The sequence below is a fragment of the Arvicola amphibius genome, chromosome 11 (genome assembly GCF_903992535.2).
Source record: "Arvicola amphibius chromosome 11, mArvAmp1.2, whole genome shotgun sequence".
NCBI lineage: Eukaryota > Metazoa > Chordata > Mammalia > Rodentia > Cricetidae > Arvicola > Arvicola amphibius.
This window is the reverse complement of record NC_052057.2, coordinates 113,446,960-113,519,048: the sequence shown is the minus strand read 5'-3', so window position 1 is coordinate 113,519,048 and position 72,089 is coordinate 113,446,960.

Here is a 72,089-nt window from a genome sequence, read left to right as displayed (position 1 = left end):
CAAAGTCACAAATTCTAATGAAACATTCTGAAACAGTTTTATAAGGTGATGTATTTTATTTAATCATCATCAGATAAGGAATTCACAACAAGTAACTTAAAATGAGTTTTTAAGATACAGATTTTTCTAGAAAAATCTAGAAAAGAATGAATAACATTGGATTTAACCAACTCAACAGGTAACTATTTTAATTTGCATTGTTTGCCTATCATTTTGTCTATTGTCTCGCATTCCTGGTTATCTTGAAATAACTCAGGGAAGAGATGAGGTACTGCTCTGCCGTGGTTATAAATATTAGCTGTGGTGGCTAGAACACTCATTTTTGACAGCTGTTAATTTTTTCTTGTAGATCCTTTTTGACTTCAGAAAATCAGAGAATCACAAAGTATTCAGTCTTCCTTTAGGGAGAATTAAATACAACACCAGCATTAAAATTTCCCTCATGACTGGACTTGAAGTCTGACTAGCTAAATAAGCTATTCAATTAGAAATGTTAGTTTGCAATTCAGGAGCCAAAGACAGATGAATTGAATGTAGCTGTTTTTATACACCGTTGACTGAGACTGTCAGTGTCCCTTTGATTTCTTGACAGTTTAATTTCATGTTAACTTTAAATTATCAAAAGTACAATGATGAAAAACTTAACTATCCTAGACCTGAGGGTGGAGATAATCCACAGAATGTATCAAGCTTGTTCAAATAGGTTTGTCAATAACATGATGGAATAGAGGGAATCAATTTTCTCTTGAAAGGTATTTCTATACTTTTGTTAGAATGTAAGGGAAATCCATCTGAAGTAAAAATCGTGTGTTACAGAAAGGCAAAGCAGCTGTGCGGAAGCAGGATACAAATCAATGTGTGTGTGACTGCATATAATATATACGTAGATATATATGCATATGTAATAATACCATTCAAGGTTTTTGAGAGTTTTTCAGAAACATAGGTAGAAAATACACAGAATATTGGGGGGGGTGCCTGCTCTATGCCAAGGAGATTAAAATTTTATGTTTGAAGACAAAAATAACATCAGGCAGTGTGACTAGTGAATGGGGATGAAGAAGTGGGGAGAGGGGACCAGAGCCTAACCAAAGTGCTTGCTTCCCTTTGAAGACTGATCAGAAAACAGCTCCAGGACAGAAAATCCAGCGATACCCTGACTCATATACAGGGAGCTCCTTGCAGACTCTCAGGCCTGAGAATCTTGCCCTGCTCCCCACTGCTTGTCAGTCACCATCCACTGGCTTCTGGGGCCTTGCTACCATACTGATTCCCTCTCAATCTGTTCCTTTTCTCTATTCTTCCACACAAAAATGGTTTTAGAAAACTCTGTTCAATCACTCAAGACTGAAGTCCCAGCTTTTCTGCAGATTGCAAGCTATGACAAACAAACACGTGTGTGTGTGTGTGTGTGTGTGTGTGTGTGTGTGTGATCTCTTCTGGTCTTACTCCACTAATGTAAACACAAGAAATGAGGAAGAACAACAGCACTCGTGTATGGACAGCCTTGACTACGTGCAAAGACTCAGGCCTGCTTCACAGCCAAGTGAGTATCAGTAGGAATTGCCTGTTGATGTTTTTCCACCTGATCACAGGACATCTGAAGCCCATGAGGCTGTCTGCAAGGCCATAAAAGTTGAAGGTACAATGTGAATTCTAATAGACAATTAACAGGATATATTTTGTTTATTAATGCAGAAAGACTTGATTTCAAGGAAGAAATCAGACAAATGAGGTTATAGAAATTAATTGACTATCATGATGTCCAGTACATGCTAAGTGCTTAATTATCAGCATGTACTGATAAGTCCAACTTGAAAGTTTTTAAAGGTGGTAAATGTGCTTATGATTACATTGCTGAATAATAGCAGAGACTGCTTGAATTGATAGCTAATCCATTTCCATAGCAATCAGGAACCTCCTACATTTGGAAATTGCACCACCCGTTACCTCTCCTTGACTATGAATAGTATAAATGGCAAGGCTCTCCTAGTGTGCATATGAAGCACCCCTCTGGCATCTTAGGTTTTATTTTTAATTAATATCTCACCTATTTCGTGAACTTTTGTATATTTATACAATAGATTTGGTCATCTTCATCTACCACTGCCTCCTTCCATCTCCCTCTAGTGTACCCTCCCAACTCCATGCCCTCTTTCCATTTATTGATTTATTGCTGTCAACAGCAATTAGTGTTACACATGTGGACATGAGGATGTAACCATTCACTAGGGCATAACAACCACCTGAAGCGATACCCCAAAGAAGAGTGACTTTCTGTCTGACAGTAGCCATCAACTGCTCTCAGCTCTTCTACCAAGGTTGAAACCTCAGAAGCCCCGCCCCAGTTCCCGATGGAATTTTGACTGGCAGGATCTTGTCTAAAAGATCCCGGGTGCTATGAACTGATGCAGAGCATTTGTGTTTGGTCAGATGTCTTTGCCTCACAGCTCCTCTCTTCCTTCAGCTTGTACACCCTTTCTGCCCACTGTTCCACAATGTTCTCTGAGCCTCAGATGGGGGATGTTAACACAGATGTTTCATCCACGGCTGAGCACTCAGCAACACTTGTCCCTTCGGCCAGATGTGAGTCTCTCTCCGCATACCTTAACCACTACCCAATCGCTAAAGAATCTTATCCGACCAAAGTCGCAAGCAGCACAGACCTATCAGTGTAAACAGAAACAGACGGAAGGCAGTTTGACTGCATGACCATTTACCATAACACGCACAAGTGGTTCCCTCCAAGTGCTTATAATCATGGATTTTTAAAATGTTTACAAGAAAGTAAAACCGTGCCCACGGAGCAAGTCTCAATCGCAAGGCAGAAAGTGGTTGGTTTCTCCACACATAACATCCTGCCCACTGTTGTGCCAGTGGGTACATCTTCTTTTTTCTTTGGTTTTTCGAGACAGGATTTCTCTGTAGCTTTGGAGCCTGTCCTGGAACTAGCTCTTGTAGACCAGGCTGGCCTCGAACTCACAAAGATCCACCTGCCTCTGCCTCCAGTGGGTACATCTTAACAGGCCAGGTATTACATATTGTAAATATTATAGTGGACCAGTATTACATATTATTATTAGTGTCCAGCACTAATAGGGATGGGGAGTACTGCATCAAAAAGATACAAGCATGGAATGAGATGGGAGATGAAGAAATCATGGCGGGGAAGGGAGGAAGGCTACCAAAATGAAGACTCTATGGAAACCTATAATCTCACGGTAAAAATGTAATTGAGGGGATAGTAAGAACACAATGATATGAAGAATGTGAGGAGCACTCCAGATTAAATGTCTACGTGTGGATGGTGCCAGGTGAGTGAAGGAGATCACAGAGTACAGAGAGTGTTAGCCAAATTAAGGATGTATGAAGAAATCTCTCCTAGTCTGCTTCTCTGTTCCTGTGATAAAACTGGGCCAACAGAGATGTGGAGAGGAAAGCTCATATGGCTCATAGGTTACCTGCTGTCACAGAAGAAATTAAGGTAGGAACTCAAGCAGGAACCTGGAACAGGAACTGAAGGAGGGTGTTTAACCTACTGTCTTCCTCTCTACAGCTTGTTCACCTTGCCCAGAGTTTCACTGCACACAGTAGGTTGGCCTCTCCCACATTAATCAAGAAAATGTCCTGCAGACATGCCCACAGGTCAGTCCTGACGTAGGGATTGTCCCAGTTGAGTTTCCCTCTTCCCAGATGACCTTGTTGTATCAAGTTAACAACAACAACAAAATCTGTCATCACTGTTCAACTTGCCTGTAAAATTTTATAGGTTTTGCTTTTAGACCTGGGGCTGTGTAAGGCATTTTATGTAATTTGTGTTATGGCCTGGATTGTAGGTTAACTTTTCCTCTATCCTAATGACACTTCAGTCTGTTCTACTCTTTTCTGTTGAATTAAACTGGCAATTGTCCAGAATAATTTCATCAAGCGTGTGTTGAAAGTTTGTCTCCCAACTGTATTTATGCAAATGATCTGTATCAATCCTTTGCCATTACCTCAACAGCCTGGAATGCATACAGTTCCACATACCTGAGTCAAAGCTTCAGATCCATCCTAGCTGATACATCTTGCATCTTTACATTTCAGACAATGGTCTTTCTGTGTTGCCAAGGCGGCCCTTAAATGTACGGCGCAAGCAATCTTTCTCCCTCAGCCCCCTGAGTCTGTGACTCTACGCTGCTTCTAACCAATCACTGTACCCTACCTCCAGCCAATATTCTGCTTCTAACCATCACTGTACCCTACCTCCAGCCAATATTCTGCCTGCCACATCACAAAAGGTCTGGAGACAAAACTGCCTGGGTAAACCATGTCTGGAAGTTTCACATCTGGTGGAGTAGGCTTATTACCATAGGAACGCTGGAAATGATTCTCTCAACCTAAATCAGAAAGGAAAAGTGACACCATATTCTATCAGAGTTGCAGAGATTGATGCAGAAGCAATAAGCACCCAATGTGCAGTCTACAACTGTGATAAATACAGATACCCCGGGGTGGCATGAGATTGTGTGCGTGTCCTTTGACTTAATTCTATGTGAAGACTATAGCAAGCCAACTCAGAAAGCAATACTATACTATCCTGAATGTGAGAAGCCAGGACAATTAAGGAGGCAAAGGAAATGCAGAAAGAGTAGTACAGGGATGCAGTTTTTACACATCAGCTTATGATCACGTGACTAGCTGCACATAGAACTTTAGAAGTTATATTTTTATTATTGTATATTAATAGGCCTGTAGATAGTAATCTCTTCTCATTTTTCTATCAGCTGTCATATGGCATTAATAGTAGTTAAACTTTGTGTCTCAGCATTACTGTTAGAGATTGTGACTAAGAAGAATGAGCTTCAAGCAAGCACATGGATATCACATTCTTTGCGGAGGTGGGGGGAGTTTTTACAGCATGCTTTTACTGAACATGAGATAACTGTAACATGTTGGAATGAAAATTCTATGTTACTATTTTTGGATACAGTGTGGTTAGAGGGAGTTGGGTTAGTAGAATATTTTCTAGAAAATACAAGAAGCTGTGTTCAATTCCCCAGCACCCATTTAAAAATGCTGGGCAAGCAGCGAGTGTCTAGAATCTCTGCAGTGGAAGAAACAGAAAGAGGACAGTCTCAGGGGCTTACCACAGCAATGAACTCCAGAACTGATGAGAGACCCTATTTCAAACATGAGGTGTGTAGGAGGCCACTTGTTTGTTCCTGGCTTCCCAGACTTGAAATAACCACTCAGAAACTATATTATTTAAATCACTGCTTGGCCAATCACTTAGCGTAGTGCTAGCTAGCTCTTATATCTTTAGTCAATCCATTTCTATTCATCTGTGTATCACCATGTGGCTATGGCTTACGATGTAAAGTTCCATCTGCCATCTGTCTTCAGCGGGGCTACACGGCTTCTACAGCTTCTCTTGACTCTGCCTTCTTTCTCCAAGCTTCCAATTTAGTTTTCCCCACTTAGCTCTATTCTGTTCTATCACAGACCGAGGCAGTTTCTTTATTCATTAACCAATAAAAGCAACAAACATACAGAAGACTTCCCACACTACATGAGGAAGAAAGCAATGATAAGAGACACTCAGAGGTGGTCGACCTCTGGAATCTACATACCATGTGCACACAGAGTATTTATTACTGTCAAGGTTGAAAAAGATGGAGTCTGGTGGCCTGTGTATGTTTATGCTTGTCTAGATGGGGCACGATGACTAGAGTTCCATCTCAGGAATCCTTCTCATGAGACAGACTGGAAAACAAACTCATGAAAGGTTTTAAAAGGCAGAAATGAAGCAGCTGCCGTGTGTGCACCAGGTGCTTTTTCCAAAGCTGTCCAGTGTTTATGCGCGTACTTCTAGAAGAAGGATCATTTTCTCCTGCAGGCCATCCATGCATTTAGACACGCTAAAAGCCTGACCACGGCCCAGGCCATTCTGGAGGATTCCAGCTAAAGTGTGCGGGTCACATAAGTGTTTCTCTCCCCATTATTCTTATCTGGTTCTCCCAGTGGCTGTCCCTGAAAATCCAAGGCCTATAGATAATAATTAAGCCTCACATGTTCTGTGATAAACCCCTCGTACATTACATCATATAGTGTGCCTCTCAATACATAATTAAAGTGTCACATATAACCTACTATGATATTTAACATAAAATACATTACATGTCAAATATTTAATAATTCTGCCTCTATAACTGAACCCTTTCATACTACACTATATAAAACAAAAAACTACAACTCCATAAAATATAATTTACAATAAGAGTTTGTGTTTCTTTTGGCTCAAATGAGTTTTTTCTGATACTCATGTACAAACAAGACAATATAATATTTTCCCACTTGCTTTAAAACTGATTCTAAGGCATTGTTTCCTGTGTGTGGAGTTGTTCTTAGACCATTCTCTAAGTGGGAGATGCTGATCTCACATCATCATTAAGGCAGCCAGTTTGCATTTGGCATTTCATTGCTTGCTGCCAGTGCTGGTAAGCCGAAAACAATTGCAATTGTTTAGATATTTGGAAGGAGTTCTACAGGACATCATTGGTCATCAACTAAAAGAGAGTATCCATACCCTCCTACTGGGCCCAAATACACACTCACATGGGGTGGGAGTGGGGAAGCTTTTGTGACTTCTTGGTCCGTCTGAACAGGTAAGGTCACATTTTTAAGATATGGAGTCGTGGGCTCTTAGGCATCGACCCCTGATGTGCCCTAATCTTTTTGCCTTCATACTTCAACAGTACTGTGTCCCCACTCTTTGTAAAAGGCACACACACCATTCCAATCAGATGCGAAACGCCTCTTAGATATACTCTGCTAGACAAACATACTAGCATCCCGCTGCATCACCTGCTACCAACTGCCATGCTCCACTGGCATGCAGACCACTGTGCAGAAAGCCATATCCATTTAAAGGGCTCTGAGCGATCACAACAGAAGCCATTCGAAAACAAACTGCTCTGCGTTATCGATGGCGGGCTTGGCTGCACCTGCTGCTAGTTGGCCCCTTGCACCCAGCTGCTAGTGTTTGTGCCTCAGTGATTTTGTTCCCTCGTGGTGGGGTATAAAATACCAGCGAGGGTGAAGGAGCAGGTCTGGCAAGTCTATTAACACATACGCAACACCAGAATGCAGAGAGTCATCAGACAACAGGGGCTTCCTCTACCGCGGTGCTGGCAGTAATTCTTCTTCTGTTTGCAGGGGTGGTTCAATGAGCTGTGTAGAGTGAGTTTATAAACTGCCTTCACTGACACTGCTCCTTTCAGCGAGTTGCTTAAATGAGCTATATTAAGATGACTGTCATAAATGCTTCAGAATGAACAGTCAATTAACCAAAACGAATCTACATTTTTGCCACCCAACTGGGTAATTATAATATTGTGAAGTAGTTTTTAAAAATGTCAAGTATGTTCTCCACATGAAAAGGAACAATGGGATGTATCATCACTAAATGTAAAAGGGGTTATAAGCCTGTTGCAACCTTTCACCCATGTTACATTATTAATATAATTTTCTGCATATTAGCTAATCTTTGGTGGTTCCTATACACCTGCTAAGGGTGTGGATTTTTTCTTTTACAGCTACAGACCACAGGACTTTAATAGCCTAGCAGTGGTTCATTTCAATGTCAATTTAAATATTTTAATGACGCTTGGAGTATTAATAAGGCACAGCTTTGAAAGTGACGTAATGAGAAAGAAAGGACCACTCTGAAGGAGGATGGCATCAATCCCACCCAACAGGCATGGATCCTGAACTCATCAGAACGGTGAGAAGGAGAAAAGCAGCTGACCACTAGCAATCGCTGCCTCTCTGTTTCATGGTTGGCCCCATAGATTAAAACCACTCCTGCAGCCATGCCTTCTTCCTAGGGATGGGTTTTAGCTTCTGAACTCTAAGCCAGAAAAGGCCCTCTTCCCAGTGATGGACAGTAGTCTCTAAACTCTAAGCCGGAGGAGGCCCCTGTGTCCCACCAATCAGTCTATCAGTGTCTGGCCACAGCAGTGAGAAGCATGCTAAGAAAAGACAATGGATTTTACACTTTCCAAAATCTTCCCCTTCTCAGGTTCTATCACTGTTTCTCAAAAGTTTCAAGCTCAGACTCTAAGCAGTGCCTCCAACTCTGCCTCTGGTCTGTTGTCTCTGTGTGCCTCCCTCCTGTTCACACTCAAGACCCAAGATGCAGTCCAAGGCCTCTGTGTAAGGACAGAAGCCGTCATCCCCACAGGACAGTGTTGTGTTCCCATTTCATCTCTCTGTTCCCCTAACGCTTTTCCCTGGCTATATTTACAGACAGTTCTGTTAGTCTAGGGATATAAATCAGTGACAGGAGTATGCCAACATGCCATTGCCTGGAATTTGATCATGAGCATTAAAGTTAATGATGCTACCTGAACTCTCACCCCTGTGCAAATAGCGTGTACAAAAGCTGCCATGAACAGATTAACTTAGTCTTTTAATTTGAAGTGTTTATAACCTATCAAGAGAGTTACATATACATACATTAATAAAATGGCTCCCAAAACCGCAGGCCTCTGTGTTTAAAAACAGATCTCTGAATGTCATTTGATGCTCCTTTATATCGAATTGTCCTTCCGTGTCTCCCTGTTCTCCACTTTGTCAAACCTATAAATTGTGGCTTCACAGAATATTTTTTAGCCCAAAAATGATTTGAATATTCAATTTTGCCTTGTTACTCTTCATCGATATTTGTCCTTCCAAAAGAATTATATTCTCAAAATAATTTTATGGATTAGAAAATAACTTTATGGATGGGGTGACAAGGATAGAGTTCAATTCTTGGCATGGGTGCTGTTTGCATGCCTCTGTTCTGATTATGAAGTCAGTTCACATATTTGAACATAAGTAAACTTACATTGCACAGATTTAAAGTTTAGCGTTCAAAAAGAAGATCAATCCACGTAAATCATCCTTGAATCTTTGTTTACTCATTTTCTTTTTTTTGGCTTATCTTCCATTCTTGTAAATGCAGCAATAGAAAATAGACTGAGCGCATTACAGAAGACCTGAGGCAGTGATTGCTTTCATCAATAGGTAGTCAATATGTGCATTCCTTTTGAGCAGAACTGACTACCCTAGAGCTCTCCCCATTGATGGGCTTCCTGACGGGCTACCGGGTCACAGGGTACAATTAGAGAGACCTGGAAGAGTATCCATTAAGGCTGCATTTGGTTGTGTGTTGTCCAACAACAAAACTCTAAAGCACTATGCTGGAGCCTGGTAATGAATCTGTATAATTAAGACAATTCAAAGGACTCACATAAGTGGCATCATGTCCTTCCTATCAAAACACCAGTTAATAGTCCACAGTTACCAAAGCTAGTGTATCCTGGTGCTTCTTTCATATCAGAAAGAAAGGGAGAAATGAAAATTAACAGTGGAATTTTTGCTGGGAGGTCATTGGCCAATCAGTGTCTATTTTCCATGCATGAGTGTATGGTGTATATCTTGCACACAAATTCAATCAACATGTATTTACAGTTATACCATGTATGTGCAGCGCATACTCTCACATTTTGGAAAGAACCATAATCTTATAAGGAGTGAAATCACATATGTGTAAAAAATCCAAGACCAGCAGACACAATGAGAATGAGCCCAGCGGTCACTACTAGATAACTAAATACTTTGGTGGTGTGTCCTGTTCTACTACCTTGTTTGCACTCAGAGTAGAAGAATATCCAAGGAAAGAATAGCAATTCCCTCAGAATAAGTTCAAGCAAGCAGAACAGAAGGAAAGAAGCCCATCACTTTTCTGCCACAGTGCAAATGGATTTAACAATGATATGTATTCACACCTTCTGCTGCATCTGACCTGAGGTTGGAACAAAGGAAACAACAGCAAAACATATATCATGCCTTTAAGGACTAAACCAGACCTAATAAGCACAGTCATGGCGTTACACTTGGCAAAGGACATATAACATCTATTTGACAGTTACTTTTACCCTAATTTTAGAAACAGTGAGTCTTTGCAGTTTCCTGAAGACAGCAAGTTGTGCTATTTGTTGCGATCTTTGAGAGCAAATCTAAGAGATATTTTTTGTTTCTTTCCATTTATTGAAATATAAACACTCCATTCCTCAGTATCCCCACAGGAGACTTCCAGGTTCCCACTCAACCCCTCAATCGCTTGTAGATACAAATCCAGAGATGATCCTTGAGACTACAAGAGGACATTTCACTTGTATTCCTTAAGTGTATTTTAGTCATCTCTAGATTATTTATAATGCCTGGCACCAGCATAAATAACATATGATAGTGTAATATATTATGAAATACACCAAATTTGTACTTATTTGGCATAACAACATACATGTATTATTTATTATACATTCATCAATTTTATTACTAGTACTTTCAATCTGAAACTGGTTGAATCTGCCGAAGCAGACTCCCACAGGTAAGAAGCACACCCTGGCAAGAAGAATTCTCAATTATGGGCTTCAGAGATCAACTAGATAATCTTAAAATATGAGGCCTGGTTATTATTCTTAACCACATGGATCTCCTAATCGTTACAACCCTCGTTCTAACCAACTAGCTAATGACCTACAACACGCCATAAATTGCAATAGAGACAGAAATAATGCCTTCCCAGCCCGTGGCACAGAATGACTGCTCAGCGGGGTTGAAGAAACACCAAGCCTCTGATCTGTAATTCTTTCAGTGTCTCTGGGGCTGATAACATCCAAGCTTTACCTCTAAATGAAAGGTGGGGCACGCGTAGTTCAGCGCAACTTCATCACGACTCTTCTTCCGTTCCCCTAGCAGGACCTGTTGATGCTGGCTGACAACGTACAGAGCGAAGCATGGACCTCAGGCTATTTCCTGGGATTCTCCAGGCGTGGTGAGATCCTGAAAAGGCAAGAAATACAGCAGGTGAGAGTAAGCAAAAGCTTAGACTGGAAAAAACGTGGTGAGGAACGATTGACTGTTGTCACAGACTGAATCCAAAATGATGGGATTGGGTAGGGCACATCTAGAAGATAATGAAGTTAAAAGCCATCTCACGATCCAATGAATGAGATTAGAACCCTTCCAGCAGAAAGCACAGAGTGTGCATTCTTCCTCTGTCTGCACACCTAATGAGCACACCAGAAAAGAAGGTGCTAATCCACAGCTAGAGGTAGACCATCGCCCAACACTAGATCCCCAGCACGTTAGCTTTGGTCTCTCAACTTCTACAGTATCAAGAGTGAAAATTTATTGCTAAGCCAACCAGGCTGTTTAAATATGGCATAGTGGTCTGAGAGCGTGTCTTAGGGCGTGGCTGAGAGCATTCTTAGGGTGTGGCTGCCAATGGGAGTCTGTTAGACGGGGACACTAACCGATAATAAGGTTCAGAAGCAAATCTGCTTGTAGGAAAGATGATCACTTTACATGCAGCTACACCAAATGGGATGATGGAACTCTGAGACATAGGGAATATGGCTCAGGACTCGGGCCTCAAACATGCTTGGAAAATCATTCATAAGGAGTTATGAAGGATGAGTGATATTTCTTTGATCATGAACACAGGACCATGCCCTGAAGTCCATACATGCCAAACTTTGACCAATAGTAGGCTCATGATAGAAGGTCAGAAGGAAAGGTCAAGAGAACTCCAGGAGATTGCGATGTCTGGAGGTTCAGGAAGAGAAGGGGTGGAGCTGCTTTTAGCAGATGGCAATGTTCACAAGTGTTCCTGGTAATCCTCACCTGCCCTCTGCTGACCTTCTTAAACCTTTGTTTGTGCTGAGGAAACAGGATCAAGTACTGATAAATCTCTGAGTTTGTCACCCAAATCCAAATACATTATGATGACACACTGATATCCCCGTCACAGGAAATGGGACTCCTGAGAGTTCCTTTTATACAAACTCAGTAACAGCAGTCTCCATATAATTAGAAATTAAATCACATCAGTGTGGAATATAGAACATGCCCCGCAGCCCCGGCACTGTACTTAGAAGAGAGGGTATGGGGTATTCTTGGGGCTCCACATGAATCACTTGATAAAGAGGAGGACAAAGCTGATAGACCAAAATTGAATAGGAAATGGGAGTTCTCACTTTTCCATTCTGAAACATGAGCGTGATTACTCATGTCAGTTCATCAAGGATTGAAACTAACCCTTGACGATTGCATTACTCAGGGTTCTCCGGGGGGAATTATAATCAACATGACTTATTTAGAGTATTAGACTTGGACCCATGATTATAGGGGCTGAAGAAAGAGCCATGGTTTTGCAAGATGTAAAGCGAGCCAAAGAATCTAGGAATACAACCCAGCCTGAGGGTGAAGGCTGAGAATAAGGAAGCCAACATCTGAGAGCCGGAAGTCATGGATACCCCAAAACAAGAAAGGAAAGAGAACAAAATATCACCCTTCCTTGCCTTTTTGATTTATTCAGGCTCTATGAGATTGGGTGATGTTTCCATTACTGGTAAAGGCGGACCTTCTTCTTTTAGTCTACTGACTTGTAACATTACTCTCTTTCTACACAGACACCGAGAACCAGTCTTCCACCAACTCTCCAGGTTCTTGAGCTTTTCTTCAGTTTCCCATATAACATTAAACTGTAACAAGCACAACCCAGCTGCCGCTAACACCAGCCACTGTGCTGCATGAACACTACATACCACATACGATTATCCCGTTAATCCTTGTGTTGTGGACCTTGTTATATCATCATCTTACAGGAGAACAAAAAAGGCCCATAGAAGCTGAGTGTCTGTGATGTCTCGTAGCCAGCAAGCAGTGGGTACAGGGTTCACACACAAGGGACCCAGGACCAGAGCCCAGTCAGTACTGCTGACCAGGATGACAGTGGTTCAGGAAGACTTGAACCCCATATAAGAAAGGAACAGACCTTGCAGGTCTCTGAAACACTCAATGATGCACCTGCTGCCTCCTGGCACAACTACCATCTTGCCAAGCAGACGTCTCACTGCTGGTAACTGAGAAGAACGTTTTGCCCTGTGATGAAAGCAGGGTTTCAGAACCGTACAGATACCACTGCAGCCAGACGACTCCTGAGAATTCAGGCTCACATAACGGACATCCCCCTACCACTGCGCATCCATGCCTTCAGAGCCATCACCTGCTCTGCAGAGTTCCTTAGGAGCTATCCGACCATCTTTTCCTCTCTACCTTCCAGGCGCCCCTTCTTGATGGACCTGGCCCCTCCACCCCTTCTCATTGCTATTAGTTCATCGGCTCTCCCGCGACCAATCCCACTATATCTGCTTCCGAAATAATCCTAAAAAGTCGACGTCCTCAAATTGCTTCAGTTCTTCTAGAAGCATACCCATGCCCGCAAGGTGGCCTTTGAAGATGTGTGTGTGAACTAGGAACCCCTCATTTTGCATTCCCATGCCTACTGCTGTTGCTTTTCTTGCATGTCCCCTGTGTGCTACCAGTGGAAGCAAATTGTGCTTATTCCAATACTTCCCATTTTGTTGGTTTTTTTCCATTTTTTTCCTGCCTGTAATTTCTTTTCACCAGCTTCTTCACTTATTTAAAGTTATAATTTATCTTATTTTGTCAATTAAGGAATGGAACCTGGGGTTTTCAAAGGTTAGACAACTGTGCTCTCTACCACTGAACTGGATCCAGCCCTTTCATTATATATATATATATTATATATATACATATATATATATATATATAGAGAGAGAAGATGAGAGAGATGAGGAAGAGAGAGAGAAGAGACATGGGGTTCTCTGTATAGCTCTGGTTGTTCTGGAACTCACTCTGTAGAGGAATTCTGCCTGCCTCTGCCTCCTGAGTGCGTGGGATTAAAGATGTGTACAAAGTTTTGACGAGATTTTAGAGTATTCTTTCAAAGAGCAGACACAATGAGCATCACAACATAGAGAGATTGTTATAAAAATTACAAGATGATTTGACTATTCCAGGCGCTGTGCTTCAGCTCTCTGTAATGAGAAGAGTTTGTTCTCTAGAGCAAGGAGCAGACAGTCAAGTCATCATCGCTCTCCACTGCTGCTCCTGACGTTATATCCACGGATAAGGAAAATGGAAGCTCCTCACTAATGCTTGCATTCTATCAGTCTCTCCAGTCTGTGTTTCCACATCTTCTAACGCAGGAAGTTACGTGAATAAGTACACAACCACAGCGATGCACTAACACTCATGTCCTAGTTAGGGTTCCTATTGCTGTGAAGGGGCAACCACGGCCACCACAACTCTTATGAAAGAAAACATAATTGATGGTGTAGGGGCTTACAGTGTCAGAGGTTCAGCTTGCAGGCAGACATGGTCCTGGCTACATCTTGATCAGAAGGCAACAGGAAGTGGTCTGTGACAATGCTGGGAGTAGCGTAAGCTTAGAAGAACTTAAAGCCCACCCCCACAGTGAGTGACTACTTTCTCCTACAAGACACACCTACTCCAATTTCTGAATAGTGCCACTCCCTTGGAAATCATTTTCTTTCAAACCACCACAACTCAAGTGCATTTTTTTAAAAAAAAAAATACTGTAAAACATGATCAGAAAAGTATGGTAAACCTCTGTCATCCATACATAACTTTGTGGAAATAATTATTAAATACTATTTGCCTTGCCATTGTAAAAATGTGAATCTGCCAAAAACCGATGGTCACAGCTGTTAATTCCTTCACTCCTGAATAGTGGCAACCTACTGACATAAAAATAGCAAATACATCGTAATGTGCAACAGAAGCATGTAAATAATTAGTTGGGTTATTAAAGATTTTCTTATCAAATCAACCATGAAGCAGTAAGTGCCAGTGTCTAACCCTTATATTATATGTGTGAGTCACAGAAAATGTGGATAAATGATTTGTGGTGTATGATAACTAAAGGAGTGTAAACTCAAAATTAGCATGTTTATACCTTATAAATTTATGGCTATTCTTGGACAATTGTGTGGTCCAATGTAAGGTAAAAATACTGCTGAAGTAGTATTTATTTTAGCATTAGTATTTATTTGTATTTGTATTTAGTATTTATTTATTTTACTGTTAGTTACAGATTTGACATTTAAGTCAATAGAGGTACTGGTGAGATGATCTCAGTAGGAAAAGGTGCTGGGCCTCTTTAAGTCTCATGACGTGAGTTTAATTCACACTCTAGAACTGACTCTAGAAAGTTGTTTTCTGACATCCTTATTGGCTATGACACATGTGCATGAATAAATATGCACACACAAGCATGCACACATGCATACACACATGCACACACAAAAATAAATGCAATATAATTTTTAAAAGTCAACATACATACACACATGCATGCACACACACAAATAAATGCAATATAATTTTTAAAGTCAACACACATACACACAAGCATGTACACATACACAAATAAATGCAATATAATTTTTAAAAGCCAGTTGACACGTTATTTCCATTTTACATGTAATAATAGATCTTTAAAATATGATATACATGAATGTCAATACAATAGGTTAAAAACTTATCTACATGGAGAATAAGGAAGTGGGATATAGGCTTTCTTTTCCTTTAGCTTGTAGAAGAGGAATTTGGTAAGCAGAAATGTAACATCACTCACTCAGTCTTCAATTTTAAGACACAATGGAGTTTATTGCAACAAGGGCTCTTATCCTAGAACTCTATTTGCAGTCTTACACTACAGCCTTATGCCTTCTTTGAACATCTTTGAGTCTGAAATGCTTCTTCGTAGCATAGAGTATTTCCACCAAGTTAGTGCAACCTCGTTGGCATGATCACGTCCAAGGTGGCCCGGTGGTCAGAGTCCCAGTATCCCATAGATCTCTTGTGCTGCTCTGTTGGTCTCTATCAGCCCTAAAAGTTCTGTGGAGAAGGCACATCTGCCTGCAGTGGGAGTCGAGGACTTCAATGAACCTGGCAATGGTATTTGGTATGCTCCTCAACAACACTGCTTTCCCAGTTTACCCAAATGTGGATTAAAAGCGTTCTGCTTTTGAATTCCATCAAAGATATGCCTTCTGGATTCCTATTGTGAACAGATGAGGCTTATAAATACATTGACACTACCAACTGTAAGACCCTGTGACGACCTACAGCTTCCATTTTCAGCTTCTTCATAATTAAATGCAAATTAAGATGCTTCTTTGATTTACTCTGAATGATTAAGACAAAATGTGATGATAATGTATGTAAAAGACATTTAACTATAAACAGCTGAATATGTGCCAACATATTCTTTGCCCCACTGCTCATTTTTCTTCTTAATAGGTATTCCCAGATCCAACTCTATCGTCATATTTATCTCTGAGATACCACGCTATTACTGTAAATGCTGTCATATTTTTGTCACCCGTATTTGCACATGGTTCATAGACTACTGGCAGCCAATGATAGGGTGCCTACCCTAATCCTCATTGTTTTATTGAAAATTAATGCTCTATTATTTACTGAATTTTATTTTTTAGAAATTTAAAATTATTTACATTATTTAAGTAATGTAAATAAGGTCTTGATGCAGTGCAAATTCTTACCAAATAGATTCCTTTTGTGATATATGTAATTCCAGTGGGTACATTGGTAATTATTAGATATAATCTGTATTTTGTAGGAATTATCATATAAATGTGTTGGGGGGAGGGTTGTTTATTAGTAACAAATGAAAGCTGTAATCACTCATTCCCCCTAGAACTGAAATTTTAAAAAGAATACACTGTCCCTTACCTTTCCCAAATAGTGAAACACTGTTGCTGGAGAAAGGTGAGCAAATGTCTACTCATTGTAGATAGGGAACCAATGTCAAACCAAGGCGAACAAATGTCTACTCATTCTAGATAGGGAACCAATGTCAAACCAAGGCGAACAAATGTCTACTCATTCTAGATAGGGAACCAATGTCAAACCAAGGTGAGCAAATGTCTACTCATTCTAGATAGGGAACCAATGTCAAACCAAGGTGAGCAAATGTTACTCATTCTAGATAGGGAACCAATGTCAAACCAAGGTGAGCAAATGTCTACTCATTGTAGATAGGGAACCAATGTCAAACCAAGGCGAACAAATGTCTACTCATTCTAGATAGGGAACCAATGTCAAACCAAGGCGAACAAATGTCTACTCATTCTAGATAGGGAACCAATGTCAAACCAAGGTGAGCAAATGTCTACTCATTCTAGATAGGGAACCAATGTCAAACCAAGGTGAGCAAATGTCTACTCATTCTAGATAGGGAACCAATGTCAAACCAAGGTGAGCAAATGTCTACTCATTGTAGATAGGGAACCAATGTCAAACCAAGGCGAACAAATGTCTACTCATTCTAGATAGGGAACCAATGTCAAACCAAGGTGAGCAAATGTCTACTCATTCTAGATAGGGAACCAATGTCAAACCAAGGTGAGCAAATGTCTACTCATTCTAGATAGGGAACCAATGTCAAACCAAGGCGAACAAATGTCACTCATTGTAGATAGGGAACCACAATGTCAAACCAAGGTGAACAAATGTCTACTCATTCTAGATAGGGAACCAATGTCATAACCAAGGTAAAACACTACTACTTAAAGTCGTCAGTGAAGCAATGAGTTATTGGTGTTATTTACAAGAGGAAGGCTTAAGGGTACATACAGGAAAATGGAGGACCCAAAGGCAGGTACTTCACTGAAAAACCCACCTCAGGACAGGAATGACTTGCAAAAGCTGGAACCATGGGGCTCTTTGCATGATTGCAGGCAATTCAAACAGACTGGAAGGACTCTTGTCAGTTCTTACCATTAATCTAATCTCAGGAGAGAATCTGCTAAGTTTCAGGGATTTCCTGGAGACTTGTGAGGTCTTTACTTTCTGAGTTCTAACGAGCCCTCTCTTTTGCATTTCCTGAGAATTGAACAAGCTTCCTTAAGTGCTAACATGTTTACCTGTAGGCTGGAACGTTGCAAATCAGCTCAAAAAAATTCCTCACCTGTGGAAGCAGGTTTGCAATCTCATATATGCTCAAGCCATGCCCAAGTCAGACAGTCTTACTTCCTATTTCCTACATAAATATAGCAGTTCCTTCTCCAGCACCATGTATGCCTGCCTGCCTGCTGCCATGTTCCCTGCTATGATGATAATGGACTAAACCTCTAAAACTGTAAGCTGCTACCTCAATTAAATGTTTTCCTTTATAAGAAAAAAATCCCCATCACATTATGTTAGCGGGAGCATACATCTATAGTGACCCAGGATCTAAGTAGCTTTCTTCATGAAGCATAGGTTTTTTTGTTTTGTTTTTGTTTTTGCTTTGTTTTGTTTTCATGAGTAGTTGACCAAATTGCCTCTTAATCTGAAGAATTGAATGGGGAGGAAAACCAAGGGCATTCCGGACAATTGAGCACATGGGTGCAAATGACATTCTAAGGCTCCTTTTTTATTGTTACAGCTCCTTCAATAATTGAATTACAAGTCTACAGTTCAGCAAGAAAGCTTGATTCATAGGCCAGCAGTTCATGGTTATGCAAAACCACAACCAATATTAATTTTCTTCAGAAAAACATCTGAAAAAGGGAACATCATTTGCCCCTCACTACTCTCTAGACAATGAGAAGAAAGTCCCCAGACATTCCTGTACCTCTTCTTCTACATCAGCTGGCATTGCAAATTCTCTTCTCCAGAAATATTAACATTGGATATTCCCATGCCCATGACATAAATTTGTTGTGTCTTTGCACAATCCTTATTCAAACTCCAACAGCTTCATCTAATTTGACTTAATGGTAACCAAAATGTTGGTTCTAAACATGTACCATGTAATAGCCACATTGTCTGCTTTATTGCCTTTTCTTTATTAAGTATTAGTGTAAGATGACATGTAACTCCAAATAATATGTTTATTTAGCCAGAGCAAAAGAGATAAGATAATTGAAAAGGTAGCAAACCTTTTCAATATTTTTAAAATAAGTTGACTGTTTCCATAAATATACAACATATAAATCTGTTAATAATATTTTAGTGGCATCTGGGAGAGACCCTAAGACTTATGCACGATAAGTAAGGCTCAACCACTGACCTATAGCTAAGTCTTATATTTTTCACATATATTTCTTTTTGTATTTTCCAAAATGAATGGCAGTGACTATTATACTTTTTAAGGTTCCTTACAAGTAAATAATCCACTTAAAAACAACTTACTATAAAAACTTGAGTCTAGATTTTGATCTGTCTCATATATACCTGGAAAGTAATTGTTTTTTTAAAATAGCATTAGTCCCAAAGCTTAACGTTACACCAACAGACTGGCTAAACATGAGCCAGACGAGGACAACAGTGGACATGCTAACTTGTACGGGGGGAAAACCTCAACTACACCCGAAGAACTACAGGTAACTGAGAGTTTCTGAGCGACAGAAATGGTCTTAGAAAGAACACATCAACTGCTTATCCAGTGTCAAATGGGAACCCTGAAAACATACATACAAGTATCTATTATTACAGACTGAGTGAGTTTTCATTCATATATTTCAGAATCTATGTATATAAATACATGTACCTACCACTGTGTATGTGTTGTGTATGTGTATATAGCAACAAGTAATGAGAAAAGAGGCTATGAAGTGAAAGAGACCAAAAATGGCAACATGGGAAGGTCAGGAAAGAGGAACCATATAATTATATTATAATCTAAATAATAAATTAATGAAAAAATATTGGATATAAAGCTAGAAGCTAGATTATCTATAAAATGACAAAGTTTGTTGAATATCAGTCTTTATTAAAGGGTTCTCTGTTCTGATGTGGTCTTCCCTCAAAACAAACATTTTTTTTGTCTTCCCAGTCAACGTCCTGTGCTTCGTGTTGCACGCTGTGCTTTAAGGTCTTTGATGCCCTAACTTAGTCCTCTGCATTGCACGGAGCTTAGTATTTTCCTATCATGGTGCCGCTTTCCTATTGGCTTTTTAAAGTAGTTAATTATAATAATTGTTAGGTAATAAGTTTCACAGCAACCTGTGATACTATTTGATTAAATGACCTTAAATGTATTTTGACCACACTTCCCAAATCAAATTTTAAATTAAATCTTTTGAACTTTAACTCACTCTGTGTTCAGAATATACCTCACCCAGTGCTATTAATATGGCCAAGAACCAATGGTTGGAAGCTTATTGCCCTCCAGGAATGTGGTTATTACTAATATCTTGTTAATGTGCATAGTGTCAAACTGCCCCCTAAATTTGTTTTTCTACCCACAGATTAGTTCACCTTTTAGAACCTCAGCAGAGACATTTTCTTTGTGAGGACAGACAATAGTGTAGAAACTGCAACTGGTCAAAGTATCTAGAGTTAGTGTATGTGGCATGCTCAACCACAAATGAGAGATCTGCATCTCGCCTCATTTCTCCCCAAGTCTGTGGACCACTGGGGAAGATGGGTCAGAAAGACCGTTAAGAACCCAGAGGTTGGGAGTGGCTAGAGCAAAACAAGTGTTTTCTTAACAAGACAGGGCCTCTGCCCCTCATGAACTCACAAAAGACCATGCTTGCTTGCACGAGATCAAGGCAGTGGGCATTCCAGTATGGGGTAGGGAGAACTCAAGAGCCCCTATTCCAATTGAGGAAATATTGACTTAGTTAGCTTCTGAGGAATGAGAATCGGTTTTCTTAAGGGTGTCCGGTCTCTCCAGTAGAAGACCCCAGGTGTAAGACTTAGACTCAATGGGCTGAAATAAATAAATAAATAAATAATTCCAGAATTTTAGAGGCAAGAAAGGGTAGATCTCTGTTGAATTCAAGACCAGTTGGTTTACACACTGAGACTCTGTCTCACATTAAAAAACAAAAAATACCAGAAAGAAGGAAGAAGGGAGGGAGGGACGGAGGGAGGAAGGGAGGGAGGGAGGGAGGGAGGGAGGGAGGGAGGGCGGGAAGAAGGGAAAGGAAGTAGATTTTTTTTAAAGTGATAAAGAAGACATGAAGTAGAAAGGGTGTGGAGAGTGGGGGTGGGTATAGCAGGGTTGGGAGAAGAGAAGGACATGCATATGATTAATATACATTTTATGCATGCATGAAATTCTCAGAAAATTAATAAAAAGGACTACATTTTTTAAGTCTCAAAGGAATTATCTTCCTGCCTTATACAAGAGATCATTTAAACCAAACATTTTAGTCTATCTGGCATGTTAATAAGTATTATACTTGATAAGTACATACTTAACAATTCTATTTAATAAGTATAATATGTATTATATATTATACTTTATAATATACAATAACAAAATAAAAAGCATATTACATACAAATATATACATGAACCTCATAGGTCCATGCTTTGAATGTTTGGGTGTCCAACTGTGGCACTGTTTTGAGAGATTAAAACCTAAAAATAGGTCACTAGGATCAGATCCTTGGGGTTATATTATCTTGGCCCACTTTCTAAGTAATTGAGCATAGAGAGATTCAAGTAATACTCTGCCCTCTACATTCTTGTTCAGACCATTTAAAAATTCGCTGAAAATAACATACAAAGTACTGGTCAACTTGTTTCCCAGTTAGGTAAAAAATGCACATTAAATCTGAAAAGGTCTCATCAGTCCCTTGTAGCTGATATGAATGCCTCGATTTCATTTTTCAATTGAAAGACTGACTGTTTCAGTGAAGGGCTGTTTCAAATGATAATCCAAAATAGCTAGTGGGCAACCCTTCCCTGCAAGAAAAACAAACTTTTCATTTTGTCCTTATGTTACAAATTTTGGGACAATGAATTTAAAAGAAGATTTAAAAGCCTGCAATTTGTAATTTACTCAAAATGAAGCTGGGAAGTCATTTATCTCTGCTACAATAGCATCCAACGTGAGAAAACATGGCAATTCGATTGATTACAGCTAGTTACTGTGATATCTTAAAAAGAGACTTGCATTCATTTATCTCGGCTATTTTAACTACTAAAATTTATTAGTTTCCCCGAGAAGATGAAACTCATGAAATTATATTGTTGAATGTCATTACATAATTGTCATTACTGATATTGCTCGTTCTAGAATAAATTAATTTGAAAATGAATGCATGAGCAATGTGTATATTTTTAAAATTTATCTGGGTAAATATACATTAAAGCATTTTGTCAAATTATAATTTTAATCATAAAGAAGAAACAATGTGAGAGTCAACGTTACATTTTAAGTTTTAATTATTATGCCTTAGAGATCCCTAAATCAATGATGCCGCTGATCTGCAAGCCCCTTGGCCTAGGACAGAGATTTCCTGAACCCCTGGAGCGACCATCGTTGATGGGAGATAACAGGCCATGTTTTCACCCCCTCAACAAGTTTGTTTGACCTGTCTGTACCGGATGTGCTTGATCTCATGTGGGCAGGGGGGTCAACAGGTAGGAGATACATCAGGGTGTATGCTTTCCCCTGATATGACCTGATGGAAAATACTTTAAGCCCCTGCAAACCATGACTCAGGGCCATTTTCTGGAAACCAGAGAGGAGCCTGGCCAGAGCATTCACCAACCTGGCCAGTATTTCATTAAGCTTGCTTCAAATTTGACTTCAATTGTTGCAGTGGTCTCATTCTCAGCCAGTAGAAGTAACACTCCATAGATTTTTATAGAGTAAAGACCATGCCATTTGTCATGAGCATTCAGATGTCTAAAGAATGAATAGAAATGTATTTAAATTGTTCTATAAACAAAGGCATAGCACATTTCTTTATTATAATTTTTAGTATATTATTTCTTGAGAGAGAAATTGGAAATAAACTTTTATGTTCTGCAATTATTTGAATTATTTGTAAAGTTCAAAATCTTCTAATTGACGCTGATTTCAAAATGTAGATAAGTTATCCTAACAAGGGGAATAGCCAATGGAGGTGAGATAATATATTTCATTATACTCATAGTCACTCTACGTTAAACCATCCTGTAAAATTATTAAATCAATACAAATGTGTAATTCTTGAATTTCACATAAACAAATTAATTTGGTCAGTACTGAATGACAATTTCAAATGCATTAATAACACAAAATTGAGAAACATAGGTGATAATCAAACTAAGAAACATATAAACTTCCTCACTACAGTTAAGTTAAAACCAGGCCTTACAGAATTAGGAAGATTGATGGGTCCATCTCTAGTCCAGGTTCACAGTAATTTAACTACTATTAGACAGGATATCCAAGGCTTTAGATACCTCTAGCCTTAATGCATATCAATTCTAACTGTGTAGTTAGGATTGTAGAAACATTGGGGGGGAAACAAAAAGGATTTAGGCTTTTCCGTGATGAACTCCGATTAAAAGTTACAAGGTGTAGGAAATGGAATATAAAAGTCAATCCTATTAAAATGATTGCCTACAAGCGGTGCTGGGGTAAAGATGGTGCAAAACTTGTCGGAGTGACTAACTAATGATTGGCACAGCAGAGACCACACCCTGAGAAGAAGCTCACCCCTGAGGGCGGGACACAGTGACCTGGGATAGAACCAAACACGACGAGCGAAGAAATTTTAAAAGCTGATGAAATGATTCCTAATGATATTCTACTGTCTTCATAGATGATACTTAACCCAACTGTCATCGGGAGGCATAATCCAGCAACTGATGGAAACCATATGCAGAGACCCACAGTCAAACATTAGGCAGAGCTCAGAGAATCCTGTAGAAGGTGGGGAGGGGGATTGTAAGAAGCCAGAGGGCCACAATAAAAACCCACAGAATCAACTAACTTGGGCTCACTGGGGCTCACAGAGATGGAACTGACAACCAGGGAGCCTGCATGGGACTGACCCTCTGCATATATGTTATAGTTGGTAGCTTTGTCTTTGTGTGAGACTCCAACAGTGAGATTTTGGGGCCATCTCCGACTCTGTTACCTACTTTTGGGACCCATTCCTTCTTTTGATTGCTTTGCCCAGTCTTTATAGAAGAGGAGGTGCTGAATCTCACAGCAACTTGATGTACCAAAGCTGGCTGATATCCATGGGGATATACAATTACATGAGAAGAATAAAATATTCTTTACCCCCATTATACTTGAAACAATCTGAGTATATATATAGCAGGTATAAACATTAACAGAAAGAGGCCCAACTAACAAACTAACTGATGAACTCTCAAACAGTTCATATCCCACCTGCACAGAATCCTGTAGGGGATTCAGTGAAATGTCAGCACTGTCAAGGAAACTAATTGTCAGCAGAAGAGGTGCCAACACGAGCTAATTAAAAGTTTAAATATATTCTTATGCAACTAATGCTTAAAACAATACACTAAACACAAACACAGACATAACTTTAAGGTCACGACTCTATTTCAATTTATGCTTCTGCTTTGCTTTCATTTCTTACAATTACTTCACAGGCAATGGATTGTGACATTTGCACAAAATAAAGAGTTCAGGCATCAACGAAATAAAAATAATGATCCATAAAAGTTTCCAACCAATATGTATTATGTATCATTTGAGATTTTATGGTGAACCTACTACAGGGAACACCAGTGCCATTATTCCGCAGCCTTTTGCTAAAACGTATCAAAATAAATATATAGAATCTAATTACAGTCAGTGTCCAAACTTCATACTGCTTGGTCTTCATTTTCCAAACCCTTACCTGGAACCAGTGTTTGCACCAGGCTTTGACGGTGCTCTGGGGAGTGCTAGGGGGGATCCCACGGCTGTACACTTACTTAGGACACTCCAGGGCCTGGGATTCTGCCCACTGGAAACAGTGGACCTGACACAGCAACTGCATATCTGGAAATCACAGCTGGAAATTCTGTGGAGAATGACTGTAAGCTGGGGGGGGGGGGGGGTATCAGCAAACCATTTTATGCTCTTCCAAAAGCAAAATTGGATTCATTTATTATCTCAGCAACTTTGACCAAATATATATTGAAAAGAAAAATTACAAAAATAGTTTTCTTTAGCATCTTGGTTCTTAATGATTGTTCAGCTATACTTTTAGAAAAAAATACGGATAAATTTGCTGTTTTTACTCGCAAACAAACACCAGTTTTGATGTGCTGTTGGCAGCATGTCACATGACGTGAAGGACTGAATGTAATTGCATCCAGTCTTAGGTGGTGGCACCAAAAGGAGGGCGGGGGTAACTGAGACAGGAAATGGAGGACCCCTTTTCATCATTCGTGCAGGACAGGCATGGGGAAGTGCTAGCTAGGTTTAAGTATGAAATATTTCCACAGGCTCAAGTGTTTGAGTTTGCTCTCCAGCTACAGGTGCTATTTGGAAAGTGCTGGAAACCTTAGCGAATTGGGGCACAACTGGTGGATTACCACGGGGCACAGACCTTTGGAGATGATGTTGCTCCCACCTGCCCTGCCTTTCTCTTTGTTTCTGGCTGCTCTGCGGTGAGCATCTCTGCTCCCACTGGGCCTCCTCCTGTAACAGCCTGCTTTCTGACTTGCCCAGGCACAATACAGCCATCTTACTATGGACTGAATTCTGTCGAACCTTGATTTGGAACAGACCTCCCCTCCTAGAAATGATTCTAAAAAACGCCTTCCATGTTTGCACTACGATATGAGTCACAAGTTTACCTAGCGGACTCCGGATGAATGGATAACTTCAGATTCCTATTTCTCAAAACAAGACTACGTCCTAGCTCCCTATTAGCTCTGAAAGTAGTGAATCTGTGACTCTATCTTATCTCCCAGCATTCCCTCCAGATGAAATTTCTAGTCTGTCATAATCACACTAGCGGAAAACCATCCATTTCGTCAATAATCAGGAACATTTTCCAAGTGCACTTTGACCTTGCTTGTGACAAGGGACCAATGTGAGATAGGAGCACAGCACATATAGTTTATGAAAAAACTCACTGTATTCTAAATAAGTCATTGATAGTTTTCTAATCTAATAAAATCTTAATAAAAATAATTTACGACAGAAATTCCCTTTGAGTCTGATTATTACCTTCACAACCTGTTAAGGATCTTATGCATAATATTGGTATCAATGGTTGTTTCTAGATCAGCCCCCTCATGAAGTCATTCTCTTATCAAATCTAGGAAGCTGGTCTGTGTGAAAGGGGTCTATTGTTCCCTAGTAATTACTCAGCTGCCTCTCTGTCTGGTATTGCCTCTGTGCCATGTGGTTCGGCGACTGAAATTTTTCTTTAAATAGAAACAGTAAATAAATGCAGGTGGGAAATTTCTAACTATTAAAATGGATTGTTTGTAACAGAAATGTAATTTGTATAGAACATGAGTGCTTCTCCCAGCACGATGGAAATGGCTCTAGCCATTTCAAGCTTCGTTTTAGTAAGAACAGAATAGACTGTTCTCCCCTTTTTTATAGTAACACCAGATAATTGAAGCGTTAATATTCCTTTCTCTCTTAGGATGAAGCCCTGAGAAGAGGGGTATATGTTCAGGGTAGGGACAAGGATGAAGGACATGTAGTACAGGACAGTAAAGCTGAAACTAAGTCAGGAGAGATACAACCCCCTCCAATAATTCACAGACAGAAATTATGCCCCAGAAGTGTAATGGTTTATGTGCACATTCCAAAATGTTTATCCTCAACCTGAAGCCCCAAAGTGATCACCTTAGGAGACAGAGTACTTGAGACATTAGATCATGAATGTAAGATCCTCAACGGCATTAATGCCCTCATAAAAAAGAAGCCAGAGGATTTGGTCCCTTTCTTTGTGCCCTGTGATAATAAATCAAGAGTAGGCTGTCCTTGAGTCAGTAGAGGATACTCATCAGAGCACACTCCTGTTGTATCCAAATCTCAATGTTCTATCATTCAAGAAACTACAAGGAATAAATTTCTCAAGTTATAGTCACCCATGTCTCTGGGTACTTTGTTCAGTAACCTAATCTGACCAAGACATTCCCCATAAAAATTTTTGCTTTCCTTATGAAGTTCTTGATAAAACCCAGAGCTAGACAATGGTTGAACCGAAAAGGCCTGATTAATTCAAAACTGAAAATAGAAGAAAAACCATAGCATAGAACTTGGCTCAATTTCACACACAGCATGTTCATGAAAATTTGTGCTCAAGGATCAAGCCTAGGCTTAAGGGTAGAAACTGTGAAGCAGAGACATTCAGAGTAGGGGGAACTTTGAGAAAGAGCTTTCCTGAAGACAAGGCAAGTGATCCAGTGTCACTCTGGGGGATGACAGAGGGTGGAGGATCTGTTCTGATCGTGAGTGATCAGCACATTGAGAGGATAACATTCTTCAAAAGTTACCTGAGCAAGGCTCCTTGATAAACTTGATTTTACAAGCAGAGCACAGATGGATTAGAAGGTTCAAGAGCCTGAGTAAAATTTGGTTCAGAAACATTTTTTGTTGTCCTAGAAAGAAGTTAGCCCGGGCGGTGGTGGCGCACGCCTTTAATCCCAGCACTTGGGAGGCAGAGGCAGGCAGATCTCTGTGAGTTCGAGACCAGCCTGGTCTACAAGAGCTAGTTCCAGGACAGGCTCCAAAGCCACAGAGAAACCCTGTCTCGAAAAACCAAACAAAAAAAAAAAGAAAAAAAAAGAAAAAGAAAGAAGTTAGAAGTGCCATTTTCTCCCCAACAATGAACGTTTACTTACCACCTTCATTAATGTCTCTCATCACTCTGAATATGTGATTAGGTCCCAGTTCTCCATAGATCCTTAGATCTATGTTCTCTCTGATTATCTCCATCAAGAATCCCCCATATCCCTAACACTTATCCTACTAATTTCTAGCCCCATTTCCTTGGCTATACACTCTCAGCTGCTTGTGCTAAATTGGAAGTTGAGGGAAATTCCTCTCCTTCACTGAAAACCCCTTTATCATTGATCCTTGTACTTATCACAAAGGTCTAAAAAGTAATTCTTTTTCATTCTTAAGGATTTACCTTTGTTTATGTGGATTTGGTGTATACCGCATATGTGCAGGTGCCCTCAGAGGCCAGAAGAATCATTGAATCTCCCTGGCACTGGAGTTACAGACAACTATGACCCACCCAACATGGGTACTAGAAACCAAAACTTTGGTCCTCTGGAAAAAGAGCAAATAGTCTTAACCACTGAATCAGCTACCTGGCCCTTGAATAAAGTCACTCTTGTTATGTATTAACAAGTATCACCAGAATATTTTTCTTTCACACTAACTCTTTTAGACTTTTAAGCTGTGACAGATACATGGGACAGTAGCTTAAGAGAGTAGACTGCTTAAAAGGAAAGGTCTAGGGACAATATATACCTTTCAAAGGCACAACCCAGGTGCCCTATTTTCTCTAACTAAGCCCTACTCCTTAATAGTTCATATGGCTATCAACTCACTAATGGATTAATCTATTGATGATCTCTATTGATGGCATTTCCCAACTTCAAGATTCAATCACATCTCAAAAATCTCAAAACCCTGTCAGCGACCAACCATGGCTTTAACATATGAGGCTTTCATGGGTGATTTAGATTCAAACCATAACAATGGCATATAAGATTATCTTTCAGGAACTTTACTTCAGATGATAAGGTTCAATTCACTTTTAAATTCATGAATAAATAAGACAGGACAAACTCTTAATATGGAGACTGGCAAAGGGGTGAGGGTTACCAAAAGTTTTCAATTTTGGTTCCAATAAAAGTTAAATAAATATGACTATGATTTATAAACAATTATAACCTGAATATAAGAGTAATGAAGTATGAAATGAATGTTCACGTGAAATTTACAATTTTTAATTTTTAACATCCTTTGTAGTTTTTAAAAGAGACCAAGATGATCAGCTCTGTATCACTGAGCTCAAATCTTTTGTCTGAAGGAACTGGATGCTAGCAGGTCCTTTAGGCAAAGCACCTGGAGACTTGCATGCAATGGAACCAAGACAGAGAAGTCATCAGTCAAGTAAAACCTGTCTTCAAGGAAACTCACTGAGGCACTAAGAATAGCATTGTTAGTCTGCATTATATTCACAAAGAAAGGAAAAGTACATTCAGTTTTAAGTTTTTACTCTACCAGAATAAATGATGGAGTGTTACTAGTCACCAGCAGGTACTAGATGGTACACATGGCCCTTTGCCACAGGGACAGCATCCACCCACCTGTGCTAAACCAAAGCTGACTCCTTGAAAGTACCTTTGACGAGCACCACATTGCACCTGGAAGTCTGCTAAGCCAAGATGTACTGAAAGAATGAATGGAGGTGGTCATCTCACACCAACTCTTGCACACTTGCTCCAAGGTGTACAGGAGTAGAGAGAGCTTCCTAAGATTCTACCTCATGTGGTTTCGGGGGGGGGGAGGAGATTCAGTAAATTCAGATCTCCAAATTCTGCATGAAGAGTCAGCAGGCTCTAGCCTTTGCTTGCATCTCTGTTGGAAAGCAGGGTCTTCAACCTCACAGATCTCTAAAGCCTTTTATCAACCCTTCCATTAACCAGAGGCAAGTCTAGCCCATTCATTCTATATCTACTCATCTAGTTCAGAAAAACAAAGCATGTATTCAAACAGACATTGGTAATCTGCTCAGCTGCCCCACAACTTCCCTTATGATCCTCAACTTTCATCAATTCATATTTCCTTTAGGAAATAACATGCACTTTGGTGTCAGATGGACCATAATTAAAATCACAGATATAGGATCTACAAGCCATACAATCCAAGACAAAGCACTTGGCAACCTTTGTTCTCCTCATCTATAGCACTGGGATCGTCTAGGGTAACAATGGGTGGCATATGAGTCACCTAGCACCACGTGAGTCACCAAGCACCACGTGAGTCACCTAGCACCACGTGAGTCACCTAGCACCAAGTGAGTCACCCTAGCATCAAGTGAGTCACCTAGCACCACATGAGTCACCTAGCACCATGCGAATCACCTAGAACCACAGGAGTCACCTAGCACGTGAGTCACCTAGCAGCACCATGTGAGTCACTTACAACCACGTGAGTCACCTAGTACCACACCTAGCACCACATGAATCACCTAGCACCATGTGAAGTAACTAGCACCACGTGAATCACTTAGCACCACGTGAGTCACCTAATACCACATGAGTCACCTAGCACCACGTGAGTCACCTAGCACCATGTGATTCACCTAGCACCACATGAGTCACCTAGCACCATGTGATTCACCTAGCACCACATGAGTCACCTAGCACCACGTGATTCACCTAGCATCCACGCAAGTCACCTAATACCATGTGCATTCCACAGAGATAGGCGCTCCAGAGTTTAGCTTCTTCCTGTAGCTCTATGACATCTACCTTAATCTCATTGTTTAGACTAGGCCATTTGGATATTGTTCCTCTGTATTAAAGCAGTGTTCTCAGGTGAATTCTGGTTAGGTATGCCTGTTCTATACATTAATTTTAGTTTTTCCCAGCAAACTTCAGTCCCAGAGAATTGTGAGTTTGGTAGTGACATCTGAAGTATCCTTGGAACCAAACGCTTACCCTAGTTATGTAGATTTGAACATATATCCTTGATAAAAGAAAATAATAAAACCTCAGAGTAACTCTTTAAAATAGTGGAGAGCACAATGCATCCAAGGTTCCTCAGTTTCAGCTGAAATTTCTAAAGTCTAAATGTGCCTGACAGGCTTTCTCTACAAAACAAAAGCCGGCTTCCACTTGTTCAGATGATTCCCTTACTGGCTCTCCTGAAGCCATTCTCTCTCCCTGGGGTTTTATTTTCAGTTTATGGGATTGACTTTCCACTTCAAAACATCCATGGGCTTGCTTCCTACTGAATGCCTCACGAAATGTTCAGGCATCTCACTAGCAGAGAGAGCCATGTTTTAACTTGGAGTTCTGTGGCAGTTACCTGAGATTCAAATAGCAATTAAGATACATTTGCATTTATTGAAATAACTAAGGCTGGGGAGAAGACTCTACTGGTAAAGATGCCACCACCAAGCCCAGTGACCTGTGTCCCATCCCTAGTGCCCACCTGTACCCCACATGCACATGGTAGGAGGAAGATTCCTACAAGTTGTATTCTGACTTCTACATGTACACTATGGTATGTGCACACACTGCACATACACATACACACTAAATAAATAAATAGACAAATGCTAACTAATTGTACCATACCAAAAAAACATACTCTTGAACATAATTTTGAAAGATAATACCTAACTATAATGGGGTACCTTAACATTCATACTTAATTATTTTGAGTTTTTCATTTCTATACTATATATTATACTTACTAAATTTTAAGTATATAATTCTCCCTTAGAAGAATGAGCAAAGTAAAAGCACAAATACATGAAAACAAGCATGCTGTCTATGGTCACACTAAATAGATTCTTCTGGTATGCCAGCCCTAGCAGGAAAGAGCAAAATTCAAGGTACTAAGCATGCAATATGATGCTTCCTTCAGGCCTCTCCTGCTTTTCATCAGCATTCCAGCCAAGACCCACCCTTTCTTCCTGGCATTAATTGGCTGTTCCCATTAAAGACTTCCTTTGTGTAACTATGCTTGGCAACCACTCTAAGCCATGCCCCCATGAGAAATAGAATGAATGAGTGAAGCCAGAATGAACACGGCTCCCTAATATGCATGTTCTGAGCTCTTGACATTAAACTTTCAAAGCACCTAAGGTTAGCTGTCATGGTGAATGTCCCCAGAAGTCAAGAACTCACCAGGAGAATAAAAAAGTGATCTGCTCGTATCGGCAAGGGTAAGTGAGTCCGGCAGGGCCAAAAAGGAATAGGCTTTTTCTTTCTTTATCTTTACTAAATCCATTTGTGAGCCAAGCAGTGCTTTGTAGTTCAGACATAACTACAAATGCTCTGAAGCTACCAGATTTGTGGTAAATCCTCCTAAGATTCTTCAAGCTAGTGTACATCTGTCATCCACTAACACAAAAGATTCAAATTTCATGGCTGCTAAGAGTCCTCTGGCAGATTCAGGCAGCAGCATCCAGAGTTTGTGGGGTTCAGACTACTTCTTGCGCCTGCTTGACTTTGATCCCAAGGAAGCAAGGGTCTCCACGACTCCCCAAGACCTCCCGTAACAAACCAGCATCTGACTTATGCTCTAAGTTTCTTTTTGCTTCTCCCTTTGGTGATGCTCCTCTGCCAGCCCCTCAGACCCAGAAAGACTCCTCAGAGCCTGCTGCCCTGCAGAATTCCCTTCTGCCCTGGCTAGGTCTGTTTCCTGCACTCCAACTAGGACATAAGCCACGGGCTTTAGAATGGGCAGATGCCTCAGCTAACACAACAAATGCAGGGTTGCAATGAGACTCTCTCAAAAACAAAACCAAAAGAAATGGAACATGGAGAAGGAAAAGGAAGGGGCAGGTAAAAGAACAGAAAAGGGGAGGAGAGAATAACAAAGGAGACCATGGGGGAAGAGAAGGTAGAAAGGTAAACTCAGGAATGTCACCTCCTCTCTTCACCTTCCTTCCTCACCATCTTTATTTCTGCTGTAAATGTCATGGTCCTCAGCAATCTACAAAAATAATCTACTTTCGCCAAGGGAGAAAAACTTTAACCAACTGCACATAATACAAGTCATTAGGTAGTTCTGTGGGATATCTGAAACCTTAGTGCAACAGGTCAAAGGGCATAATCTCTCTTGGTTGGAACTGTCATGGAAGTGGGCCACTCTGTGAAAGGATTTCAGTTTGGTTCATCTCCCAGGAGGGTCACAACGCTGCTGAAATCCTCATCTGTGCTCTGATTTCTATCGATCTAGAAATGTTTTTGATCATTAATATTTCCGGAGAAGAGGAAGGCTTCACCTAGAGGGAAGGAAGTCCTTCATCAGCACGCCTGAAACATTTGATTATCGCAGTAAGACTTGTTCCCTTCACAGGCCTGCTGAGCATCAACCAGCTGCTACAGACGGCTCTAAATTGATATTTTGATTACACACTCCTGTACTTTTCCAACTCTGTGCAATTTGGGCTGAACCTTTGCTTTATAATGCTGTCATTCTTTCCATAAACTCAGCATTTGCTCTTTTCTGCCCTATAAAATAGGCACTACCTTCTACACTTAGAACGCAATAAATATTAATTATTGCTACAAGGACCCATAACCAGACAGGCTGTCTGGCTTTCCTTTTATAAACTGAATTTCACTCATAAAGTTAGCTATTACAGAAAGACAGGTACAATGTTAAATATTCAGAAAAACCATTATCCTATTTTTTAAAGTCTCAGAAAGTATCCCGTTTCTAGTGACATAGTACATATCCTTTCGCTTAATTGTAAAAACAGAAAAAGAAACAAAAGGAGGGGCTACTGAAAGGCATTAATGTTAGATAATAGAGATAGGAAACATGTACATAATACAGGATTCTAAAGAGTTTTGCATAACTAGAAGAGAACAATTTAGGACTCATACATATATATTTGAAGCCAGTTTCCATTAAAAGAGAAAAATAACAGTAAAAAAAAAAATAACTACAATTGAAATGTCAGGTCTTTCAAGTGGTCCCCGTTTAACCTGCCTAACCCTGAAGCCAATGATATCGGCCTGTAGGGAGGTTTCTGAACACCTATGACCCAAATCCAGGGTCCCCCAAAGGAGCCACAGGACACTGAGCCCTGCAGCCAGAGCTGAGCTCTCACTGCAAAGTCCTGTAACTACCCTGGAGGAGCACGCTCTGCTCATGAAGACTGCCCCACTGGGACACTCACAGAGTGTGTTCTCCCTTAGTATCTGCCTGGCCTCCAATAAGGACCTTCCCCCTCTGCCTCCCAAATGCTGGTGTCATATTAGTCCCAGGTTCAGAATCAATTCTGGTGACTTTTTAGACCTTACAACAACACTATGAAGTTGCTCTCGATCCTCTTTGTGGGAGAAGAAGTTAAGGTCCAGAAAGGTGGCTCATTATCCCAGCGTGTGCACCTTCCACACCTTCCTAAGACAACGAAGATTCCTGCACATAGGCCATGTGTCAGGTGGTAGGACACCTTAATGAGCAATTTCATTAGGAAGTTTCTACTTTTTAGGGATTAAAGATGATCCCTCTAAAATGCTTTAGCACACTGCTGAACACAGAATACGTATACATAGCTCTTAGCTGTTGCTAATGTCATTACTGTTATTAAATTGCCTGTTATTCCTGAAGTTCTCTACTTGAACTGTGGTTCCTAATACTGTCCTGTCACCACACAGTCTGTATTCTGGCACACTCAAAGCAGCACACAGTCTGGGTGGTCGATCAATCATACTGACTGATCAGCACCTGGTCCTCTAGCCGCACAAAGTTTGGAGCTGCACGAGCGTGGGTCCCTGAACACTGTCCCTCCAAGTACAACTAAAATCTAGTCCTAAAAATTTAATCAATACCCAGCATTGAAAGAAAAATGTAGGAGGATCAATAACCTGGTGAGTTCTCTCTGGCTGTCCCATAGATCCTCAAATGATAGCCCAGAGAGTCTGCAGGCCAGACCTGCCTATATAACCATGCAGAAAAGGACAGAAGAAAAGAGAAAAGTGGGGACCAGGACAAACTGGATGGCCAAACACAACCATGCAAAGCCCCAACCTCCACTGCCCAACCAGGCACTTGAGCTGTCAGATGCAAGAGCACTGGACCAGCAATGCCTGGGGCCCATCCCAACTACCACCTGCAAACAATTGGAGCATGGCAAGTAGGCCTGTCCACCCACAGCAATAGCAAGGACACTGAGTCGCCTGCTTCTACTCAGTGACATTAAGAACCATATACAGAAGTTTCTGCCCCAGTCACCAAAGCCTCCTATAGAGGACACACCAAGGATGGGACAGGTGGCACAGGGGAGTGGAGGAAACCATAAGACATTTTTGCAAAATGCAAAAATAGGACAAATTCATGTGTTAACTCCCCAAAAGGTAACCTACTGTGAAAAGTAAGATGTATTTGTAATACTCTTCAAATTTAATAACTAAAACATCCGGGATACCCCCATAAGGGCACTCCTGTATGAAGAACCAGGAATATCACTTGACGGAGAGTTGGCAACCATCAGAGGCAATTCCAATATGACACAGAGATTGGCATTACCTGACCGGAGTTTTAAAGTAACCATTTGAAACCTCTTCAATAAACAGTGAGTTATAAATTCTCTTAGTCAACAAAGGCCAATAGAAATGAATAAGAGGAAGGATGTTATGGGTGCGAGGTGCAAAGCAGATCCCAATAGCAGAGCTGTTGACAGTGTCCTAAACGACACTCTGGGCTCAGCACAGGCTGTACTCTGACCCGGTAAACAGAAAGCCTGCTATCAGGGAAACAAAATCCTAAACTCAGCATTCCTCAGAAACCTTGTGATGTGGGCTCTGCTTGTCAGGAGGAGCCATTGCTTCTCCTATCCACCCCAATGATTGGCTACCCCAGGCAAATAGCATCTAGTCCCTGACTACCCCCAAACAGCCTACAGCAGATCAAATGCTCGCTCCCAGGCTGTTCTGGCTTGCACCCTTCCTCCTGCTCCTGCTTGTCCCCATGAACCTGACAAGGTTTTCCCTGCTGGCTGCTGCTATCTGCCCTACCCACCTACCAAGAGACAGTCTGGCAGTCGGTATTCCCTCAGTAAACTGTCGCTACCAGAGTGTGGTCTAGTACAGTGGTTTCATGTGCTATCACTTAGAATGAGAAAGAGGCAAATGGAAATTATAGCGCTAAGTGATACGGTGGCTAAAGTAAACAAACACACTGGAAATAACTGCAGAGTGAAGTTGATGAGGGGTGGACTGAGAAACAGGTTAATAGAATCCAGTCAGTCTGCAAAAGAGATAGACACAAGACCGAAGTGAAGCCAGTGGAGACGGCTACCCCCTTACAGCAGTTTGTTGTCCTCTGCAGGGTGTTCAGTGAGCACATTCTCTTGAAAAGAAAACTCCATGGAGGCTTAGAGTTCTGTGATCAAATACAAAGCATTTCAAGAAACAGTGGCTGAAAATTGCCCACATTTGGTGAGAGCTATAAACCTACAGATTCAAGGAATGAATCAAATCCCATGTGACTCCAAAAAAACTCACGCAATGCACACAATTAAACTCCCCCATGCTTTGCAAAGCAGCAGCATCTAAAGCATTATAAATACACTTAGGATAGAACTCGGTGGTTGAGTACCTATTCAAATCCCTGGGTTCACAGACTTGAAAATAGAGCTCTATGCACATCTAATCCTATAGTAATTAATAGAAAGAAACAAAGAAACATCCCACACCGAGTAACTCAGTAATGCATGGAGAAACTGGAAAGCACCAAGCATCAACAACTTACGAACAAATTATTAAAATTCTTGGTCTATAGAGTGACTTTCAAGACAGCCAGGGCTATACAGAGAAATCCTGTCTCAAGAAACCCCTACCAAAAAAAGTACACATATGTATAGTGTTTGTAAGCTCAAGCAGTTATTTGTTTATACTTCAGATTTGTGTTAGGACACACACCAGGGCAGTTGCTGTCTCTGCCAGTCAGTGGGGAACCAAATGCTGGGATTCCGCAGTAGGGAAGCTGTCCACATCCCGGTGACAGGCCAATACCGCGAGAGCAGGATGAGAAAATTCAGATGCCTCCACAAGCTCTGGTCACTCATGGAACCAGTAAATGGTCATGAAGAGACCTGCCAATGTGAAGAGAAATAGAGAACTCTCCAGAGCCTATTTGCCAGCTACAGGGAAGACATGGCAAGGATTAAACCTGCCTTCCTCAGCCTCAGAATGCTCAGTGAAAATGTGATCGTCAAACACCCGGGAGCAGGGCAGGATGGCATTCAGTGGGGGAGATATTCGGCACCAAGGGCCTGCCCCATAATTCTCCGCACCACCCCCACATCTCCAGAGAAACCAGGCAGTACTGATGCTTTACACATTGTTCCTAATAAGCGTTGATAAACAGAAACCGGACAACTGAATGAGATTTTCCCAGTGTTATTCCCCCAAAGTGTCAGACAGGAATTTAATTTTATGGGGCCCAGTATCGTTGGGAAAACTTTCATAATCCATTATGTCTGTTCCAAAGATTAAGAACTGGGCTTCGTTTATTCATGATTACCAACTCATCTATGCTTATTGGTCTATTGATAAGCCCACCAAGACAGAAAGATGAATGGACATTCCTCCCGGAGCAGGAAATGGCAGCCTTCTGGATCAATGTGATTATTTTCTATGTGTGTCTGCCTTTGAACATGTACATCCCCAGGAGTAAGTCGGTGGCATTTCCCTGGTGGGCAGATCATAGAGGGGCACATGAATCAGAGCTTCCTATGATAAGAAGCTTATCGCTCCTTTGTCAAAAAGCCCAGGGCTGAAGGACTAAATCAATCATGCCAGACACATGCTGTACCCTCTTGCTCACAAAGTTCTTCTGGCAAAGCAATTTCACAGCATCTGTTGATGGTCTCTACCCGTCTCAGCCTCCTACTGCCAGGGACATGCCTGAGTTCTGGAGCTGCTGATGGGTTCAGCATCAGATGGGAAAACAAAAACCTTCTTTTAATCCCAAATACAATAAACTCGCTGACTTTGAAAATCCAGAACATGAAAAGAAAGTCTAGCCAAATAATGTCTCTGTGGAAAAAAAGTATTAGTTGAAGAGGTAATTTGTGAAACAAAAGGCTTGATTTTTCTAGACACAAATTTACTGTATAAATGAGCGACACATGCATGTGTGCATGCATGCGCAAATGCGCATACACACACACACACAGCCTTATCTGTTAGGAGATAAAGGACAGGCTCCTTAAATTTATGCTTCTCCTTGGATGATCTGTGACAAGGACTATAAAATTTGGTGCAACAATGAACTAACGTGTGTCTGAAAGCAGTTTGGCAAGACAATGTGGATCTATTTAATTGCACTGCTCTGCATGGTTTTAAATGGTTGCCATGTGACAGCAACTATGAATGCAGGTTACAGCACTGTTGGGGGCGCATGTCAGTCAAGAGCAAAAAAAGAAAGAAAACTAGGCTTGCTCCACGTATAATAATTCATAAGAATTCTTCCGTTAGAACTTGTATGAACATGTCTGAATTTACTTTGAGTCCTGACTGTCATGATCGCCCCCAGTCAATTTTCCCTGTCTGGATATAATGAAAAATAAACAGCAGTAAAGGATAAGTGGAAGTGCCACAGCCAGAGCTTGACCCTGAGAATGCGCTTGACTGAGATATATTCTCTCACACACAGTACACCGTACACCGTGACCACAGCTTTCCTCCCTCCATGCCTCCCAGAATTCCTCACCTCCTGTCTCTCCCAGAGCAGCTCCTCTTCCATGTCTCTTAAGAAAAGAACAGGCCTCCTAGTGATATCAATGGAACACAGCATAGCAAAATGCAGTAAGACGAGGCACAAACCTTCATGTCAAGGCTGGACAAGGTAACCCAGTAGGAAAAGAAGGTCCTAAGAGCAGGCGAAAGCAGTCAGAGACCCAGCTCCCACTGTTAGGAGGCCCACAAACACTCCAAACTAAACAATCACAGCACGTATTCAGAGGACTTAGCAGAGACCCATGCAGGCTCTGTGACTGTTGTTTCACTGACTGATTAACATAAACCGGTATATTCCAGCTTGGATTATGTCATTTTGTCCTAATTAATACGCATGCTCCTCCTACTGATCCAAACTACAAGATCCACGTGGTTTTACTGCTACACAGCATCATGGGAAGTTGGCCGTGATAAATTACACTCTGTGTAGTCCTGGTTACCTATGTCTCTTTTTCTTGATCTCATGGCACATTGATGCAGGTCCTCATACAGTGGGACCCAGTTGCTCCAATATTGAACCAAAGGAAGCTATAAATCACATGAGTTAGAGTAATTCAAAGAATAATAATAATTCATGTTAATAGCTGAACAGTCGACTACAATAATCATTGCAGGCTCTTTGATTTGTTCTTTGCTTGCAAAGTGGCCTATTTGTCTTCAGGATGTTATCTGAAGTCATTTCAAATTCAGGCAATGCATTTTCCTAGGGATGAAGATGGGCACAGTGACTCGCTTTAAAGTTCTATACATCCTTTCCTTGATGGCAGTATTGCATTCTGAAACTCTTTTTTTTTTCTTTTTTAAATCAACAGACACAACTAAATAATATTGCTCTAAACTAAACTTTTAAAATAAGTAACTGTGAGTGAGTTCACACCTAAAATATATAGATGAGAGAGAATAAGCAACTGTTAGTTGTTTTTACTCTTTACTCTTGGGGGGCCCACAACCCCACTCCCAAATAAATACACACGGAGTCTTATTCTTTCTTATGAATGTCCAGCCTTAGCTTGACTTGTTGCTAGCCAGCTTTTCTTATATCATCCCACCTACCTTTTCCCTCTGGCCCTTTTCCTTTTCTTACTTCTACATATCTTACTTTCACGCTTACTCCATGGCTACCTGGGTGGTTGGACCCTGATGTCCTCCTTCTTCTCTTGCTCCTAGATCTCTCTTCTTAGATTTCTCCTATTTATTCTCTCTGTTTGCGAGCCCTGCCTAACCTTTCTCCTGCATCGTTATTGGCCCTTCAGCTCTTTATTAGACTAATCGGGTATTTTAGACAGGCACAGTAACACAGCTTCTCAGGGAAATAAATGCATCATAAAAGAATGCAACACATCTTTGCATCATTAAGCAAATGTTCCACAGCATAAACAAATGTAACACATCTTCAGTTAATATTCCACAACAACACTTGCCTGGATTAAATAATTAGAAGCAGTTAATGTAGGTACTGTGTCCTCAAGGAAGTGAAGCAAAGCAGCTTGTCTATACTTAAGGTATAGGCTGGAGCCTGGCGAGATGGCTGAGAGGTAAAGGCATTTATCACCCTGATTAACAGCTTTGCTCCCCTAGACCCACGTGGTGAAAGGAAAGAACAATTCCCAAAAGATGCCCTCTAACCTCTGCACAAGCGCTGTCGGGGGGGGGGGGGGGGTAGAGTGGAAGCAAGCTGATCTAACAGGACAAGCTGCAGGAGCTGTTGCTGGCAGAGATGGAGAGGTGAACCACTCAAGCCCATCGGAGCCCAGATGACCATGGGTGAATGGCAGATGCTAGACACTGAGCTTAGACCTTGCACATTCACCGCTGGTTTGGTTTTGCTCTGGTCTGACTCTTTTTATGCTCCTGTTCTTCCCTTTTGGAATAAGAAAGTATGTAACTTTTTTTTAACAAAGGGCCCACTTTTAAGAGACTCAATTTTTATAAAGACCTCACACTTTTTTTCCCCGGTTTTTCAAGACAAGGTTTCTTTGTGCAGCCCTGGCTGTCTTGGAACTCACTCTGTAGCCAGGATGGCCTTGAACTCACAGAGATCCGCCTGCCCCACCTCCTGAGTACTGGGATTAAAGGCATGCGCCACCACCGCCCAGGCACCTGGGTTAAGACCTTGTACTATGAAAGCACTGAAAATTTTAAAGGCTGAAACTTTTACAATTGCATTGTGCTTTATATTTTAATATTAATGTAAGATCCTGGGGATAAGCAAATAAGGTTATGACTTAAGGTGATATATTTGTATGTCAAGTTGACAAGAGTTAGTGTCTTAACATTTCCTGTCAACTTGATATACCCTAGAACGACATTATAAAAAGGAGGCTCCATTGAATCGTTGCATTTATAAGGTTGGCCTATGAACATATCTGTTAGGGGTTATATTGATTGTCTTAGTGAATGTAGGAGGGCCCGGCTTACTGAACATGGTGCCATTTCTTGGGCAGGTGGTCCTGTCCTCCATAAGAAATCCAGCAAAGGATGAGTCAAATGATGAGGGATGCAAGCAGCATCCTTCTATGGTCTCTCCTTTAAGCGCTTACACTGCTTGAGTTTCCTGCCTTGACTTCCTTCAATGATGGCCTGTGACCTGGAAGTATAAGGCAAACAGACTTCCTTTTCCCCAGACTCCCTTAGGTCAGAGGGTTTATCACAAGAGCATAAAGGAAACAGAAGCAGTCACTACATCTTTCAAGGACAAAGCCACACCCTTGTGTTTGAAGAAGTACTAACCAGCAGTGGGGTGACTTTGAGGTAGTTGTTGGCTGAGAAAAAAAAAAAAACCTCCAGTGTTTGGAACAATCAATTTCTTCTCAGGTGAAATAACAAGCATCTAACTGTACTAAGTGGGGAAGTCACTTGGATTGGCATTTTCTTGAATCTGGGTAGAGAAGATTGAACTGTCATTATGATATAGTAAACATTTTATATTACTGACTTCAATTTGAAGATCTTTGTTATCATGGGAAGTTTCAAATATATACAAAAGTAAACAGAATAGTTTTATAAATCTCAGGTCACCAAGCTGAAGTAATGATCAACATACAGCAAAGTTTGTATACCATAGTCTCACCCACTTTGTCCTCTCCATATTGAACCAAATTCCGTGTAGGCTATAGTTTTATCTATAATTTGTATTATGAATTTTGCCTAAGTTTTCAGCTCCATTACAAAAGACGACTCACTTTCTTAACATGAGCCTAATATCATTAACATGCCAAAAACTAAATAATTATTAATGTGATTATTTAATCTGCTGCCTGGTCTTATGCCAACCTGACACACAAACCAGAGTTATCTAAAGGGAGGGAGCCTCAGCTGAGAAGATGCCTGTTTCAGATTCAGCTGTACGGCATTCTTAATTAATGATTAATAAGGGAGGACCCATTCTATTGTGGGTGGTACCATCCATGGGCTGGTGGTGCTGGGTTCTATAAGAAGACAGACTGAGCAGGGTGGTGATAAAGTACGCCTTTAATTCAGCACTCTGGAGGCAGGTGCACGCAAATCTCTGTGAGTTCAAGGCCAGCCTGGCCTACAGAGTGAGGTCCAAGACAGCCAGGGCTACACAGAGAAACTCTGTCTTGAAACAACAACAACAACAACAAAAGCAGACTGAGCAAGCCAGTAAGCAGCACCCCTCCATGGCCTCTGCATCAGCTCCTGCCTCTGGGCTTCTGCCCTGTTTGAGTCTCTGTCCTCACTTCCTTTGTGATGGACAGTGGTATGTAGGTACAATCTATAATGACATGCTGCTGCGTGAGGTGGTACCACAGGTCTCACCGCAAGGGACAAACGTCATCAAACAGAGCTTATATGGGAAGGAAGTTTATTGGGGAAGGGAGAAGATAGGCAGAGAGAGAGAGAGAGAGAGAGAGAGAGAGAGAGAGAGAGAGAGAGAGAGAGAGACCTGCCTCTTCAGAGAAACGTCAGAAAGAGAGAGCAGAAGTGGGCTGAGCTTGTCTCTTAAAGGGACCTTTGCACCTGCGTAGAATCAGCACTGTGTGCCATGCGCAGAGGGGTGACGCCCTATGCCAGGTTCCTAAGGGGCAGGGCCAAGGTGTGCCTTGATGCTAACTCAAGCCAAATATAAACCCTTCCGTCTCTAACTTGCTTTCTGGTCATGGTGTTTTATCACATCAATAGAAACCCTAACTAAGATGTAATTGTTGTTAAAAATTCTAATTTTCTTGTAAGCAGTGTCGTTATAGCTTGTTTAAATTAGAATCCTAACACCAGCTGCACACTTAATTGCTCATATGCATTTAGGTAAATGGAAGAGTTTGCTTCACTATTTTAAAAGCTGACTTTACAATGAAGAGCCATAGAGTTTCTTACAGCTAAGGTATTAGGAATGATAGGATCAGAATAATAAGATTTTAAGTCTGTTTCCCCCAAAATCAGTCTCCCCCTCTTCTTTTGCTGTTACTTCTTGTGACTGCTGAAAATAAGTTTTGGGTCTTAGATTTTCCAGCTCTCCAGGTTTTGCCAATTGCATATCCAAAATGTAGCCTACTGTTTATCTTGATCTCAGTTCCATAAAGTGGATGTTAGAGCTGGAGGCTTCATCAGATTTGGCAGCTTATGGTCCCCAGAACCCAACATCTGTATTGTGAAGCTCTCCCCTCGAGATGGGCAGAGGTCAACTGCCCGGCTGCCTCAGTCGTGCGGCATTCCCGGTGTGAACATCACGACAGGCCGAGCTAACAGGCCAGTCGCTGTGCAACCTCATTGCTCTACATTACTCTAACCCTATCAGTCCCAGTTTCTTAGCTATGAGGAACTCGTTTTAAAATCAGCCTTCAAAATACTAAAGCAAACTCTTTCATTTACCTAAATGCAAACTATCCTGAATAGCATGCCGGAATTTCTAAAGTCTAATTTGAAATTCAAGAGATATTGAAATGTGAAAGTGATTGTCAATCCTCCCATCCCCGTGGTAATAAATCTTAAACTCAAAGTCTGGGCTAAACAGTACAGAAAAGCTACAGGGAGAAAGAAAATTACAAATGATTGAGTACAGGAATGCACTGGCTAAAATTCCAAGCCGTTTTTCTCCACGTCAATATAAACAAAATTCCTGGGAACTTGCGGCAATCCCCTAGGAACAAAGTAGAACGGAACAACCCTTCAGAGAGCACAGTGTGCCCCTTTTCTAATCACCATGGTCTTCCTGTGCTAGCACAGCTTGGCTGTGTGTTTACAGGCCAACACAGTGAATAAAAAGACCAGCAGGCAGCTGCCCACAGCCATAGATGAGCTCTCCTCTTCACTAATTCATCCTACCACACCAGCCCCTGAGTGACAGTCACTTTGCTTCTCCAACAGCCTGCGTGGTCTCTGCTGATCCTAGTGCAACAACATGGCCTAGTGTCATAGCACCCAACCCTGAGAGGCTCAGTATTGTCCATGGTAGCTCAAGACACTCCCTGAAAATGATTCCCCTTAGAAAAGCATTAGATTTAGAGAGTGGAATTTGGAGTTTCATGGGTTAGTTGGAGAGTGGAATTCTGTTATTTTAGTTGAAGAAAAGTGGCTTGCCATGTCAGCCCACCCCTGTTCTTAGGAGAGAAATATGAAACTTGGTACTAATAATCTTTTTTTTTTTTTAACATGGGCAGTGAAGCTATAGGGTCTCAGGACTGGACACTGTAAATCATTATTTCCACACAGTTGAGGACATTCCATTTGACTCTAAACATCCATTTTCCTCTTACGTTTTCGGTCTGAGCTAAGGTTATGAGGTGCACTTTCTTCCTCCTGTGTAAGCTCTGTACTTAAGATTCTCCAGCTTTTGATACCAGTTCAGCACTTTATAACTCCAAGATATTTGGCCTTTAGCATTTTTCAACATTTTTAGAATTGTCTGGCTGTTGTTGGAAATAATATTTCTTATCTCAAAGGTTTGTAGATGATAAGAATGCGAAATAATGATATATATTTACCCATAAGAAGACTTAGCCCATAAGAAAACAGTTTTATTATGTCATTATATATATCCACAAAACACTGTGAAATCCTCTTCATCCTGAACAGAAGAGATAGCCCAGAGTACAAGGGTCATCTTCACTCTGTTGCCTTCTGTGTGTGGGGGGGGGGGGGGGGAACAGCTTCCAGAGTGTAGATGGATGTTGTTCATTCATTTCCTAGCCACCCAGACCCAAATAATCACACAGAAACTATATTAATTACAACTCAGCTTGGTCTATTAGCTCAGGCTTCTTATTCAGTAACTGTTACATCTTAAATTAACCCATTCCTATTAATCTGTGTATCGTCACATGGCTGTGGCTTACCAGAAAGGTTTGGGCAGCATCCTTCTCCTTTGGCAGCTACATGGCATCTCCTTGACTCCACCTACTCTCTCTATATATCTCCTCCAGTCTAGCTATATTCTGCCCTGCCACAGGCCAAAGAAGCTTTATTCATTAACCAACAAGAGCAACACATATACAGAAGGACATCCCACATACGAGAGATTTGCGGATGATATTTCTGTGCAGATTATTCATCCCCCCCCCCCAAAAAAAAACTTTACTACTGTCGTTATCCTCTCCAAGTTCACAAGAGAATGGGAACAGTGCCAAGGTGCCCATCTGGGGACTACCTGCTGGATGGTGAAATTTTCTGTCTGTTCTCTGTTCTCCCCGGCAGCCTTCAGCAGTGTCAACAACAGGTGGATCATCCCAAAGGGCAGTCTCCTGGGTTCTCAGAACAAGATTGGAAATCACCTATCTATCCCAAGCTGGGCTTCTTCGAACACAGACTGTCCTTGCAAGCAGCAGCAGTGTTGATGGGTTACTCGTAAAGGTAAGCTGTTTGGATGGGCGCATGCTTATCACTCCAGGCAACAAAGGGCTCTAGAACATGGGGTGTCTGAATATTTGGATTCAAACTATGCTTTTTTTCACAAAAGTAATAGCTCACTAGTGACTTTACATATTGGGTCACCATCCTCAGTGACTAAACTTTGCCCAGGTCATGCTAGGTAGGCCAAATGATCTGACCCTGACTAACGTTCAACCACATGAACATCAGGGGTGGTGCTGTTGCATCACAGACAGGGCAGTGTGATGTGCAGAGGTACATTTTCACCTGCTGCTGTGGCTCCCATCATAATTTATGATTTTAGTTTGTTTTCTGCTATGTGATAAAGACCATGGTCAAAAGAAACTTGAGAGGGAAATAGTGTATTTGGCATAAATATCCTGGGCCACAGTCCATCGAGAGAAACCAGAGCAGGAACCAGGAAACAGGGTGACACCATAGAAGAGTGGTTCTCAGCCTCCTCACTCTGTGACTCTTAAATACAGTGGTTCTCAGCCTCCTCACTCTGTGACCCTTAAATACAGTGGTTCTCAGCCTCCTTGATGCTGCAACCCTTTAACAAAGTGGTTCTCAACCTCCCTAAAGCTATGACCTTTTAATTCAGTGGTTCTCAGCCTCTCCAACACCTTGACCCTTTCACTCACTGGTTCTCAGGCTCCCTAATTCAGTAACCCTTTATCACGGTGGTTCTCATCCTTTCTAAAGCTCAGACATCTTAATATAGTGATTCTCAACCTCACTAATAACTGTGATACTTTAATACAGTGGTTGTTAGCTTCCCTAACACTATGACGGTTTATTACAATGGTCCTCAACCTCCCTAACACTGAGACCCTTTAATACAGTGGCTCTCAACCTCCCTAATGTTTTGAACTTTTAATACAGTTCCTCACATTGTTGTGATCCTCCCACCATAAAATTATTTTGTTGTTACTTCAGAACTAATTTTTCGACTTTTAGTAGTTGTAATTTAAATATCTGATATGCTGGGTATCTGATATTTGAACCCTGTGAAAGGGTTGTTCAACCCACACACAGGTTGAGTACTACTGCCATAGAGGAATGGCATTTACTGGCTTCCTCCCTGTGGCTTATTCAGTCTGCTTTCTTATACCACCCAGGACAACCACCCCCATGGTGGCATTGCCCACAGTGGGCTGGGTCCTCCCACATCAATTATTAATCAAGAAAATGCCCCAAAGACTTGCCTCCAAGCCAATCATATGCAGACATTTTCCCAGATGACCTTAGATGTGTCAAACTGACAAAACACTAAGTGGTACAGCCTTGGTCTTCCTGTTAATATGAAACCAAACATTTGCCTTTATCCCTCCTTGATTTTCTCTCTATATATGGAAAGGCTACCCTTCATGGGACCTCCCAAGTATGCTAAATTAAAATTTCCCCCGTCTTTCCTTGTCTAAATCCTCACATTTCTCCATGATCATGAACACATTTTCCTCACCACAAACCCAACGAAGTCTCTACCTCCTGCTTATGTCTCTCACGCACAGGCGATCTGTACTTTCTAACACACTCTTCATAGAACCTACAGTGAGAACAAGGCATTCCCTCCCACCCTGTCCCTTTTCCCTTTGTAACCAGAACTTCACATGCCACCTTGTATCTAGGAAAGTAAAACACACACACACACACACACACACAGAGAGAGAGAGAGAGAGAGAGAGAGAGAGAGAGAGAGAGAGAGAGAGAGAGAGATTCCCAAGCTCTCATTTGAGGCTGACAACCCCCTCAACAGCTCCTTTCCCTCCAGACACCCTTGTCCACATTTTGCCACTGTACAGAACACAGATCTCAGAGAGATTGATTCTGTCCCACACTCTCTTTTATTAGTGTTTCTTCCCTGAGCCAGGCTGTGTGGAAAGAAATATGATCTTTCCCTAGTTCTTTGCTTCAGGCTGTGAGATAAATGCATGAATACGCTGTGATGAATCCCTCCTCTTTCTCATAAGACTCCAGTAAGACATCAGATAAGTCACAACACCGGCGTGACTGGCCCCTTAGCAACAGGGGATGATTGTCCCTACTCACAACACTCCTAAGCATTTCTAAGACAGCCCCTGACCCATGCCAGTCTATTCCCAACCAAATAAATTCCTAAACTAACTTATTTTTTTAACGTTAATCTATAATTCCCCAACAGTCAGTGCTGTTCCTGCTATGCCCTGAAGCAAAAGTAGGAAAGGCACAATTTATTTTCTTTTCAGTTTCCATTGTTTTCTAATTGTTCTATCATTTTATCACACAAGAAGGAAGGAAAGAAGAAGGAAAGGGGAATGGAACGAGAGCTAAGGGAGGAAGAAAAGAAAGGACAGGCTGGGATTAATTGCTAAGTGTTAAAGCACCTGTCAATCACGCACAAGGCTCTAGGTTTGAGCACAAGTCGAGATACAGAAAGAAAGGAGGCAGGGAAAGAGAAGAGAGTTGTACTGGAGTTTCGGAAATGCTGTGGAAAGTGTTCCCAGTGGGTGTGAATTACGACCGCAGGCCTCCCTACTGTGCTCTGTAAAAGCAAGGGAAAGATTTCTCTTAATGTTCCAACATTGTTGGATATGCCACTATACATAATTATCATATTGAAGTTGAGATTTTTATTGCTTTATTTGGTTTTCTTAATAATTTTTACTTTGAGGAAAACACTTTCTCATATTTTAATGATATATGGCAAGGGGTCTGCATTAGCTTGGCTTCTGTGACTGTTATATAATACTGTGACCCAAAGCCATCTGAAGAAGAGATTATTTGGCTGACGGGTTACAGTACATCAAGAAGGAAAGCGAGGCAGGAACTTAGCAGGAACCTGAAGACAAGAACGGAAGCTGGGCCTCTGAAATGCTGCTTACTGGCTTGCTCTTTGTGGGTCACACAATCTGCTTTCTTAAAGACCCCAGGAACACCCAACTATGGTTGTCACTAACCACACCAGGTAGGCCCTCCTACAATTAGTCATTAATGAAGAAAATGCCTCACAGATGCTGGCCTACAGGCCAACTTATGGAGGCTCTGTCTCAGTAGAGCTCCCCTCTTTCCAGAAAATCTTAGCTTGTATTACACTGGTGAAAATCTACTGCACATAGTCAGTGGACAGTTGCTTGTGTTTCTATTAAAATGGTATCCCATTTCCAAGCACAGATTTTAAAAAAAAAAAAAACTTCATAAATTCTTAGATTCTGCCCCTCAAGGCTGATACACAGAACCAAACTCCTGACTATGGAGAAGACAGGCTTTGGAGCAGGAACAAGGCTGAGTGTCTGTATGAGAGGGAGCAAGGCTCAGTTTCTGTGTGAGAAGGAGCAGGGCTGTGTCTGTGTGAGAGGGAGCAAGGCTGAGTGTCTGTGTGAGAGGGAGCAAGGCTCAGTGTCCATCAGACAGGGAGCAGGGTTCAGAGTCTGTCAGAGCAGGAATAAGGCTCAGTGTCTGTGTGAGAGGGAGCAGGGCTCAATGTCTGTGTGAGAGGAAGCAGGGCTCAGTGTCTGTGTAAGAGGGAGCAGGGCTCAGTGTCTGTGTGAGAGGGAGCAGGGCTCAGTGTCTGGGTGAGGGAGAAAGGCTCAGTGTCTGTGTGAGAGGGAGCAAGGCTCAGTGTCTATGTGAGAGGGAGCAAGGCAGACTGTGAGTGGGCTTCCTGTTACTGAGAAACTTCAAGCTGTAGAGAGGAAAGTTTTGCATCATGGTTTCTTGGTCCTGCCAGCAAATGGCAAAGGAAGTCTATTCAAGTTCATTTCACATTGCTGGGGAAACAAAGAAGGAAGAAAGGGCCAGTGTGCACAGTCTCCTTCGGGACTATCCAACTGTCTAAGTTTGTCTTACTGAGCCCCACCTCTTAAAGGATACCCCATCTTCCAACACAATCTGCTTTCTTAACAGCCTGTTAAATGAGCCTTCAATACACAGGCTTCTGGGAACATTCCAGATCCAAACAACTCTGATTAAGAATGAATAAACATTTGCTCTGCTTCCTAGAGGTGTGAACAGAAGGTGGATAGACCAAAGTGTGACTGCACTTCAAACCCCAAGGAACGGCAGATGGAGAGAGCAGCAGAGGTGCACTGAAGACATCGAGCTCTGGGCTCACACGTGTCCCTCGGAGGAAAGCCTGGGAATGAAAATGTTTTCTTCTTCAGCATATGATGTTAAAGCCAAGTTAAAGAAGAATCTCAGCCCGATGGAGTGATGCTTAAGTACAGCAGTCTCCCTCAAGTAAAGGGGACAGATTCTAAGCCCCATGGTGGTTACTACAGACTACTAGTAGTGCTAAGCCTACAAACATTTATGATGTATTTCTCCTCCATACATTTATCTACTGATGTGGTTCAATTTATAAATTGAGAGTAATAATAACTGCCTATAAAACATGACAATCATAATAATATAATGCAGCAGACTTAAAGTGAGTTGTGCATTTCTCAAATTTCTATTTAATGTTTTCAGATTTTAATTGGCCACCTCCATAACATAAAGTGCAGATGGGAATAAGGAGGTTGTTATATTGCAATAAGACAAAACTGTAATGAATTTCAAGATTGATTTTTGTTCAAAATTCTAGAATCAGTAAACTCTCTAAAGTAGACAGTTTCAAAGAACGATAGGGCTGCAACACAGCCAGACAGAAAGAGGGTAGAAATCTGAAGGGAAAGGCAGAGCCCTATTTGTAATAGTTTACCAGCGGAAGGGAACCTTGGCTGGTTGGAGTCAAGGGGCACTACGAAGTCACACCATATAACAAAGCTCATGTGGGAGGTTTATTGAGGAGGCGGTGTGGAGTTGGTCTCTGAGCTGGAGTGGAAGGAAGAGGGAGTTCTTGCTTTTTTATGGGGGGGATATAGCGCGTGTGCATAGCGCATGTGCATAGCGCAGCTGTCACAGTGTCACATCTTGGCTGCAGCTGATGACGTGTCCTGCTAGGTCCCTGAGGGCTGGCCAGTGTAAATGCCTGAACGCTAACATTATTTGAAACAGTTGGCTGTCCGCATTGACCAAAGCCTAGATGCTGTAATGACTGCAACACAACACTAGTATTGCCTCAGTTTCTCTTAGAAGGATGACTCCAAAGTGATTTGGGGCCCTGGGTCCAGTACAGAAATCTAAACAAAATCAGTAGCTGCATTCACATTTTATTCAACAGCATAAAGGGGAAATCCAACAGCCTCTGCCATCTCCCATACATTCAGAAACTTATAAAAATGGTTCAGATGGGTATTGCTCAGAAAAGTTGAACGTATTACCTTATTTTTCTCATATCTTTCTTTTGATTCTTTTCCAAAAGGAAAGAATGAAAAGAGCCAATGTTAATTAGAATTAGAAAAAAATTCTCAGAAAAACTCTTAAATTCTCAATAGTTCTCTTGACAATCAAGTCAGAGAGGAGCCTGCTCTATTTTTCAGTGACATTTTCTGATTCCCAATTTTAAATTTTATTTTTCAAGTGTTCTTAAAATTGTGACTAACCATGACTCCCATCATAGCAGTTACTATTGTAATGGCTGATCGCATACACTGGTGAAATTTAGGAAATGTGGAAAAAGATTAAATTTCTCTCAACTTTTATAAAAGTTTCAAGCTATAATTCAAATACCACTTCAATGTGATCCTATTTTATGTATTTTTATTTAGTCTTTGAAAATTCATGCAGAAATACAAAGCACTGTAGAGACTCTTTCTCTATACTGCCAGCTCTCAGAAAAACAACACAAAGACATTAATTGTGAAAGCCCGGCATATAGCTTAGGTTGTCCTACTCGCTCTTATAACTTAAATTAGCCCATTTATATTAATCTATATGTTGCCTTGTGGCTTTTTACCTCTTTTCTATTTTGCACCTCCTGTTTCCTCTCTGTGTCCTCTGGCAATCTCTCCTGTGCCTAGATTCATCTCCTATCCCTTTCTCTCTTTCCTGGAAGTCCTGCCTAACCTCTTCCTGCCTAGCTATTGGCAATTCAGCTTTATATTAAACCAATCGGAAGGCGTCTTGGCAATGACACATCTTCACAGTGTACAAAGAGATTATCCCACAACAATGGACTTTGATCATATCTTCATGACTCTGTCTCTCCACCTCACCCAGGACTATCAGCAAACATGTCTGCCTTCCAACTTCATATTCTTTTTCCATTTGTTTTATAAATCACTGAGTCCAATTAGTGTTTTCTGTGTGTACTTGGGTTTGGGCCATGCACTGGAGCATGAGTGGTGATTTTATTTTGAAACACCTCTATCTTAAAGCTATGGTCCCAGTGCCTTCAGACATCAAGTATGTAGAGTGATGCTTTAGCAAGTGTAAGGCAGCTTATGGTTGCCGGGCAGTAGACTGAGAAGCTACAGCAATGTCATTCACCAGCTGTCCGGCTTTCTGCACATGTGGAGGACCGTAGGTGCTTGGGTCAAGCGTCAAACTAAACCTTGAGTCTGTGCGATCAGTTCTCAGTGCCAAGGGTCTTGACATCTGTATCTTCCTATGTATTATCTATCAAATTCTATATATGAATCTATTATCTATATATCACCTATCATCTCTTATCTATTATCTATAATATAGCATCTATGAATTCATCATTGATTATCTGTCAGTAATCTTTCATCTATTTATCTCTCCATCCATTTCTAACACACTAAGAATTTGCCTGGTTCAAACTAAAACAGCCTAACATGTGTTAGTACCTCCAGGGTCCTCACCTGAGAAACATTTCTCTCAAGTGTAGCTGTCTCTCCCTGGCCTATCTAAAAGTACTGCTAAAGAAAATACTGTAGCCGGGCGGTGGTGGTGCACGCCTTTAATCCCAGCACTCGGGAGGCAGAGGCAGGCGGATCTCTGAGTTCGAGGCCAGCCTGGTCTACAAGAGCTAGTTCCAGGACAGGCTCTAAAAAAGCTGCAGAGAACCCTCTCTCGAAAAACAAAAAAAAAAAAAAAAAGAAAAGAAAAAAGAAAGAAAATACTGTAGAATTCTATAATTACTTATAGAGGAGAGAATTGAATGGCAAGTGGCTCTGGACACAGCTGTGAACGTCTGTGCCACCTTCTACATTCACCATAATTTTCACAACCTGAATATCTGAACGTGGCCCATGAAGCCCCTCCCACTGCTGTGTGTCTCTTGCTTTGCTTATCTCTGTGGATGTCAACATTCTAAGGGAAACGGATGGTGACAAAGACGCAGTGAGTTAGTAGTCTAAGAGTTATTCCATATGGCCGAGAAAGCAAGCATTCAAGTATTAAGGAAAATGAGAACTGTAAATTAGGAAGGCTAGCCAATCCCTTGGTATAATACACAGTTGGCTCTAATGTTTCTCTGATTTTTCTGCCTACTTAGGAAACTAGCTCTGTAAGACGAATTGCTTCATTTATTGTCATTATTTCCTTCTAGTTCAAAGCTTAACTAATTGTCCAAGAGTTACATTCAAGGTCCCTTCCTTACCCTGAGACCCTTTCATTCTGTTCTCTCTCATGATTCAACAAAAGGAACAGATTTAAGAAAACTATCTCTTCGATGGGGCATACCCATAAATCTCTGTGTTGAGTCACCTATCTGAAATATGGAGAAATTCATAGTTTCTTATTTAATCTAAGTAAGTTTAACCCCTTAAACCATTCAGAAGTATACCATATCCCATATCTGCTATTACTAAACTAAGAAACTAGTTTGGCAGTTTTATTGCCTCCTGGATTAGTTCCAAATTAAAACTAAATTGTTTCTACAAAGTGGCCAAAATAATATCATGGTTTTCTTTTCTTCGGCTGTGCCATATATATGTGTGTGTGTGTGTGTGTGTGTGTGTGTGTGTGTACAGTCAACAAACTAAATGGTCTTGCTGTTTGTGGAAAACCTCTTTGTTGAGAGAGAAGGGAAAGAAAAGTAATGTGGAGGAAGAGAACGAACGGGGGAGGAGAGGAAAAGCAAGAAAGAAAAGATAAAAGGGGGAAGAAATTTGAGTCCCATTACTGGTTTCTTTTTAATGGAATTAATAGTTAAGTGTTTTCATTCATTTTTATTCTTGGCACCCGAGGAAATGCTTTGATTTGAGTTGTTAGAATGGAGCTAAATTGAAGAACAAGAAAATGTCAGGCTGGAGAGTTCAATGCACACTAACATGGGAAGGAAAGTAATGGATCTTGGGAGCCATTCAAGAGACACTTTTGAGCATCCAAGGCAGAGAGTTCGCCTTGTTAGAAATATAGCCAAGAACACAGAAACAGAAGGCCTGCCTTTGCTGGTCTTCCCCACTGGCAGTCATGCCTGGAAAGGATCACAGGTGTAGAACAGACTGGAGCCAGGGGTTTGAGGTGGGGATAGACTAAGAGGCATTTCAATAAAGCAGTGGTTCTCAGCCTGTGGATAGTGACCCCTCTAGGGTTGAACAAATCTTTCGCAGATCATTGGAAAACACCAATATTTACATTAGAATTCATAATAGTAACAAAATTAAAGCTATGATGTAGCAATGAAAATAATTTTATGGTTGGGGATCACCACAACATGAGGAACTGTATGAGTCAAAGCATTAGGAAGGTTGAGAACAACTGTGTCTCAGTGTTAAGGAGGCTGAGGACCACTGTGTTCAAGGGTCTCTGTATAGGAAGGTTGAGAACCACTGTCATAGAACAAGATAGAGACTTTATGAACATGAACAAAAATTTAGCAGACATGACTGAGGCATTGAGTTGGAAAAAACAAATGCCTGTTGTTAGTGTTAAGAGAAAGAATTAGAGTATCATTGGAAAATTAATAGCTTTGGTTTTTGAATATATACAGTTTGAAGAACAAAGTCCAGTTGCAGATGTTTAAGGGGCAATAAAAATCTAAGGTCTAAAGGTTTTTATGAGGGGAGGGGGTGATAATCCAGGGAACAAGGATGGAGCAGATGCAGAAATATCCAGGATTAACCACAAAGAAGGGAGAAAAAAGATTAGTGGCACCGCATGAGTGTTTTCAGCTTAAAATTGAACAAAACCAAATCCTGAATTTCTGGCACACCATCATTCATGTTAACACTGTAACTGTGGTATCCATGAAATAGTATGGAAAGGCAGGAATGGAATCTATATTTCAGGTCATCCTGTCCTCTTAAATGAACGCAAATAAGATGGGGGTGTGACCCACAAAAAGAGAAGTGAGCCAATCCCTCTGCAGAGATCAGCTGTTCACCAGAGCCCTTAACAGTCTGGAATCTCAGAGAAGTAGATCCCAAGCTCCATGTGCCTTTAAGTAACAAGGAAGATCACAGTGTTCCAGGCTGGTGTTGTTGGAAAGAAAGATGTTAGGCAGTTGCTGGGTGCATTCCAAAGCCATGCAATGAGGATTTTGAAGAGGTTCAGATGTTTATGTTAAGAAAAATAAGATCAAGAGACACATGGTCCTGCAGCATATATGTTAAAGCGTAGCACTTACTCTTTGATTACAAAGGAAAATAAGATAATTCATTTATTTAACAAGTACTTCTTGAGATCTTGACACGTTAGATCTTTGATATGAAATTATAATAAAACCAGATATAGTCCCTGTCCTCTTGAATGTTACAGCTCAGCACAGGAAAAAATAACAAATCAAGCACCCATGCAAACATGACTTCTACAAAAACCAGGTTGGGAGGAAAGCTTCCTGGGGGGGCACCTGACAAACCAGGAGGCTGAGAATGACTTTCTCATAGAAGTCGCTGCTAAAGACATACAAGACAAAAAGCGTCATTTCAAGAGTTGCAGAATGGACTAACATCAAAAAGGGTCTGACGACTGGGTGCTCTTTGCTTCATGGAGGAAGTCGCTCCTAGGACGGGATCCTCTAGGCAAACTGAGAACTCAGCAAGTCATCTCTAGAATGGAGGTCTCCTGCCAGCTGAGAGTCAAAAATCCCAGCGCCATCAACAAAATTCTCTGTGAAATTTCCCACATAGAGGCATTACTTTTATAGAGATGTATTTCAAATAGGAATGTCAAAATCACAATTTTCTAGGAATCTCATGAGCACGTTAATTACAAATAATAACTCCATTTACAGAAGACATACCTTAACACCCATGCAACCTTTGTTGCCAATGGTTTTATCTTATCAGATATTAATCTTATCCAGGGCACTTCAGGCTCTACTGTATGACCTCATTTATGAGAGGCAGAAAAAGGGAGAGAGAGCAGGGGAGGGGGAGACTTTTGGCAACCTTCAAATCAACCCTAGAAGCCATAAAAACTTGTGGGTCTGCTAAGAGGCTTAACCTTGATTCTCCCTTGAGCAGCCCACAAACCTTTTAGGCCAATGCTCAAAACTATGTGAAAATCTCATTTTAATAAATTACAATTCTGCTTCTTACTGGTTTGTCCTGAAATTCTTTTCTGTGGTAAAGTTCGCGATCCCAGTAGAGGTTTCTCTGAAGTCCTGCTGCTGCAGGATAAGAACTCAAGAGCCACATCTCAAAGAACACCTGCCCTTCTGCCCACTCTCTTAGCATTTCCTCCTAAAACAACTGAGAAGGGGATAAATGGACTCCAAGGCACTAAAGGGACAGCGAATTATTGAGAATCTCCACATCCAGCACCAACTCAGCACGTTTTCTTTGCCATGAAGCTTGTTTCTGGGAACATTCCTGCTTCCTTTTCTACCAGCCCTTCAAGACACTAGCTACCTTGAAAGCCCAGACATGATTGAATTTAGGATTTACCCTCCTCCAACTTAATCTGAGAAATTTCAAAGAAATTTTATTTGTGTACGTCTGATTATAAAATTGAGAATTTAGCCAGTGTAGTGGCATATGCCTTTAATCCCAGCACTTGTAGGCAGAGGCAGGGATTGAACTCTTTGTGAGTTCAAAGCCAGCCAGGTCTACCCAGTGAGTTTCAGAACAGCCAGAGCTACATAGTGAGACCCTGTCTCAATAAAATAAAATAAAACTGAGAACTTAATGAAATACGTCTGATAAGATCTATATGAAACTTCTAAACGCTCTGGAATTCTGAGGAAATTGAGTTGCTTTGTTCAGCTTCAAATCTGCTAAGTACTAAATAAAACACAGTTGGGGCACAGAGCGAGTCCTTTGCAACCTGATCCCGCCAAAGCTGTTATTTCCTCTGGATGGCAGTTGATGGGAGCTGAGGAGGGAATTCAACCACAGCTAAACCATTCAGACAAATGTGCTCAAAACTGCTCAAATGCGTTCCCTTGTGTGCTTTGGTGGGTAGCCTGAGCCTGGGCTAATCAGCGGTATCTTTAAATCCTCCGCTTGGCCTTTGTAACCTCAGCTGGTGTGTTTGGAAGAGGCCAAATAATGGCAAGATTTTCCTCTAAGTTCATGAAGTAAAAGTGCAGGAAGACTCCAAAGCATTCAACCTGTTTGGGGAAAACCCTCTGTCCTCAGTTTTCATTTAACTTCATTTATTCATCAAAATCAGAGTTGTTTGCTTGGGTCATAATTAAAAGAGTGGATGAGGCTGCATGGCTCTGTTCTCTCTGGACTCAGGAGGGACTGCTTTTTTATAAATATGTAAACTTATCACAGGAAATAAATGAACTTTATGTGCATCCGATGCGAATTAGCTCATTAGGGACAGGAATTTAACCAGTAACAGTCAGAGAGGGGGGAAAGAAAACAAACTGGCTCCCTGGGGCGTTGGGTGTCACCAGGGGGCTCCACCAGGGGGCTGTCTACATCAGAGAGGAGGTAGAAGCTCTCTTGAGGAGAGGGAATTTCTTCATTGTGTAGTACTTTGCTCCCTAGTAAGATGAGAAGCAAAGAAGAAAGAGTCTGTCTCTACAGATCTGAGAAGCTACCTTTGGAACAGTGGGCAGTAGCTCATCTGAAAAACATGTTATCTCAAAGCAATTGCTAAACAACACACTGCCTGTGTTACACGCCCTTTGAAATCCTCTCGGTAGCCTTTCTGTGTGCCACTTTGTCGGGATTCTCACCGGCTCTGTCCTCCTCTTCTGTCTGCTTCCACCCCTGACTGGCCCCACACCAAAGATCACCAATCCCTTCTGTGCCCAGGGAATGTGCCTTCCATCTCCCAGAACTGTAACATGCCTCTGCCATCTCTTATGACTATACCTCACTGACTTCCCTGAATAGCTTTACCCTGAGCTAACAGTAAGCCACTCAGCTTCCTGGAGTGAATGTGGCGCTAGAGCAGAGCCCTGAGCAGAAATGAAGTTGGAGTGAGGTCCCAGCTTGGTGGCCAATTTCTATGTTCAAGCCCAGGAGGAAGAATTGATGGCCCTGAGTCTCGAGCTCCTCAGCTGTTATGTGAAGACTATGTAGTAAGTGACCTCTAAGTTTGCTTTTCAACTCAAATAGAATCCTAATTTCATTCTGGGGGCGGGGGGGGGGGCTGGCAGGAAGGGAGAAGTGCTGCTTAGGGCTGCTCATCCCCTCTTCTCTCAAAACTGAAGAATTCCTAACCTCAGCCTTAATGTTTTTCTAACTTCCCCTACAATTATAGAACTTATCCATGAAAACATAAAGAAATATAAGAGAGGCTCACAGAACCCTCTAAGGCCCCTCTGCAGTAGCAATCTAAGCCCGTTATCTCCATGGGTTTCAGAATCCAGCTGGAATCCTTGGGTTGGCTGTTGGGTCCCTTCTGAAATCCATGTTCTTTAGAAATTATTTTACATTTATTCTGTGTGTGTGTGTGTGTGTGTGTGTGTGTGTGTGTGTGTGCATTTGTGCCATGGCATTGTAGAAAGCATAAAACACCTCCTGAGAGTTGATCCTCCCTTCTCCTTGGTGGTTCCAGAACTGAACTATGGGCATCAGGCTTGGTGGCAATATTTTCACCCGCTGGGCCCTGTGGCTCGCCCCTAAAGTTCATATTTTAGTGAATGGGAACTAACCGTGCATTTTCTTTCAACTGTACGTCTTCACTCATTTATTTTGTTTCCTTTTAAATTTTATCTGCTTAGTTGTTGAGATTGGGTCGCTGGTAGCCCAGCCTAGCTGTGCACCTGGAGCTGGGTTTGAATTACTGATCCCTGTGCCTTGACCTTCTGAGTGCTGGAATTGCGGTGTGTGCTGCCACACTTAGCTTCGGTGACAGGTATTTTTTAAATCGAGTGAATTTTAGGTAGAATTCCAGAGCTATAATAATCCAATAGGAAGTGAACAGGCACTGGCCCACTCGAGCATGTGGCTCTGGCAGGCCTTGCCCTTCTCCCCCTGCCCTCTGCCTTGCTAAAAAACCGTTAGACTACATTCTTAAAGATGGCCACCAATGACCACCAAGGTCTGCTCCATCATTGGCCACTTCCTCCTCCTGAGGCTGACTACTAAGGTTCACCTGCAGAAGTGCTGGAGCTCAGCAATCAAATGCCCCTGTGGCTCACCTAATTACCATGCCCAAATAAATTTAACACCTCATCCTAACACAGGTTCCCCTTGTACCTTCATAAACTGCCATTTTCCTGTGTGCTGTGTCTGTCTCCTCTCCATCCAGAGGCGGTTCTTTGCCCCTCTGGAACAAATATCCCTTCCCCTACGCCCTTGTCCCCTTCCCCTTTTCTCTCATCTATATCCGTATCACATCCCAGCCCATTCTAATACAGACCTCCCCATCTTCTCCCCTATTCCTGTGGGCTGGGGAGATGGCTCAAAGGTTAAGAGCATTGGCTGCTTCCTCCAGAGGTCCTGAGTTCAATTCCCAGCAAACACATGGTGGCTCACAACCACCTGTAATGAGATCTGGTGCCCTCTCCTGACCTGCAGGGACTTATGCAGACAGAACACTATATACATAATAAACAAATAGTAAAAAAAATTATACCTGCAAGGTATAATTAGGCATATCTGCCTAAGACAGAAAGCAGTTGCTTTAACTTTTCTTTACTGCATAATAAAAGATCTCTCTGTGAAAACCAGTGTTTAGGTGGGGTTTGTATCTTTTCTGGGGTCTGGGAGGAAGCCCTGGCTGTGTGGGAGTCTCCTTCAAGAAGGACTTGGAAAATTTTTATACAGAATTTTGCCAATAGGCAACACTATGTTTTTTTTTAAGTACACTATTCAAGTAGGAAGCTAAAGCATTCAAGAATTCTCTGGAATATTTTAATACATTGGCAATGCAGAGTTGGGAGAATTTAACAGGCCATTGTCAAATAGCAAAGAATGGCTTCAAAAGTCTACTTGCCTTGATATCTGCTAGCAGAAATGAGTCATTATTTTGGAAAACCACTTTCGTTAGTCTACAAACTGATTAAAATCCATCCAGAACTTTTGCTTGCATCACTTCCCAGATAGATATGGAAACATTCACTGAAACGGATATGCACTCAATGAAATTTAATAATGGGGAGAAAAATGAGCAATCAAATAAATGAACCTCTTATAATTTTTGGATGGATATGATGATCCATCTTCCCTGCCAACTTGACCAGATTTACAATCACCTCGGAGCGTATCTGAGAGTGTTTCGGGGGAATCAATTGAGGGGACCTCAGAATGTAGCTGGCAATATCCCATAGTATACAGAATTAGATGGGATACAAGAAGGAAAAGGAGAGAGCATGCTAGCACCCCTGTTTATCATCTGCCTCTGCTCTGGTTCCATTGATACGTGAGGATGCTGCCATGAAGCTATCTACCACCATGCCTTCCCTACCGTGATGGACCATATGCCCTCAAAGCATTAGCTCGAATAAATCTTTCTTTCTCTAAGCCACTTCTTCTAAGGTGTTTGATTGCAACAACCAGGAAAGTAATTATCCAGCGCGTTCCTAAGATTTAATGTGTGAATGTACCCAATTTCCATTTGGGGTTTATTATGAGGGGCAGAACGTGAGTTCTATTTTATTATCCCCTCTATGACAGAAAAAGCAAAAGGCTCCCAATAGACCATCATCTCCAGGTAGGTAAGGAGGATCTATGTCAGATAACCTGGGCTTAGATCTCCTCTTTGGGGATTCTAATTAAAGGTCACAGAAGTCACAGTGCAAGACTAAGGGGGCCCATGTACCAAGAGGCCATCCTCTGATTCCAAATGTCACACGGCCAGTCATAGAAAGGTCTTCAGCAGACATATCAGAGACTAGAAAGACAAGGAAAACTCCCCTGAGTGAGGTACATTATATGGGAAGCCCCAAGGAGGTTCTTGAAGCTCATCTTGGCCTTCCTGAAAGAGGCAGAGAGGGAACAGTTCACAGGAATGCTTTCTGGCTCTCCACAATACAGAGCCAGTGATCCTTAGACTGACCAGGGAAAATCGAGCCTTAGCTCCAACACTGCATATTCATCTGTCCCTCTAGAATGTTCTCTGGAGGTTGTTCTCTATCAGTTACTGAGGAGCCACACACAGACAAACGTACATTGGGATAAACGTCAACAGCATAGTTATCCTATCATCCCTGAGAAATCGCCATCTTCTGCCTTCAGCTGCTTCTTAGCTTGAAGTCATCCGTTACACAGTGGTTCTGGTTTCCTCTCAGACTCCCTGCTCCCTATGAAAACCTGCACTCTGTGCTGGCAGCAGATTATACAACTTCTCTTGTTCAGTGGGACAGCTTTCTGCTCTTCAAACACATTGAGATTAATCTGTATGTCTCCATGTCTACTCCAGACCCTGGGCCCATAGCTGGAGGCAGATGCCAGTACTGACCACTCCTGTAGAACAAGATGGGTGTGTCATCAGGAAAGCCACAACTACCCTGCTATTGATTTGGTCTTTCTAGCATTTCTGAAGATAGTGCTATGTGTTGTCTCTCAAAGGCCTCCGGGGGTTCTTAGTATGGCTATGAACCAACTCTCCTCTCTGCCATGTAGAGGAGAGAACCCAGCCTCACACTCTGTGCTCTCCATAGTGTCTGTATAGAACCAGAACGGACAGTTGTTGGGGTCCCACTGTGAGGCTGGCATGCTTGTATACCCTTAATAGTATCTAGCAAATGCTCATAATAGTTCTTCAAAATCATCATAAGCTAAGTTTCTAAGTACACAAAGACCTTACAATGCACTAAGATTTCCAAGGCCATAAACACAGCCATGATACATCAAGGGCTCTGTCCTGCTTGTGTGCTTTAATTCAAACCCAGTATTCATTTTCCAGACCATATTTCGACCAGCTTGAACACACCTTCCATACAAACCATCTGGGATCTTATGGAGGAGGAAAGGTTAGAAAGTGAGGTCAAAATTAGCATATGAAAGAAATTTTGGGGCAGAGAAGAAAACTGGAAAACCCTCTCCACTAAGGGTGACATAGAACAGACCTTACACAAAGAAGTGTGCAGTGTGCAGATTAGCTACAAAGATCCCAAGCCACAGGACACAGGCATCTCTGTCTTTCTTACCTTTCCCCAGGACTGACCTATTTTCTTCCCTGAGAAGTCTTCCTTCCTAATAAACTTTCTGTCTGCATTTGCCTCTGTTCAGTTTTTTGTTCAAGAACAGAAAAACCTAGAAACCCCAGAGGATGACCACTGGACTCTGAAGTCCGCAAAAACAGTTCAGGGCCAGGGGGTGTTTGAGGTGTATTTGTGAAGCTTCTAGAAGAGAAAAATGCTCCATCTCTCTTTTAAAGTACATTAGCCTTATATTTTATGTAACTTGAGGGTTTGTGTCTGAGGAAGTGCTGGTGTGGGAGAAGAATTGAACTTTTTCTCTTCAAATGACATTGTATCATTCAGAAGAGAGGAAAGGTTAGAGAGATGGAATTTCTTTTCCATTTTTCTCATTACACTGTTTCACAGGACTGCCCTCTTTTTTTAAATTATAAGCTTTTTCTAACCTATCCTATGAACACTCACATAACACTGTTTATATTTAAGTTCACAACTCTTAGGAAAACTGATACCATTTACCAAAGAGGGACAGAGAGGTTAAATAACACACTTAACACCACACAGCTGAGGACCCTTGAGCTGGAACTCAAAATCCAGCACCTAAGCCTTAACCATTTCACAAAGCACCCATGAGACCTGACGGTTTGTCACTCCACACCAAGGTACAAGCCTTTGCTGGAAAGGAGAGAATAGGGGTGGTAAATAAGCAAAAAAATAAATAAGCCAAGAGAGGCAGCACCTCCGCATCTACAAAATCCATATTCAGCTCCAATGGTGATGTCACCCCGATTATACAACATCAGCTAGTTCTCTCTGCTTCGCCAGGATGTCAGACTCTTGTCTGGAACTCCAAGTTCTTCAGAAAGTGATATCTGAAGCACTTGCCTAGATTGTCGGGAACTTCTAGGTACTTATAATACCAGACAGCATTGACTCCTTTTCCTCTGTTTCTGCAGTGGCACAAATAAAACCAATTTCAGAATGTGATTGTGGGCAAATGAAGCTACAATGGAAAGGTACTTGTTTTGGAAATGCCATCAGATGACCTACCTAGCTCTGTTACTTTCACCAGCTGTCCCTAACCTTATTACCACCCTCTCCTCTGCCTCTTCCTCCTCTTCCTCCTCGTTCTTCCTCTCCAAGCACCCATCACCACTACATTCAAAATACAACAGATTTTCTTTTGGGTTTTATTCTTACCAATATGCATCTGCTGAAGCTTTGACAATCAGATTCAATCAGCAGATGCATATTGGTCCAAGACCATCTTCTCAGGGTTATTTGCAGAGACCAGCTAATACAGAGCATGGTCCTGCATGTGTGTGTGTGTGTGTGTGTGTGTGTGTGTGTGTGTGTGTGTGTGGATGACCATTAAAGTCTAAAGGAGCACAGACTACAGACTGATCAGATGTATCATCAGAAGAGAGGAACCCAGGAAGGCTAAGACCATCACACTCTGCCCAGGGAACCACTGGAGGAGCCCGGTCTTGACCTTCATGCATGCAAGTTTTCGTCCTTAATTAGCTAGTCTCCTGAAGACTTATTCTATAAAGATACATCTTCTCCTTACAGATATAAATAAAAAATTTTGCAGTTGTTCATGTCATTGGTTGTATTTGTTAATTTTTGCCAAATTCAATATGTAATATTAACGTTCCAAAGCAAAGGTTTAAATAAATACTATTACTTCCTCAAATTATTTTGTTACACGAAAATTCCTAATCCTTCTACCACTCTGTTAGAGGACGTGTGTGTGTGTGTGTGTGTGTGTGTGTGTGTGTGTTCATCATGTAGCATGAGTTCCATCATGAGTGGAGAAAGGGATAGGTGTAGAATAGAGGGAATTCCTGGAGAAGTGAAACTACAAGATGCTCTGACAATGGGTACATGTCACTGCATATTTGCCCAAGTCCAAACACATCTAACACTAGAAATATTTGAGGTGATTATGATAGCTATGAGAAACATCATGTGAAAAACTCGTAACACATGCAGTGAAGAACTTAACCAAGACACAAAAACACAGGGAGAATATATATTTTATACTTGTTGAGGGGGAATTTACTTGGTCCAATCTCCTGAACTATTTGTGTGGATCCATATATGGATAGAATTCACTATCTTGTAAAAGTAGTAAGCTTTAGAGTAATAGTTAGTTTTCTTAAGTCTGGCCATTTAGTAGCTGCTTTGCTCGTTTGGACTTGGGCTAAGATGTAAAACGCCATAGGCGCTAGGCTTGGGCTCTGTTTGAGTTTCATTTCTGTTAATGATAACATATCCTGACAAAAAGCAAGTCTCACAAAATACAAAAGAAATAAAAGTCATTAGCTGCATTTTTATTATATCATAGTTCAACAAAACTAGGAATCAATATCAGGAAAAGCAACAGCACCACACAAATATAGAGCAGCTGAACAACAATGCACTCCTGCATGACTATTGGGTTATTAAAGAAATTAATTGGTGAGGAAGTTAAAAGTCCTAACAACAAGTGAAACAAAACACACCTACCAAAACCTTTGGGATACAGCTAAGGCAGCTCTAAAAAGGCCATTTATAGCCAGCAGTGCTTACCTTATAAAGACAGATACAGCTTAGATAAATAACCCTAGATGATGTACCTAAAGGTCTTAGAAAAATGAAAATAATTCAAACCTCAAAGCAGTAGACAAGGAGCAACAAATAGATAAGGGCAAAATTAGTGAGATGGATTATAGAAGAACAACACCTAGAATGGATCAAAAAATTGCTGTTTCTTTTAAAAAAAATAATAATAAACCCCGAACTTAAAAGAGGAGGGGGGAGAGAGAGAGAGAGAGTAAGAGCAGACTGAAATCAATAAAATTAGGGATGGAAAGAAAAATATTACTTCAAAGATTTCACTTCAATCCAAAGAGTCACTGATGATCACTTTGAAAATTTATATTCCAAAACAAACTCAAAAAATCTAGAAGAAATGAGCAAGTCCCTAATTGCAATATCCTATCAAAATTAAATCAAGAAAGTATCAAAAATATGAACAGATCCATAACAATCAATTAAATTAAATCAGTAATAAAACAAAGTGAACAAAGAAAATACCAGAACTGAGTGGCTTCACTGTCAAACTATTTAAGCCTCTAAAGAGATAACACCAATGTCCTTTAAACTATTACATGGAATAGACTGGAAGAAACACTACTCATTTTCTGAGTTAGCACTATCCTAATACCAAAACTGATACAGATACAAAAGCAGAAAGGAAATCCATAGTCCAATTTCCTTGATTAATATGAATAAAAAATTGTCAATAAAATTCTTTCAAGTTGAGTTCAAGGGTACTTAACAAAATAATACTGTTGACCAAGTTGATCTCAGTCTGGGGATATACCTTTGGCTTAACATATACAGGTCAGTAAGTGTAACTGTCAGCACAGATGGGTCGAAGGACAGAAACCACATGATCATCTGAACTAATGCATTAAAGCATTAGTTGATTATTAAAAATGATCAACATTACTTTGTAACAAAATCCTTAAAGAAACTAGTTGTAGAAGTAAAATACATTAACATAATAAAGGCTATATGACAATCTTGTAGGTAACATTATATTAAAATGTAAAAATTAAGACTGTTTCCTCTCAGATCTGGAATGGGTCAGGGATACCCAGTCTCTCCATAAAATGAGACAATGGTGCCTACTCTCTATTCTTGGACATCGCAATGCATAGCATCTCAGTTAGAGAAATAAAACATGAGAAAGAAGTAAAAGGGATACAAATAAGAGAGGATGAAATCAAAGTATCCCTGTTTGCCAACAAGATAATCTTTTTTTATTAAAAATTTTCATCTCCTCCCCTCCTCCTCCCCCTTCCCTCCCCTCCCTTCCACCCATACCCCCACTCCGCCCCTCTCCAAGCCAAAGAGCCATCAGGGTTCCCTTCACTATGTTAAGTCCAAGGTCCTCCCAGCTCCCCCTAAGTCCAGGAAGGTGAGCAACCAAACTGACAAGGCTCACAGTGATCCCGTCTATGCTGGATGGTTGGGATATAGGAAGGGTGGATATGGGAACAAGGAATTATATATCTTAATTAAGGGAGCCATTCTAGGGTTGGCAGAGACTTGACTCTAGAGGGGTTCCCAGGTGTCCAGGACGACGCCCCCAGCTAGTTCCTTGGGCAGCTGAGGAAAGGGTCCAGAAATGTCTAGATCCTATAGCCATACTCATGAATATCTTGCATATCACCATAGAACCTTCACCTGGCATTGGATGGAGAAAATGACAGAGCCCCACATTGGAGCACCGGATTGAGCTCCCAAGGTCCTGATGAGGAGCAAAAGGAGGGAGATCATGAGCAAGGAAGTCGGGACCGTGAGGAGTGCATTTACCCATTGAGACAGTGGGACAGATCTAACGGGAGACCACCAAGTCCAGTTGGAATGGGACTGATGGAACAGGGGACCAAACCGGACTCTCTGAATGTGGCTGACGGTGGAGGAGGACTGAGAAACCAAGGACAACGGCGATGACCAACAAGATAATCTTATACTTAAGGTCTACACCAGAAAACTGATAAATGCTTTTTTAAAAATCCAAAGTCACTAACCTTTTTTTGTATGCCAATAACAAACTTTCCAATAAAGAAATAGGGGGAAACCTCATTCACAATAACTTAATACAAAGGAATAAACCTAAGTAAGGAGGTGAAAGAATTCCACAATGAAAAGCCTTAAAAAAGCAAAGAAACAAATGAGAGAAGAAACATTCACAGGTTGCCATAATAAATAATTTAGAAGTGGACATAGTAACAAAAGGGTCTTACAGATTCAAAGCAATCCCCATCGAAACTACAACGACATGCTTCACAGAACTAGAAAAATCAATCCCAGCATGTATATGGAAGAGAAAAGAATAATAAATAGCTAAGGCAATCCTTAGCAGAAAGAATCATATTGGAGTTATTTCTTTATTTGATCTCAAGTTTTATTACAAAGACATAGTAACAAAACCATCATGGAAATGAGCCAAAAATAGATGTATAGATAATGGAAGAGAACAGAGGACTCAGGAATCATCACTCACAGCCATAGCCACCTAATTGTCAAAGGTGTCAATAGCATACACTGGAAAGACAGCCACATTAATGCTCAGCGGTGAGAAAACTGGATTTCCACATGGAGAAGAATGAAACTACAGCCGGATCTCTCATATACCACAAAAATCGACTTGAAATACCTTAAAGGCCCACCCGAGGCTCTAGGGACAACATGCAAGATAGTTGGAGGTATAGGCAAAGGTCTCTTGTATCACAGAAAAACATCTCCAGAACTGACAGACAAATGGGATGACAGAGCATTAAAACAAAGATCAAAAGCAAACTTGTGCAGAAAAGACAACCAGAATCAAGAGACAGCCCAAAGAATGGGGTGCGGTGGGACTTTGCCAATTGCACAGCACACGGGGTGTTCCCATCTAGGGTATACTATACTAAGAACTGCAAGAATTAAACATCAAAATTAAATCATCCAAACAATAAATCAGCTAATGAACTGAACAGATAGTTCTCAAGAGAAGAACTATACATACACATAGCCAATAAAATCGTTCAGCATTCTTATCCATCAGGGAAAAGCAAATTAAAACTGCAAGGTAGTCCATATGGCATCATCAGAATGGCTGTCAGAAAACAAACAGCAATGCTTGCTGGGAAGGACGTAAAGAAGAAGACACTGTCCGTGTGAACATAAACTCCGTAAGTGCTGCAGAGGTCAACATGGAGGTTTCTCCACAAAGAAACTGGAAGCAGAACTTCCGTACGGCCCACCTACCACTTTGGGGTATATACCTGGAGGATTCTGAATCTACACAGCACAGAGAAACACGCGCATCTGTGTTTATGGCAGCAATTTAATGCAGAGACAGCCGAGGTATCCATCAAGGACTAAAGTCTCAGGAAAACATGGTACATGTACACCATCAAACTATAATCAGCTGTAAAAAAATGATATCATGACATTTGAAGGAAAATGGATAAAACTGGGAATCATTGTGTTCAGCAGCCTCACAGGCCTCATTGCCATTCAGTTTTGTAGAACTTAAAAAATAAGGAGAAAGCAATGAAGAGAATTTAAGCTAATTCCTATGATTTTATAGCTTAAATCAATGATGAGTTTTTATTTTGCAATTTCAAAAATTTGCTAATGCATAATTTGATCCATCTAGAGTTCAATTATAATAAAAAGCTTTGTTCCCAGGCCAGAGCGCTGAGGACACTGAGTGCTGTGCTTCCAGGAGGGGCTCCTGCTTGGTTCACTTGACCTTGACTAGTCTCGGTTGTGGCTGATTGTGGATATCTCATCCATAAATGGAAATCTGACTCTTTGTTCTCATGTAAAGATGATGTTTCAAATATAGAACAACATAATGGGGCAATTACTCTATGAAACCACCCTATCAGTCAAACAACCTGACTGCTGATTGACCCCCTGTGAAAAAAAAAAAAAAAAGCAAGCGCTCAAACCGGCGCAGGCTTTGGGTCTTTGGACCACCTTTTTCCCAAGCTTCTTTCTTCAGGCTGCTGCAGAGAAAGCCAAGCGCTTTATAAGGATTTGTTGTGACAGATTACAGACATCTTGGTGTGCTCGTGTGCCACGTGCAGTAAAAAGAGGCTGGGTCCTCCTTTTAGCATCGTCATTCCCATTGGGACTCCTTCAGGAAGACTCCCTTCTGGGTTATGTTTATTTTTGTAAAGAAAGAAAGGCAGAGGCATACCAAATGGTTATATAAATGCTTTCTGAAGTGGTGAAGATGAACTCTTTAAATGTCTGGTTTCTCATCTTATCAGTGCATAAATCACCTACCAAAAGTTGAATAGCCCCTGTGGTGGCTTGACTGAGATGAGATGTCCACCCCTCATAATCTCAGGCATTTGGACATTTGATCCCTAGTTGGTGGCACTACTTGAATAGGAGGTAAGGCCTCCCCAGTGAAAGTATGTCGCTATGTGTGGACTTTGAGATCACAAAAGCCATGTGCCATTCCCAGTTTGCTCTCTATGTCCTGTTTTCAGTTTAAGAGGTAAGTTTTCAGCTTGCTGCTCCAGTGGCCACACCTGCTGCTGCCACATTTCCCCATCACGATGCTGATGGACTCTTATACCTCTAAACTAAAGCCCAAATCATCCCCTCCTCCCACAAGTTCCTTCGGTTGTGGTGTGTTGTCTCGATAGCAGGTAAATAACGCATACAATGCTTTCTTCACTAAAACATGTTTTACTTTCAACAGTGTAAGAGCTATAAAAATCTATACGCATGGTATATAATGAAAAGGGTAGTACTGGACTGAAAAGACGACCCCAGGACTAAAGTGCTTGCTGCACAAATGTGAGGACTTGAGTTCAAATCCCACATGAAAGACAGACGCAACAGTACATGTCTGCCATCCCAGCAGTCCCAGCAAGATGGAAGGCAGACCAAAGAATCCCTGGGAGCTCGCAGGCCACTTCTCACCCTCACAGAGAAAGACAAACCATGAGACTCAGCCTCAAACAGGGTGGAAGACGGGCTGACACAGGAAGATGTCTTCTGATGTCCCCATATGCATGGCATAAGTGCATCATACTCAGAGATTGATGGGTGGGGGAGAATGTCAGAGGCCCAGCCCCAGCAATTCCTTAGAATGCTGCCCTGGGTATACTTAGGTGTGATGCACACAGGTAGGTCCACCCCAGGAGCCTTTATCTGCCTGGTTTATGCTCACAGTTGTTCTTACTCAGAGAATTCATGAATCCCAAACGTCAAATAGCATGAGATGGAAACTAAACTAAATCCTGCCCATAAATGCCTTGATTTCTATTTGCTTAGAGGATGACTCACCATTGGCTCCACCCACCCACCCCCCAGGCCCTGCCATCTGAGGCAGCCTGCTCTCCTCCACTTCCTGGACCACTGTAGTAGAGATGCTCCTTCCTGGAACATTAGCTTATATGGCTATCATTAAGCCTGGGGTGATGGTACCAACTCTCTTTATACTATTGGGAGGTTGAATCAACACTCTCCAGAGGAACATCACCTGAGAACACAGCACAACACACATACACACACACAATTAAATTACCAAGGGGAGAAACACACCAGACAAGAATATCTTTCATCCCAGGTTTTAGCCCAAAATTCACTAATTCAGAAAAGCCTTCCTTAATCTCTCAAAACAGATCAAGTTTCAACAAGTTTTCCTTCAAGGCACTTAGAAAGAGAACATGGCACGTTTCTGTAAACCCATTGTGTAGAGATCAGAGGCAGGTGAACACAAGCTCCAAACAAGACTGAACTCCATAGCAAGACACTGCTTCAAAAAAATCAAAACAAAAAGAAACAGAACGATGTTTAAGACAGAACCCCATCATTCTAGTGGGCTATCTCTGTCTTAGGGTTTCTATTGCTGTGAAGAGACACCATGACCACAGCAACTCTCACATAGGAAAGCGTTTAATCGGGGTTAGCTTACAGTTCAGCATGTGGTCTGTTAACATCATGGCTGGAAGCATGACAGCAAGCAGGCAGACATGGTGCTGGAGAAGGAGCTGAGAGTTCTTACATCTCGACTCACAGACACTCACAGACAACAGGAAGTGGTCTGAGACACTGGGGGGTATCCTGAGCATATGTGAGACCTCAAAGCCCACCTACACAATGACATGCTTCCTCCAACAAGGCCACACCTCCTAATAGTGCCAATCCCTTTGGGCATTTGGGGACCATTTCCATTCAAACTGCCACAGTCTTCTGTGATTATTAGTCACAGAGCAATCGTAACCCATGTGTGTGTGGTGTCCATACCTATGTGGTGGGTAAATAATGTTACATCTGATTGCCACAGCTGGCAGAAACACAAGTAGAGGTCAATGAGAGCACACTGTGAACCACACAGGAGCAAGATCCATCTCAAGGTCAAAAATAAGAAAGGTAAACAAATGAACAAAACCACACCCTTTTCCAGTAACCAATCAAACAGGAATTTTCACAAAGTGAGCATTCCTGCCAAATTAAGAGGGAAGTATGTATTTGATCTCAAAATTAGTCAAAATGGGTATTATTTAGAGATAATTTTGTTTAGAAGATTCTAGACCATTTTATTTCTTTGATGTTCAAAAGTGTGATTCCTAGGATCCACTTCCGAAGAGCCTTTCACTCTCTGTGATGTTCCATGCCGTCCACGTGTGGGGAGCAGGGCATCTGTCTCAAGTACCATCTGGATTAAGTCAACATAATTCTATTCATCAAGTTGACAATCTTAAATGAAAGTCGGTGTTCTATTTGATTTTCCACTGTTATAATATGCCTTCAGCCACAACCACTTTCAAATTGCTTTTCCTGAGGAAGATTGTGGTATGATAAGCTTGGCCCGAACCCTAATAAATCAACTGGCATGGAGAATAAAGCTGAAAAATGTGCTGAACAAAGATATCAGATCTCATTTATTTTTAATTTTATTCTTCCCATACACATATATCTTTCTAATGTTTAAACATTATCTCCAAACCATCCATTTGAAAGGGGGACTTTCAAATTAATTTAATTTCCATATCAAGAATACACTCAGCAAGCAAACAAAACAACCTCTCAGAGGCCTGGCTGTGCTTTCTCCATCTCAATAGAACATCTATGAGGCTTCATTGATTTCTGCGGGAAACTGATGAACTGTCTTACAACTTAAAGGCTTTCACACACAGTTTCCGCAGAACAGCTAGGAGAAAGTCCTGAGACTACTATGAATACAATACAGATATTGTATTCATCACCGGGATATGCTCCTCAGGAGGTGACAGCGACTGTCTGCCACAGGACTTCAGCTTCAGGTGTAGGAGCCCCAGGGTGGGTCTAGCTTCCAACAGAGCCAAGGGCTCTGCACTCTTCATAATACCCCAGGGTCCTCAGAACGTGGGCTTGTCCCCCTCTGGTTTGTTTCTTTAAAGAGTCATGAGAAGAGTAACAGAGGCTTCCTTGCCCCACCATCCCTTACAGAGGCAAGAAATTTTCCCCGAGTCCTTAAGAGTTCTCCTTTTTAAGTCAATGGCCAGAACTGGGGACCAAGTGTGGACCAAGGCCCTAAACTCCCCACCAGATGATTGGCCACAATTGGGTCACACGCACTTATCTAGACTAACTATTGACAAAAGAGATACTACTCATGCGATTAGCCTGCATTAATTCCAAATCTTCCCCTGAGGTCTCAGCCACTGGAGAGCATAGTGTCTTCTAGATGAATGGAGGACTTCAGCCAGCCATAGGTTGTGTGTTTATCTCACAAAGACACAGCTAGAACTAACTCCATTTTTAGCTGTCAGATGCACTGATCATGCATGAAAGAGAAAAATCAATGCACAAAAGAGAGGCAAAATATTAGCATTGCATAGCTGAAGTATCAATGCTAGGTTAAAGAAGTTTTGGTCTTACTTTGAAGATTCTTCTACATGTGTGACATTTGCTTAAGGCTTAATTATCGAGTGTTTGAGAATTAGCATCTTTTTTCTTTAGTGACCTTCAACATGTATTAAATGAAAGTTGTTAGATTAAACTGAGAAGCAGACAGGGAAGTCAGAGGGAGAGTCTAAATGTTGATGTGGAGGTATTTCGCGCACCGAGCCCCCATGTCTGCGTTTGGTGCATTGGCACCCAGTTCGCGAGCTTCAGGCAAGGGGCAGGAGGTTAAAATACACAGACACACACACACAGACAGAGAGACAGAGACACGGGTCATCCTTGAATTCCCCAAGAATGCCCCCTTTATTGTGTTCAGGGGCAGATTATATAGAGATAGCCACGCCCCAGCCAAACCCACCAGAAACCACTCTGCCATCAGGAACTCCTGAAGGTCTCGTGCTCAGAGCAGCTGTAGGCACTCAGATCAGGGGATTAC